The sequence below is a fragment of the Moschus berezovskii genome, chromosome 1 (genome assembly GCF_049115385.1).
Source record: "Moschus berezovskii isolate FMDL1 chromosome 1, NW_MosBer_1.0, whole genome shotgun sequence".
Lineage (NCBI taxonomy): Eukaryota > Metazoa > Chordata > Mammalia > Artiodactyla > Moschidae > Moschus > Moschus berezovskii.
The window spans coordinates 107,494,535-107,566,623 of NC_142460.1; the positions used below are offsets into that span (position 1 = coordinate 107,494,535).

The 72,089-nt window shown below is 39.1% G+C and overlaps 1 pseudogene; it reads left to right on the forward strand.

The window, feature by feature from the left end:
• Positions 1-28,814: 28,814 nt before the first annotated feature.
• On the forward strand, positions 28,815-54,373 carry LOC148778788 (transcription elongation factor A protein-like 2; annotated as a pseudogene).
• Positions 54,374-72,089: the final 17,716 nt, after the last annotated feature.

The following is a 72,089-nucleotide window of genomic DNA, read 5'->3' on the forward strand; positions in this document are numbered from 1 at the left end:
GGTTGCATTTATTTACAGCTTTATTTTAATTAAGCCTGCTGTACTTATCAAGGCAATAAACTAACTGTGGCTGGCGTTTATGCATAATAATGTGCTATGAAAATAAGATTAAAGAAGATGGTGATAGCAGAAACAATTTTCTCATTAGATTTTTAAGAACATATGCATTAAAAAAATCAGATCACCGGCCACTCTATCTCAATCCAGCACCATCACTGGGCCCTAAATATAATAATAACTATAACAATCATAATAGATGACAGAAGCAGCCCGGCTTTAGGCTTCTAACAGACGGCTACAGTACTAATCACAATACCCCATTGACTACTGAGGAATCAAAATAAGACTTGGAAGAGGGTGCTTCATCCTCTGAGAATTTAAAATGTTGCCACTGGCACAGTTTATGAAAATTTGAAAGTGCTTAATCTAAAGATAGTGTAACATTTCCCTTCCTTGGGCAGCAAAAAGCTGCACACTTTCAGAGTAAGCTTAGAAATTAAGAATCCTTAATGCCCAGGATATTTTGATTCTATTTTGTTTTATTATAGGCACCAACTCCAAATCCTTAACTGATTAAGTGTAACTCAGTTTTTAAAAAATCTTTTGCATTCATATTTCCCTCCTGAACTCCCGCATCCCTCCTCAAGTGTTATATCTGAAGCCAACTAACAATTTTGTGGAGATGGGGGACTGTAGACTTATTTTTTCTCCTTAGTGGCAAATAGAGGTTTAACTTGCAGTAATTAGGTGAGAACTAGCCAGGCATCTTACTATTATGATGCTTGTTAAAAAACGCTTCTTTTCTGCATCTGCATTTGAGTGTGTTCCCCTCCTCTCTTAATCTTCTTATGGAAATGAAGGCAAACGGCAGGGAACCTGCAGAGTCTTGGAGAATGTCCTTGTTAACTGGAATTTCTCAGCATTGCTAATTAGCAGAGTTTGACGACCACCAGTATTGGGGGGAAAGCTCTGTTTAACCACTCACAAACCATTCCGAGGAAGAGCAGACTAATTTTATTTTGTAATTAAAATCTGAAAAGGGCCCTATTTGACAGTTAGGGCTATGAGAGTTTTATCTCCCTGTGAAATAATTACTGCCTTGATAACTCAATTTTCTGAAAAATGTCAACTGTGGGTTCCAAAAGTTTTAATTTCATTACATAAGGAAAAAGAGAAATAGAAGAAAATGTACAGAAAGGATTTCTAATTCTGGAACTGGTTAAATATATTAGGAGCTAGATTTGGCCAAATGAAGGGCTTTTATTTTTTTTCCTTCTTCCTCTTTTAAACCATGTTTCCTTCTAATCCTAACCTTCCAACCAGCTCCAGGGAAAGTGACCATAGCAGTGATCATACTGGAGTGAAAGAGATCATACCAGCAGTGTGGGAAGTAAGAAGAGAATACAACTAAAAAGAGGAGTACGGCAATCCAAGGAAAGTTCCTGACTTTAAAAGCCTAAAATAAAGGAAGATTTTCAGTGTTTGGGACAACGTTGGTGCAGTCTGGTAAGATGAGATTTTATTGACATTTAGCTCCCAACACAAGAAAAAAGAAAACTGAGAATTATAAAGTAAGGAAACTGGCATAAGTCAATTTTTAAAATGCTTCCTTCCCCCTTCCAAACTGCAAAAAAGCCTCAGTCACTCCAAACTGGATCATGCCACAAGACTTTCAAAATGATCAACACTTGATTCTCTAAGATTTATGAAACAAACGTAGGTAAATGAAGGTAAAGAAAGAAACGTATTAGAGGATTTTTTTCCTTAAAAAAAGTACCATATATTTCCCCAGAACATCAATACAAAATAGTCTGGAAAAAGTTAGAATACTGAAAGGAAGAGCAAAAATTAGAATAGAATTGTCTTGTTACCAAACTTCATTTGCTTTAGGTTGTGAAGGAAGGAAATCCAAGAGGGGATACTTCAATTTTTATAAAGCAATTTTCAAAATGATAGAAACTTTCACCTGTATTTCCCCCATTTTCTTCCTATTGCCAAACTTGTCAGGTTTTGGAAGTGTGGAGGATTACTGACAGCAACAGAAACAATAAATGTTTCTAGCTGATACAAAGGACTAGCATATACCTCTATCCCTTTTTATTTACTAAGGCATAGATATGCATGTGGATGCATGATAGAGTGACAATTTTAAATTGTTTAATCATATTTTTTTCTTCTTGTCTGTCCCTTCAGCACCTTGCATTTGATTTTCAGAAGTGGTATTACACATAACAAATGAATAAGAGGATAACAAACGCTATTTCAGTCCAGACCCAATTTCACCAAATAATTTCACTCAAGAGCTGTAAGGACCCTTGAAACCTAAGGAATGCAGGGCTACTCTGCATTCTGTTCCTTTTTATACTCATTTCTTTCATCTAATTCCCACTGATGAAATAAATACATTTTAAAAAGAACTCAATAGTTATAAAACTAAATATATTTCCCCTTTCAAATTACAGCAACAGAGTTATATATAATCACTTGTGTATGTCTTTAGGGTTGTATTTAATAATAATCATATTGCTTATAGTATTTATGTATATATACACATCCTTATATATTCCAGCTTAAATATTTAACACAGTTTCACAATTTCATTTCTGTTCCTGAATTATCAAGCAATTTTAGCATAGGATTCAGTCTCAGTACTGCAGTTATTGTCCAGGGAAGAATTCAGTGTGGCCATTAAATAATCTAATTATTACAATAGAAATTCTCTTTTTAAAAAGACAAACTGAAAATTTAAAGGCTGCCATTCTGGGGGAGAATGGATACAGGTATGTGTGTGGCTTAATCCCTTTGCTGTCCATCTGACACTATTACAACATTGTAAATCTGCTATATTCCAATACAAAATAAAAAGTTTAATTAAAAATAAGTAAATAGCTGCCACCAGTGGTTTTCATTTGCACTGAAAAAAAATGAACCTCTGATTTTGACATTAAATTTAGGAGAAGCAAATGAAAAATAAAAATCAGCATATAGATCACCAAGAACTGCAAATGGCCCAAAAAACACATGGGCCTTTTCCCACTCTAAATCATTGCTGTGAGTCTAAATACGTATCTCCCTGATTGACCATACTATCTCATGCAATTAATCATACCAAAGGAACAGGGTATCCTTAGAATCCTAATTTTCCAGCGACTAGAATTGTTGCCCCCATTATAGGAAAAAGACGATTGTCTCAAATTCTCCAAATGTGATTATTTCAGTTGACTATGACCACAACTTTTATGTGAAAAACAAATCTAAGTCCTCCTTAAAATTTCTCTAGGCCATATTAAATGACACATAAATGACACCAAAGTGTGGGCTGGGCTCCTCACAGCCTGCATTGGCAGCCCACCAAGAGGAGAGAACATCTTTCCCTTAGCCTGGTCCCTTCCAACCTATAGCAGCGGGGTTTAATTTCCTTCCTTTTGGAGATCTCATGGTGGATACTGCTCCTGTGTTACCTGCAAAATCCCCTTTCCAGAAATACAATCAGGCATAATACAAATTCCCCAAGAGTGACAACTCAACAAACTCACAAGGCAGAGGTGTCTGACACCCCAAAAACCAAGTTGGGGGAAGAAAGATCTGCTTAATTAAGGTATGTGTGAGGGACAGGAGTACTATCAAAGGAAAAGGAATTAAGACTTTCACCTGTTTCCATGAAAATACACTGAAAGCAAACCACTGGAAAAAACAAACAAACACCATACAATCACCATCAGCTCTAAACAAAACTGTTACCCACTTTTTCTCCAAGATTTGCAGCAACATCTAGCCCTGGAAAGTACTGTAAATGAAAGTATACACCCATACTGGATGGACTGGCATCCTCAAGACCTCCCCTCTACATCTGGAGCACTCTCCCCGAAGCTCTTCTGCTCTCAAAAGAAATGTCTGAAGAGTCTGCCTTCCCAGGGGCCCACTTCTGCTCAAGCCCTAGCGCCCTTGCTTCCAGTCCTGGCTTAGGCTCAGATGAAGTTGGGCTTCCAAATCCAATCCCAATGGAATTCTCAGATCGCTAGCCTGATAATCTTTAAAGGCTCCTTCGGAGCTGGGGCTCTGACTTTTATCTCCCCTCCCACACTTCTTTCCTTTTTGCAGGCTCTCCTTACTCCTTTTGCCTCCCGCCCCACCCCCCCTCCTTAATTTGAAGATCATTGACACGATAGGCTGTAATGAGTCCTTCAGAAACTGTTATGATCTATGGTGACAATCTCTGCACCTAATTCACAGATTATTGACAAGCACTGTGGGCTCAATGGTGTCAAGTTGTACTTGTAGTTTCAACACCCTTCAGCAACCCACATAGCAGCTGGGCCCTGGATTAGGACCCACAGTCTGGCAGCACTTATCTGCCCACTGAGTGGTGGAGAGGTGAGTATCTGTCTATACTCCAGCTCCTGTCCAATCTGGGCTGTACTTTCTTCCTGGATCCCTGTCTGTCTCAGGGTTGGATCAAGTGAACTTAAAGATCTTCAAAGTTTAAAGACCAAGTAAAAGAGCAAACAATAATAAATGAAGGTTCATCCTTATAATCTTGGTTTTAATAATAATTTTCTACACTCCCAAATGGCTACCAAACTCCGAGCCTCATATACTGGCTTTCAGAAGGAGGGTTTGTATTCACCAGGAAAGGTGTGAGGGATGGAGGGGAGAGGGGTCTGAGGACTTGGCACACAGTGGGCCCAAAGCTAGGCCAGCCCATCCTCCTGGATCGCCCTCAGAAACGGACAAGATTGACTACTTACAAAGCAGGGGGCCCAGCCAACAGACGCAGCCTCTGGCCTGGACACTGGGACAAGAGACCAAAAATGCCCGCCCCGCCCCTAAAGGGCACTTTGCTCCTGCAGAGAAAACGCAGCGGGTTGCCAGCGTTGCGGCTTTGCCTGCTACTAAGGAGTCAGTCGCTGCCCCCTCCCCAGGCCCCAAAGATGCGAGGCTGCTTTCCTGCTTGCCAGCGTGGGGCGTGAGATTCCCGCAGGGGCTGAGGCTGCCTGAAACCACAGCAATGACACTGTGCTGGGAGAGCTGGGTGGTATTTCCAGGCCTAGGCCACCCACTTGTTCAGTTCTTTTTCCTAAACTTGGGGCTGTGCTTTTACCCTGGGTCCTGGGAATTTGGGGGCTCACTGCTTGCCCTCTCGCAGCCAGGTGCAGCTCCTTCCCTAGACTTCTCCCAGTAGGTTGGGACCCCCGAGGGCAAAAGTGGGTCCCCCCACCACCACTGCGTGGGATTGTGTGTGTGTGTGTTTGTGAGAAATCTTGGCCTCTGCTTTTGCAAATTTCTACATCACTTCTGAACAGCAAGCATATATCTAGCCCCTTTAGCCGGTCACCTCCAAGATTCTGGTCATCTCCAAGATTCTGCTGGTTTTGGCCTCCCTACGCCTTAGGCAGCCTTGGACCACGGCTGTCAGAGCACAGTTTGTCACCTTAACGAGGTTGGCATGAAAGTTTGCCCAGACTTAATATTTCTGTAATGGGGAGGGGAGGGAAAAGGCTGCTTGCCTGTCATTTCCATAGAATTCCAGGTAAAAACTGAATTAAAGCCTTGAATCTCTTTCTGCCAGTGTTTCCGAACTCACATATTGAGAAACATAAACCAAGATTTGATTCTGGAATCAGGGAGGGAAAACATCTCTCATCTCACCCAACAGCAATTTCCCTGAAAACACAATCTCAGATCTGCTGACTGTGGGAGGTGAGAAGAACAAAGGTAAGATCAACGTTAAAAACAACTTGTGTAGCCACAGTATTAAATATTTTAAAAAGTAATTCTATTATGAAAATTAAGCTCGTTTCCTTCAATAGGCAAACTTAAAGCAAACAAGCAAGCCTTACACTTCTTAAGGTTTTTATCTAAAAGTTAGAATTGTAAGTACAGTCCTCAAGAACCATATCACCAAACACCTTGCTGAGATCATGTGTGTTCATTTAGCACACACATCGTTTCTGTTTGATCTTAAACACCTAAACAAACCCATGTTTCCCTACTGTTTTAAATTCAGAGGATGTGTCATTTTTATAGTTATCTTTCTGAAAGATTTCAGAGCGTACCTTTGCCCTCACTCCCAAACCAAAAAAAGTCAAAGCTCTTTCTTATGTAGACAGGTAGTTTTTGAAAGTGTAAAAAAATACTCCTCTTTCCCTAAGATGATTTGGATTCCTAGTCAATGAAAATGCTGAATTTCAAAAGAAAATACTCTTTACCGCTGGCACAGCTTTCCTGGAATCCTACAGCTCGGGGTGGGGGTTGGGGGTGGGGTGAAAAGTGAGAGAGAGGTATCAGGCACCTGTTTCTTAAAGAATACCTGGAATTTAAGCGCTAGTCGGAAAGGGAAAAGTTTGATCAAGATCGGTCTGGGGGAATGGAAACATTCAAAAGAAGAGACTGGCCTTTTAATTACACTCTGAAAATAAATTTTTAAAGGAGCAAGTTTTTTCGTTTAGTCACAGACTCTGTTACTACATGTGAAGAACCTCTTAGGGCAACAAGATGCTGTTACAGCACGCAACAGCATCTTCGGGTTTTTTTTTTTTTTTTGAAATGTGTGCAGAACGGGAGAGGTAACTTTTGGTTGGTTCTTCACTACTACAGAGGAAAATCCTCTTTCTCTCTCTTTAAAATCATGCTTCTGTACCTGTTTTACTCTCGCTGAATCTTTAAAGAGAGTTCCAAACCCAAACGGGGATAGGATGTGGCTGCCGGGATGTGAGGAGGGAGAATAGATTCGTCTTTATTTTTTATTGAATTAAAATTGTGTTATCTCCTTTTAGTTTTTTTTTTTTTGAATTAAACTTATATTATCTTTCAAAGATACAAGAACTTGTTTCCTGGTCCCATCTCCTTTTTGGACGGTAATAAAGCGTGTTATCTTTAACCCCAGAGCAAGGTTCGAGCGATTTCCAGGACTGGCGCTGCGCAGCTCCGACTGTGTCCAACAGGGGGCGCTGGGCTCGAACCTGCGCGGCGGCTCAGCGCCGCTTCACATCTGAGCCGGGTTCTAGCCCCTGAAGGCGAGAGCCGCTCACGGGGTCGAGTACAGAGCTTTAGTCTTCGTGGATAAAAAGAGATTAAAGGCTAAATTCTTTTTTGGGGGTGTGTGTGCGCGTGTGCGTGGGTGTGTGTGTGTGTATGTGTGTGTGTGTGGCAGGGGTTTATCAATTTTAACCAACTACGAAAATGTAGAGATTTTTATCCTTTGATGTTCTATATAAAGAGACTCCTATGGGTGGGGGAATTACATGGTTTCTGAGCCAACACTGCAGCTACAGTGTGAGGGAAATTATTTAATTAAAAATATTTTTTTCCATCTGTTCACATGATCTTTTTAGAAGTACTTAAAAAGCTGACACTGATCCCTTTGGCCTGTTCACCCTGCCCCAAGTTTCAAATACTTGAGCTATTTCGAAGGCTCTTCTATTAATTTGAAGGGGGAAAAAAGAGACCCAAATATTTAAATCCCCCAAAACAGTTACTCCTCTGCATCCTTTTTTTTTTTCCATTTTCTTTCTTTAAATAGGGACTTTTATGTGATTGACACATTTCACGTTGCCTATTCTGCAAAGCCAGGTATAAATGACAAGAAGCAACTCTAAAAATTTTTTTTTGATGTTGGACTATATAACGCCCAAGTGTAAGATGAAATCTAAATAAAATTGTAATCCACCCACCCCCACCCTAACTTAAAAAAAAAAAAACCCTTCACCTGTATTTAAATAGCGTGTCTTTAATTACAGCAGTTGGGGATGCATGAGGCTGAAATGAAATTAGCAGTCATTACCAGTCCTTTAACTCTGTGGTGCTTTTGATCAGCACTAAATTAGCTTTCCAGTCCTAACAAAGACTCTACAGCAAGCAGTGGGCTGTAAATAAGACAGCGCGACCTGCCCTCAACACCTTTTCTCTTGTCAATCATAGTTCTATCATTCAGCCCAAGATTAACCTTTATCTACCAAATTTAGAAGAAAAAAAAAAAGGGAAAAAAGGAACGGAAGAAAAAGAAAAAGGAGGCGGGAAGGAAAGCCCCCTTACCCCCGCATGTCGAAATAACAGAGGTTCCTAAGAGCCCCCTTAAAATTGTATTATAATGAACCTGTTTCAGAATCTGCAATTTCCAAATCTTCCCTCCTCACCCCAGCCCGCTGCATTTCTCGAGTGTAGTAAAAGTCAGACTGTTGTTCAGGTGGGAAATAAATCTTTTCCCCCAAATTACTAATTGGGCATGGGCCACTCTCCATAAGTCAGTTTGCCATTAGCCTCTCCTTTTCTATTACTCTTAACAAAATTTTGGAAGAGGACGAATGTTTGAGGAGAATATATTGATAATTTTAAGGCACGTACATAAGTTTCCGGGATGAAAACAATTAATTTACTATACAAATAGTCTATAGTTTCTAAGTCTGCGGGGGAGGGGGGCAGCCCACCAACAGTAACGACAAAAACCCAGCTGCTTTTCTGTGTAGAATTGAGAAAGTAAAACGTTGGTTGAAGTTGCCATTAGAGGGCACCAGAGAGCAAGCCCTGTCACCCCTTCGCGCAACTTCTCACAGAAGCCCTCCTAGCTTTCAGCTTCGCCATGCTCTGTAATTCCTTCTCTCAGGTAATATTTCCGGCTTATCCTGCCCTCTTGCTTTTCTAGCCTCCTCAGTGTCAATCTCTCATAAAGAACAAGGTGTCGCCATGTCCCTTTCCTCTTTTCACACCCTTCCCCTCAGCCACCACCAAAATAGTAAGATGCCAGATAAAACAGTAGCAGCCCCTTAATGATATATACCTTTGGACTCAAATCACTCTTTCTACTCTGTGTAATCTAGGTATGGAGAAGGTTCTTTGTAGAGATGAAATGTTAGAATTTAATATTTTTGAAATGGAAGCCTGAATTTTTCATTTCTGCATTTCTCTCTGGGGGCTCACAGATTTCTTCATTTTCATAGAAAAGGAAACACACACCAGGCAAGGCAACTGATTATGTTCAGTGCTAAAACTGCTCAGAAGAGAATAAAATAATGTCATTTCATTTCTGCATTTGTTAAAGAAATAAAAATTAGTGTTTAATTCCAAAAGTTAACGCTTCCAGACTTAAATCTGTGTAAAATGACTGCCACACAGAGTGTATTTCCAGATCTCTTTAAAGGTCAAAAGAAAAAAAAAATAGAATGAGAGGAAGAGTGAGTTGGGGGGGGTGGGCGGAGAGGAGTGAGCTAGCAGTGAATGTCAAAGTTGGGTTGCAAGCTACTTACATGTCCATGCCAGATCAGGGTGTTGTCTTGTAGCAGTTTGATTGGCAGGTAAAAAAGCAAAAGAACGTGAGGGCTCCCTGAGCCTCTTGTCAGCCCAAGCTTGATCACTTCTCACCGGACAGAACGAGTTGAAGGAGCTTGCAATTCTCCTCTCATCCTCCATCCAAGGCACCATGAATCCATTTCGGCTTTTCTTCCCCCCAGTCTCTCCATCAGCCTCCTGCTTTCACCCGCTTCGCCTTACACCAGCCTCCAAGACCTAGCCTAGCTTTGCCACTGCAATCCCCTGCAACAAGAAAAATCGTTTATGGCTTAAAACCCCAAATGGCTGATTTTTTAAAAGAGAGAGAGAGAGGGAGAGGGAGAGAGAGGAGAGAGAGGGTGAGGGGGAGAGAGAGGGGGAGCGAGAAGAATGCACCCAGAGAACAACAAAAAAGTCAGTTATCCTAACACTGCTCTATCCCCCCACCGTACAGAAGAAGAATAAAAAAAAAAGCTTTATGTTTTTTCAGTGGGTATTCAAAGATAATTTGATGCCATTGTTTCTGCTACAGATGGTTCTTTTAAATACAATAACACGGCTCTTTGTGCAGGCTACCCACAATAAAAATCGAAAGCGTTCCCCTGAATAACCATTTTGTTCTCTCTTGTATGGGGCCAACAAAAGATGCCGTGAGGTAATGGGTTCTGTTTATTGAAGCCATAGAATAGGGGTTTGATAAAGATTTTTTTAAAGCAGAAGACCTTGCAAGGTCGGGCTGATCTCTTCATATTTTTTATTAAAATATTTGTCCAATAGATTATTCCTTGGTGCAGCTGCAGGTTTCCTCCTCGATTCTTAATCAGCCCAAACATCTGTCTCTTTGAGGAAGCTTTAAAAAAAACCTTGCAATTGTATCAATGGTGCAGTAACCTTATCAAATCCTGAGTTTTTAGGCTGAGTGCAGGCAAAGGCAATGGAGTTTCAATTCTGTTTAGTTCTGATGGGGTGAGGTGGAGGGTTGGGGGAAGAGGAAACACACCAGCCCCAGAGTGACTGTGGGGGGGGCAGGCTTTCCTCCCTGCCAACCCCCACCCCCTGTTGGCCACGCATAACTGCACAAGCCAGACACACAGATCACCGAGGACTTGAGATGCGTCTGCTGATCTCTGCAAGCTCCACCCGTGCATGCATGTTGGACAGGGGTTAGGCATGTTTTCCTACTATGCTTCCCTACTTCTCTAGGTAGATCTCTACTTACAGAAAACCTAGGATGGGATCTCAGGGGGAGGACTAGAACAAACTAGAGGTTAGTCTTTAGCACCCAAAGGGTTCTACTGTTGGCTCTCTTTCATTTACTATTAGTTAGCTTTGACTCATGGATTGCTATATTGCAAGGGGACTGTTGGCCACAGCCCTCCTGCTACAGTGCCCCATGCCCTCAGGGTTCTTATAACCACCCTGCTTCCCCTTTGGTTCCACAGAGAACATCTGCTTCCCCTCACAGGGGGAGCCCTGCCACCTAGACTCAGCTGAGGTCTGTATCAACTTTGAGCCCTGAAACCTAAGGCAATGAGGGTGCTGCAGGAGAAGTGCAGGAGAAGATGGCTAGATTCCTCTACCTTTCTATAGGAATTAATGCCAGGGCTCTCTGGGCCTTCAATAGTCCAAAGTGACAGTAATCCACTTTCATGACTTCTGTGTATTGTCACTTGTGGCAAGACAATAGTCTGGGGAAATGGCTTTAGCCTTAAAAACAAGTTTTCATTGGGTTCTCTTGCCCCCTGCTTCATTCAGTCCTCCCTTTCTTCCTACAAACCATTCAAAATAGAAGATGAATACGCAAATGAATCTCTTGACAGAACTGATCTTAGCTTCTGCTTTCCCTTTTGGAAACTGTAATGTTATTTGTTTACAACTGGTCTGAAATAATCTAATAAGGAATTCTTGGGGACTATTACTTAGACACTAATTAAAGCCTTTCCTGCAAAACTTGAAAAACACAAACAATAAAATAGAAAATTAAACAGTATTCCACATGGCTGTTTCTCAAAAATTCATGTCTCAGGACGAACACCTTAATATCAGTTTGAAAGGAATGAAAGTCAAGGCAATACTAAAAAGTTATGTACATCTCTGCATGCTCTGGATCAAGAAAAATGTGCATGTATAAGTGTATTTTGGTGAAGGAAGCTAGTGGAGAGTGTAAATCAAGAGTGACCTTTAATAGAATGGGCTGAGGAGTGTTACTTTCCTCACCAGGGGAAAGGTGTGTGTGTAAAGGTGTGTGTGTGGGGGGGCATTATGCAAAACTGAAAGTCAGTAGAAACACCTCCTCCAACTAAGGTGGAGTGGGAGAGGGCAAATGTAAAATGTTTATTCCAGGGTTTCATGACTTTGCACTGCAAATGTAATCCACTGAAATAAAGGAATGATCTCTTCCTGCTTCCCTTGTCATATTTTTTTGAATGTCAAAATTTATGAAGGAGGTCCCAACCTGCTGAAAGCTATTTTCCTTTTCATAATGAACTGAAAGAAGAATCTGAACTGCTTGTCCTTTTTCCACCAAGGGAGGGGTTTGGGACTGAATGTGTCTGTAAGCTAGGAAGGCATCAGTGAGTACCCTGAGGTGTCTAAAGGTGAGTAAACCTTGCTCATTTTATCAACTGAGTCTATTCAATCCCAGTCAAAAGGAAGTTTAAAATCTCTCAGGTGGCCTCACTCTCTCTGGTTAAGGATAGGAGGACAGTTTTGTAGGTAAGCCTCCAAAAGTTGTCTAAAAAGCTGTAACGCAATCCATTCTATCTGACATGCAGGGAGACTTGAGCCCATGACTAGAAAATGTGGAATGGGTGACGATGAGGGAAAGTGACTAACTGCCTTAGTAGGTGAGGGAATCAAGAACCAGCTACCTTCAACTGGAAAACTGCTTAAAAAAACAAAAAGCAAAATAACCTTTCTGTATCCACAAACTAAGTTGACTGGTCAGCTCCCCTCTCGTTGGAGCAAGCGCACACCACAAAAACGACTCTAAGTTACAGGACCGGCTTTCTGATGGGGGGGTGGGGAATCCGTGTGCACTGATTTAGGGGCGTTTATAGGTGCCTCTGAATTGGAAACTTCACTATTCAAAAGTGCTTTGGGGCCAAATGAGTGCTGCAACTCTACAAGCAGAAAGCCCTACCAGGGAGATGCGGAGGGGGGATATTTCACCCCCACCACCAGACTAGGATGCTTTCAGCAAGAACGACTCAGATTTGGGGGGGGGGGGGGGAGGAAAGGAAAGAAGAAAAAGAAGGAAGAAAGGAGGAAAGAGAAAAGATTTTTAAAAAGAGAGAGGATTTAATCGGACTTAATGGCAGAAGGGATTAGCAAGAGGGGCACTCGGGACCTGGTTTTAAATTGGCGAGTGCTTTTGAGAAGGAAACACTGTACGCACGATCAGGGTCTGGGTGTTCCAGCGAATCGATGACCATACAAATCACGAGTTTCACAGAGATGGCACAGTGTCATGCTTTAGCCATTAGCTACCGTGAAAACTAGCCTTCCTCTCGTAGGCAATCCATCATTCACTAACTGGCCGCTCCACCACTCCACACGGAAAGAAGTCGGACTCGGACGGCCCCCGGCGCGGGCTGGGTCTGGGAGCCCTCTGCGGGCGCGGGCGCGCGAAGGGTGCCGGCCAAGCGGGGCTCGGCTGGGAGCGGCCCGCGCCAGCTCGGAGGGCGATTTCCTCCCCAGGCTGCGGAGAGTGCGGCCGCGAGTGCCTCCAAATCACTAGGGGACTCTGAACGTGTTGCTCCCGTCAACTCGCCCAACATGATTCAGTTATTCACTTGGATAAACCACACCAACCTGCCACTTGATGCGCACTTAAAAGGACAGGGGAGCGCGGCCAGGCAGACCCTCTGCCGGACACGACTCGGGGAGAAACGTGTTTTAAAATCCAAGCTCTTGAGCTTCTAACCCGGGAGCGCGCGCGTGTGTGAAGAGGCTGGGAGCCTCGGTTTTCAGAGACTCCAGAATAAACTTCTCACCCCGCTGCTCCTGCCGAGGACAGCCGGGACTGGGGGGTGAGCGAGTCTCATGGGGTCGGGTCGGCCTTCTAGGTTGGCAGGGCCCTGCGGGACCGGTCTGCCCGGCCCGACCGCGCTCGCACTGCAGAGCCGAGGCTCGGTCGGCCTGCCGGGCTTCAGAAGCCCTGCCCGCGGCAGCGGCGTCCCTCGCGCTCCGCCGCGTTTCCCGCGCTCTCGGCCCGCACTTCCCGGCGCGGCCTACAAGGCCCCGCGCGGCCCCGCCTCCGGGTCCCGCTCGGTCTCCGGCTGCGAGAGGGCAGGCGGAGGTTTTCCGCCGAGGGACAAGCGGCGCGGACCGAGTAAGTGGAAGCTAGAGTCCCGGGTCGCCTGCAGGCCTGCTTTCCAGACCACCCTTTCCCATGCTGCGCGCGCCTGCTCCCGGACTCTAGGCTCAAGCGTGGCTCGTATACTCGGGCGCACTGTATGGCGGGTTTGGTTCTATTCCCAGTACACCGCGTGTGGAGGCCGAGCCCGGCACAGCCCAGGACGAGTGGAGAGCGGCGTCCTCCCCAGGGCTGGGTTGTGGGCATCTCGACGGCTCAAGGGATTCAGGGGCGTTTAGTCGGGAGCGGAGGGCGGACCCTCCCAGGGGAGGCGGCTCGCGGGTCCGCGGCCACGACCTGGGAGGCCCAGGTGGGAAGCCGGAGCTGCAGGCTCCAAGGCGGCCTCCTTCCTCACTGGTCACATGCCAGGCGTGGTCTTTCTCCCCACTCGTGTGCAAACGTCTGGAACTCTCTGAGGATCCCCCAGTCTTTGTTTTACGTTAAGAAGGATGTGTTTTTGTAATTAAGAGGCAAGTTGGAGGTAGGAGTGAGGCCTGTGAGTAGCATTCATCAATGGCCTCCTTAAACTTTCTTGAGATACATGAAATGAAATTATACATGCAATCGTATGTTTTGTGTTTATGTGTTAGCATTTAAAAGTGTTGAACATTTAAGATATGCCACACATCTGTGACTTTTGAAAAAATTTATCAGTTTTAGAGTTTCAATAAATGGAAATGTCTTTGGTCTTTCAACCTCTGAGGGTAGTGGAATAGTGGAATATTTGTTTTGTGTCCCTTTGGCGTATTCATACCAGTACTATGCTCACAAGATAAAGTAACTTGCGTTTTAGTTCAAATATTATCACCATCTACTGGACTTCAAGAATGACATAAACTGAGGATATTCTCCACACATATACCTTATTCAGTATTGTAACTACCAGTATGCAGTTGGATTTGATAGGCTTGTAATTGAACTGAGGTGGTGGAGTGCAGCTCCATAACACCCTTGAAGACACAGTGCAAAAGCTGTATGTACATAAATGTTGGAAAAGGTACCTCAGAATGTGGTGATTATTCTTTGCTTCTCTATTTCAGAGGCCCACGGATGGGCAATTGGTATGGGTAGATTACTGATCCATTCTTTTTTTAATGTGTGTCTATATATATATATATTTTTTAATGGGTTCATTTACAGTGGTGTGTTTCTGATATACAGTAAATTAATTCCATTATATATATTAATATACTTTTTCATATTCCTTTCCATTATAGTTTATTATAAGATAATTGAATATAGTTCTGTGTGCTCTACAGGAGGTCCTTGTTTATTTTATATATAGTAGTGCATGTCTGCTAAACCCAAACTCCTAATTTATCTCCCCATCCCTTCCCCTTTGGTAACCATAAGTTTGTTTTCTGTCTGTGAGTCTGTTTGGTAAATAAGTTCATTTGCTGATACATTCTTAAAGAGAGTAAAAATTGTGAATTTTTGGAGAAAAGGACCATTCCATTTGAAGTCTTGCCTGTGGAAAGTAGTTAATGATCCAAGGAAACTGATTCTAGGGAGACTTCCTACTTATATCTTCCCTTCCAATCCATTTTTCTAACATTCTTTCTTCACTGTTGAAAAAAGAGCAACATTCTATTTGCTTGAGGGTAGCAAAGAGTCGGACATGACTGAGCAACTGAACTGAATAAGAGGAAAGGACCTAACCTTTAATGGACATCTATTATGTACCAGAAACTTTCTCATATTTAATTTTCATAATCTTATACAATTGGAATTATTATCCTCTTTAAAAAAGTAAGGGAAAGATCCAGCTGGTTTAAATATCTGTGGTCACACAGGTGGCAATAGTTAATCTAGGTTTGAAATCTACTTCTATCATTCTAAAACCCAGCTCGGTGTTTAGAATCTGGTTAACTGAGTCTAAATAGACTCAAGCAAGCACCATTGGTTACTGATTATTATTGCAGGTTCAGGTGGAAACTGTTTGTGAACAGTGTGTCATTTGTCTTTTTTTTCCCTCTCCTTTTCCTAGAAGGCAAGGTCTTAATTCTGGCTCTCCTTAGGATCGTTTGGCTGTGAAGAGATTGATTTGAAGCAGGGATATAAAATTCTGTGTCTTTTTCCTGTACCATACTAAAGTTGAACCTAGAGTTTAAACTCAAGTTTTCTGCATTTAGGTCTCAATTGGCATCAGGTGTAAGGCTACCCATAGACTGGCTTGGTCAAGGTATGATTTCATGAGGATAGACTCAGGTCAAACTAAGTATCACTCTTAAAACTCCAGCCTCAGAAACGAAAAGGGTGGGAGGGAAATATAGTAATAACAGAACACATGACTGCTAATTAACCTTATTAACAACTGCAAGCCCGTGAACATTTATATTTTGATTTTCTCAAAGGCAATTAATTTTTTTTTGCCTTCTATTAACTACCTTTCCCCCCCAGATAATCACCTATATCAAAACCACCCTTTAAAAGGTCAGTAGAAATTATTTTAAGACATTCAAATATAAAAAAGTATTGTTATTTTAATAGGCACTGTGGATAGTTTAATTTGTATCTTGTATTAAATTAAACATATGGTGAACAGGGTATAATAGATTTTCTATAATTTAGCTGCCAATGTGGCAACAGCAGCCAGTTACTCTCACCAGCAGACTTGTCAGTGGTTTGTTTACTAGCTTATTTGAATTAAAATAAAGCTTCGCTTCTGCTGACTGCACATCATTATCTATGAGACCATAATCCTGCTAGCAAATCCTATATCTTCCAGAACTGGCTCTTTTGTTTGGGATTACTGAGAGCTTAGCCTATAACAAAGAGGAATAAGGCATCCCTCTCATCCTCATAATTAAGTGTGGGGACTAATTTAGAAACAAACCCAGAAAGATGTACTATTTGGAGTTATATTTCGATACAGAATGGGAGAGAAACAGGATAGGCCAAACACCTGATTGTTAACAGAATGTTTAAACTATTAAGCAAGTGTACTACAGGAATCCAGCTTGTTAAAATTAAGAGCAACAGCAAATAAGGCATTGATGGCCTTTGCACGGGGCAGTAATTCTGTATGAAGGATCTGAAGGTATGTTTGGGAAGAGGAAGTATTAGGGTGTCAGGCAGGGGAAGATGTGCTGTATTCTTTGTGAATGCCATTTATTTTATTCTTTCATTATCCTAACAGGCTGTGCAATTAATAGTTATTGTTATGAGCAGAGTTATTAAAATGCTGAAATAAAAAATAACAAAACACTTTTATTCACTAGAAAAAATAAAACTGTCTTTGGAAATAGTTAACATTTTACTTTCATGATGCATAAAATTTAGCAAAAAGAATAGGTGATTTCCTGGCTGTTTCCATCCACTCAGCTCAAAACAGAGCTTCATGAATTCTGGTAGCCCAATAAAATCTATGTTTAAGGAAAGAACTTAACAACTAGGATGTATATAAAAACAGCTTTTACAATCCACAGTCCACATATAAACTGATGCCTGTTTGTTAAAGAAGAGGGAAGACACAAGGGTTGATTGTCAATGTCTTTAAAACTAATTGTCACAGATGGGAATTCTGAGGACCTGTGTGAAACCAAACCAGACCCTGGTGAATTATAAAGCAGGTCCTTAGACTTTAAAAACATTTAGGCAAAGTGACAGTTCAGAACATCTGTTAGCCTTCTGTCTGAGTATAAACTCGATGTCATGGAGTGCACAGCTGTAGGCATTTTAGGCTTTTTTGCCAACATCTGTCACAGCAGTACAATAATATAGGTAATTATCAACACCTTATACAAACTGTTTGCCATTTTAATTTTTAGAGTAAAATTAGTGTTACAGTCCTTGGCAAAAATAATTGAGATGAATATAGTCATTTTTATCAGATGAATAAGTGATCTGATCATTCTTTGAAAAACACACATTTTAAATATTTTCTGCAGCCAATATTGGTATTATGCCATTTCGAAAAGAAGAATTCTAAGTGCTCTTTTTTTTTTAAAAAGATTAAGTTAGAAAAAGAAAAGTACAAGTTAAATAAGAGGGAGGGCAGAAAGAGGCCAGTAATTTGCTATTCAGAGCAACCAAAGGTGTTATATGTCTTGTGATAAAGATTTTAATACCACATAATTGTGATATTGATTCCATAGTCATTAAGATTAATAATTTGTTTTATAATGTCAGTATAGCAAAATCTGTATTGATGAATTATAAAAATGGCCTTCTTCTGCTCTTCTTGCTCTAAGAGCTTCTTCTCTGTCTTAGAATTTTGCAGAGAAATGGCATTTAAAACTAAAAGTCACATCTTGCCATCTTGGTAACTAAAGTTAATTTGAAAAAGTTGGCACATCAGATAAATTCAAGCATCGTTCATTCTTTTAATGCCACCTGGGTATGGACCATCTACAGTGCTCATCCTAAGATACTGGGAATTATTGTCTCATGTCTGATTCCCTTGACCTGTGCAGCTGTTGCGTTTCAGTCTAAAGAACTCGAGGCAGCAAGACTGTATTCCAAAGCACCTGTTCTGGGGAAGATGCCAGTCAATAATGTCTTATTGAAAGACCAGGCCCAGCTAGAGAAGACGAAGGAATTGAGCTGCAGTTGGATTTCATCATCTAAACATGCAATGTAATCTTAACCAATTCATTACACACTGCTTTTGTTTCCGCTACAAAAGGGATGTTGCCTCTGTCAGAGGTTGTAATTCCAGTATGTTCAAGCTAAGACAAGGGAGAAATTGAAAAAGTGCTATCAATTCTGCCCACAGCCAGGAAGAACTGTAGGGTCAGAAGGTCATTATCACTGTCCTATGTACAGTTCACACTAGACCATGGATAGCTAAAGTTTCCACATGGCAATAGAAAGGTATAATAAAGGAGACACAGAGAAAATATTGAAAAGGAACAGGAGTAGGAAATCATATTCTTAAATACGTTTGATTTAGCACATGAAGAATCAAATGAAGTGAATCTCTATTTGTACAATAGTTGTGGATGCTTAAAATTATGCTTACTTAGAACAGTCTTGTGGAGGAGGGAAATTTTATTCATGAAAGGCTGCCTTGGCAAAAAATGAGTCACAAATGTCAGCGTTTATAATCTAAAGGTCTGAAAAGGGTCAAAGGAGAAAAGAAGGGAAAATAAATATAGATATAAAAGGCAGACAACTTGGCCCAAAAGGGAGGATTAAAAATGAAAGACAATGAAAAGAAATATGTGATACTGATGAAGAATAAGGCTTATGGGGTTTCTGGGAAGAGTCAAAGAGGATATTGATTACCAAATAGAGTATTAGGGACCAAATGAAAATTTAGGGCCTTGTGAGTGTCAGCACTTCCTGAAGAGAGTTATCAGCTGTAAGAACTTAGTCTTGGAGAGAGAACCATTTACAAACAATTGCTTAGTAGTATTGTTTTGAAGTCTCTTAAAGTGAGTTCACTTGACACTTCTTAATCCCATATTTCTTTATCATTGAGGAAAAGTCAATGTATTTTGATGCCTGGAATGAGAGGGGGAGAGAAAGTAACCCATTTCCCAAACAACTTGGAAAATACTTTATTTTTAATGATGAATTCTACTCCTTAAGTATATTACTTTTTTCCCATCATGTTTTGAACGTTTGGAACAGAATAGTAGAACAAGGATATCTGCAACATCAGATATCAGAATGAGCTTCAAAATGATTGGATTAAAAGAGTCTTCACTTCAGTGGTGGTTTAAATGAAATACACATGATTTCAGAGTTTATATTGTGAATATAAACGTATATTTGTGTTTAAATATCCCACCTTAATTACTTGGTGCTCCTTGAATGATAGGAATAATACATTTTCAGGGTCCATTTTATATGTTGAAAATTATTTGCTCGAAGTCACAGCTAACTCTGATCAACCCTCGGAAATAGAGAGTAGGCTGTCAGCATGCTCTCATCTTCTTCCCTCTTTTGTTGCTATCGCTTCCCCTGTATTAAGTATCTTAATCCTGGCTGATCTTTCCTAGGTAATGTCCCAGCTTTACCCTACCGTTATGCTTTTCAAAAATCTGAAACAAATGGCCAATAGATTCAACCTAGTATACTAATGACTGGTAATAACATTGTGTTCTTTCTTCAAAGTTACTCGTTACTGAAGGAGAAGGTGGGCAGAGATCTTAGAGTCATTTTTGTATCTCTGTATCACTCATTAACATCTTCCCCATAATAAATATACATTAACTCCTAAATGAATATTTGTTGCTTTTGTTTTTCTCCTCACATCTAGTTGTATATAATTGAGACTAATCTTATGTTTTTTATTTTTAAATTTTATGTATTTATTTTTTAGGCTCCAACAGTTAGGTATAGCAATCAAGCAGAATTAGTCTTTAAAAGTGATATTAATTTTTCCTTACTGTTATTTATTAAAAATACATTAAAGGGAAAGTTTAAAAGGTAACTGTCCTCTATAATACAACCAGCCTAACAATGTAAATAACTTAAATTTTCTGTATTCCTTTCTGATCTTTGGCCCATAGATAATTAAAAATTACATTTGCAGTACACAGTTTTTTATTTTTATGTTTGCTTAATTTTTTGTTTTCAAAATTGAATCTGTCATTTAGGGAAGGGACAATGACTTCCCTAAATATTAAAATCTCTAATGATAAAATTTTATACCTTCACAAAAAAAGGAATGTATTTTTGGATTGGGGAGACTTTCAGAGCTCAGTAAGGGCAGTGTATCTGAAAGTAGCTAATCTTTTATGGTGTAACTCATAGGATCTTCTGTTTTAGAAGAAGAAATTAGAAACATAAGATTTTAGGGACACAAAGTAGGTTTCAGAGAAAGAGAAGATCCAAAATGAGATTTAATAGTAGGTATCAACTTCTGAATGTTGGTAACTGAAGGTGTTTATCTAGAAAAAAGCCTGTTTTTTTAACCTTAGTTAGGATATCCTTAGTTATCTATCCTTAGATAGATAGTTTTTCTGTCCTTATTCCAAAAGCAGAGTTTGGTCAAAAGGTTTGGATTGGTAGGCCGTATTCACCAGTGTAAAGAGAAATTAATTCTTTAATTTTCAATCTGATCACTTTTATAGATACCCCAGAAAGAAACAGTGGAATGTTTTGTTAAGCATATTGACCACTTTAATGTGTTATGTAATTAGTGTATATATATATATGTATGTGTGTATATTTTAGTGTTTAATGATCATATTGACCACTTTAATGTGTTATGTAATTAGTGTATATATATATATATGTATGTGTGTATATTTTACCACTATTAGTCAAAAGATTTAGAAGAACTGCCACAGTGTAGAGTTTAGCCTTGAATGTCCATTATCAGCAAATGGAATGATTAGAAGAATATTAGAAAGTACATTAGAAAGATACACTTTAATGCAGTCCATTTCCTTTCCACCTACTTTGTTATGACCTTACTATTTGTTGTGATATTTACATATTCATTGCAAGTAGTGATCCCCTTTCTTACACGTGTGTGTGTGTATGTGTGGGCTGCCCCTTGACTCCCAATTTCAGGGAATGATTCATTGTGCTATGCAGTTTAATACACCATTTCTTATTTAAGTAGGATGGCAGCTAGAGTATTTCCTTCCTAATATAAAACTAAAATCTTACAACGTGTAATATTATCAGTCTAAACATAGGAGATTGCTTCCTTTCTAAAGTAAGTTAGAGTTCATAAGATCATAGAACAAAGCCCTCTGGAATTCTCCCCCGTATAACTCAGCTTGTCCTGAAGGGGCCAGAAAATCAGGCCACAGCCCAGACAGAGAAAATTGTGCTACATGGAAAATGCAGAGCTGATTCTCATCTCACACCTGCAGAATCTGCTGTCAGCTGTTCAGTTCTAAGTTCTGTGGCATTTCTCCATTCTTGCCTGTTTGGCTGGCTAATTTGTTAACTCCTTGTTATCTGCTGCAAAGACTGCATAGGGAAATATTTATGGGATCAAGAAAACCATAAGAATGAAAGGGTGATTGAAGTGGCTGACTGAATTTTTTGTTTACTTCACTAAGCCATTGCTGACAGTGGTCTTGACAGCTGCACACAGTCCATAGTGGCATCTCAAAATTCAGCCTTGACTCCCTAGCCTAGCTTCCATTCATTCCACCTTCAGCAGCCATCTAGCTATTCCGCACACCATCCTCATTTTATGTTGCAGGCAAAAAGCCAACAAAAATATAGTCACATTTAAAAGCCTTTTAAGCAGTGAGCACCTCCCTCCTTTCCCAATTGTTCCCTGCTTTTTCACATTCCTAGTTAATAGGTTTTTAAAGCAGTTTCCCAACTCTTTTCCTGCCACATACTGTCTTGCCTGGCATCAATGCAGCAAAAGGCTGTTCTTCAAGAGGCTTTTAAATCCATTGTACCTCTTTTGTGCCTTTCAACTGCTAACTCTTCAGGTATGGGCTGTGTTTCTTGCTTAGCATATTTTGCATTTTCCAAGCCATTCATAGCAGCTACAGCAAAAGTGAGGATAAAAATATAAATAATAAATACAATCATTTTAAGTGAAGTTTAGGGCCATGAATGCCATTTCTATTTGCTCAAGGTGTCTCAGATACCTAGCAAGAGGAACATCTTCAGGAAGCATACAATTTTGAGTTGAAATATAAATAGATTTCTTTTCTCCCTCCCTCCAATCCTTACTTTCTCCTTTTTAATTTTTTTTTTCTTTTTTTTTTTTTTTAGAATTAAAGTCCCTGGGTCAGGATAGTCCCCTGGAGGAGGAAATGACAACCTACTCCAATATTCTTGCCTGGAAAATCCCATGGACAGGGGAGCCTGGAGGGCTGCAGTCCATGGGGTTGCAAAGAGTTGAATACAGCTTAGCTACTGAGCACATACACAGTAATTCTTGGGGCTTTAGTTTGTTGAATCACCAGTAAACCACAAATTAGACTGTTTAGAAATATCCCCCTTGTTTTTTATCAGTAGAAGGAGAATAAGAAAAAGTATGCAAACGATGAGCATTAAAAACTTGAATATTGCGAGCTGGAAAGGATCTAAAGGTCTGTATTTACATTTTTCATTTAATAAGTATTTATTGTCTGTTATGTGCCAGGAATTGTGCTTGGGCCCTAGATATAAAGATGAATAGGAAATAGTCTTTGTCCTAGAAGAAGCTCACAGTTTAGAGAGGAAAAAGCCCAGTAAATAAGTAGTTAATTAAATACATATTTTGAGAAATAATGCTTTGTGACTTTGCTTGAAATAAAAATGATTTGTTTAGCTCAGAGATAAGAGATCTCAGGCAGGTAAGCATTCTGTTAAAATATGAAGTAAACAGGCCTTTTTCCTCCTGACTACAGAAAATGATTATGACTAGCCCCCCCCCCCTTTTTTAATAGTAAAAGTACAATTATTAAACAAATTTTTCTTGGCATCTAGTTGATTTACAGGGATTCCCAGATGGCTCAGCCAGTGCAGGAGACATAGGAGAGAGGGGTTTGATTCCTGGGTTTGGAAGATTCCCTGGAGGAGGATTCTTTGTATGCTTGCTGGGAAAATCCCATAAACAGAGGAGCCTGGTGGGCTCCTGTCCATGGGTCTCAAAAGAGTTGGACATGACTGAGCATGTGCCCAAGGTTGATTTTCAGTGTTTTGTTAGTTTTAGGTGTACAGTAAAGTGAATCAGATATACATATATCCCCTATTTTTAAGGTTCTTTTCTCATATAGATCATTACAGAGTAGAATTACCTGTGCTTTAAGTAGGTCCTTATTAGTTTAGCCATCACTTTTAAATACTTGCAATTGTATGTTGTTTTTAGGCCCCACAATGCTACATTCTGCTGCTGCTGCTAAGTTACTTCAGTTGTGTCCGACTCTGTGCGACCCCATAGACGGCAGCCCACCAGGCTTCCCCGTCCCTGGGATTCTCCAGGCAAGAACACGGGAGTGGGTTGCCATTTCCTTCTCCAATATGTGAAAATGAAAAGTGAAAGTGAAGTCGTGTCCGACCCTTAGCGACCCCACCAGGCTCCACCGTCCATGGGATTTTCCAGGCAAGAGTACTGGAATCGGTTGCCATTGCCTTCTCTGACAATGCTACATGCTTTTCTTCAATTTTGAGATCAGACTGAGCGACTGAACTGAACTGAACTGATCTCATCATTTGCCTAAATGAACTGAAGTTTTCTGAGTAATATAGCCATTATTCAAATATTTGAGTCTTATAAAACATTCTTTTTTTCTTGGTTTTGTCTGGTGAGTGATCTTTTATAGTAATTTATAGAAAAACTAAATTAGCAAAGGCTCTAAAGGATAACACTGTTAACAGTTTTTTTTTTTTCGTTTTCTGTGTTGCTGCTGTACCTGGCACAAACTTTATATTTAGATTATTTTCTCATCATTTGTTTCTAATTGTGTCTCTCTTTTAAAGAAGGGCGCGTGTCTTTATCCTGCTTGATACCCTTAGTGCCTACCATAATGATCAGCATGTAGGATGGATTTAGGAAGGAAGGAAGGAGTGAAGGCAGGAAAATGTTCAATCTTTTCTTCACCATGAAGTAATAAACAGATTTTTCAGCCACCTGTGCCACTCCATCTTTGAAGCTACAAGTTATTATTTTATGTATATAGTATATAACACTTCATAATGTAGCTTTTAAGATGAGCTGGTCACTCAACACATTCAATTTCTGACAGGCATAAATACCGTATTTATTTTTTGTTTGCAGTGGTTATCTGCAAAAATACAATTAGAATAATTCCATTCAAGTAGGTTTGGACGGTAGCGTCACTGAAGAGGAAGTAACCACATAGTCTTTCAGTTAAAGGCCCAGAGTTCTTATTCTACTCTTTCTTTAAAGAAAGATTGACTTGTGCCAAAGTCACACTTATTTTTGGTTACAGACTGTACAACAGTTTCGGGCTTCCCTGGTGGCTCAGATGGTAAAGAATCTGCCTGCAATGCAGGAGACCTGGGTTCGGTTTCTGGGTTGGGAAGATCCCCTGGAGGAGGGCCTGGCAAACCACTCCAGTATTCTAGCCTGGGGAATCCCCATGTACAGAGGAGCCTGGAGGGCTACAATCCATGGACTGGCAAAGACTGAGCACCTAAGCATGCACACACATACAACAAATGGATGTTGTGATCAGTCATACCTTATGTTGGATTTCATCTCTTGTATGCAGTTTATAGAATTTATAATCTTTTAAAAATTTAGAATAGACAATTTACAGAGTATAGGTATGTATGCATTTGAAAAGAAAAACTATTGGACTTCCCTGGTGGCTCAGTGGTAAAGAAACTGCTTGCCAATGCAAGAGACATGGGTTCAATTCCTGGTCTGAGACGATCTCACATCCTGTGGAGCAATTAAGCTGGTGCTGCACAACTATTGAACTTGTGCTCTAGAGCCCGGGAAACTCAGTTACTGAGCTCTTGCATTCTAGAGCCCATGCTCCACAATAAGAGAAGCCACTGCAGTGAGAAGCCAGAGTACCACAGTTAGAGAACAGCCCCTGTGCACCACAACTAGGTAAAAGCCCATGCAGCAATCAAGACCCAGCACAGCCAAAAATAAATAAAATTTAAAAACAGTAACCAAAAACCCAAAAAGCAGGTGGTTTCTAAATCTTCATTAAAGGAAAGAAAACTTTGTTTCTGATGATTTGGTTTCATTGATTTAACATAAGAATTGCTATTTATTGACTGCCAATACTGTAAAGGGGTTATACAGGTGCTATGAGGAAAACAAAAGTGATTAAGAAATAGTCCCTGTTCTCAGGGAACTTTTAATCTGGTGAACAAGAATACAGTACACATGCAGTATAAGGCAGAATATGATTAATATGATGAACGTTTCAAGGGAGCCACATTAGAGATGTAGTGTTTGAGCTGGACCTTGGAGGATTTAAAACAGCAGAGGATGTGAGGCAGAGAAAAGAGCGTATTAAAGCTCTATGATAGGAGTATTGGGGAAGTGTTGAAATGAAGGCTTTTATCAGTTTAAGGTCATATAGTAGAGACACATGAATATAAACTGTGAAGTACAGACTTAGATTTGGGGAATACTGGGCACTTATTTTTCAATTTAGAAAATAGGAATGTGTTTTTTTAAGGAGGATTAGGTTGTCAGTCTTTTGGAAGGCTAGGTTATGAGGGAAGGAAAAACTATCAGTGGGTAGCTAAGTTGGAAGTCTATGATGAAATTCCAGGATAAGAGGCTCATACTGGAATTTGGCTGTTGTGACTGTAATATTGGATGAATAGTGTGGCTGTAGGAGCTGCTAAAATTTGTCAAAGTAGAAGTGATGGAAAGCAATAAAAAAAGAACCAAGTATGTCACCAAATTTGGGCTGGGATGACAAGGAGAATGATGGTATTAGGACTAGAAAGAGGAAAGTCAGGTGGAGGAACTGTGTTAGTGGAAAAGATGTGAATTTAGTTTTGATCCTGTTGTATTGGAATTGTTAGTTTCCTCAGGTTGAATGAAGGTAGCTATCAGAGAGTGATGAAAATGGAGAGACTTGGGAGAGAAATCAGGACTAGGGACAGAGATCTAGGAATCATTTTCCTTGTAATTATAGTTGAAGCTTTGTGGGGAATACAGTCTCAGAGAGATAAGATGGTGAGAGAGCAATTGTTGTTCAGTCACTCAGTTGTGTTCGATTCTGCGATCCAATGGACTGCGGCATACCAGCCTTCCCTTCCCTTTGCTATCTCCCAGAGCTTGAACAAGCTCACGTTCATTAAGCCAGTGATGCTGTTCAACCATCTCATCCTCTGTCACCCCCTTCTCCTCCCGTCTTCAATCTTTCCCACCATCAGGGTCTTTTCTAATGAGTCGGCTCTTCACATCAGGTGGCCCAAGTATTGCAGCTTCAGCATCAGTCCTTCCAATTAATATTTAAGGTTGATTTCCTTTAGGATGAACTGGTTTGATCTCCTTGCAGTCCAAGGGACTCTCAGAGTCTTCTCCAACACCACAGTTCAAAAGCATCAATTCTTTTGCGCTCAGTTTTCTTTATGGTCCAACACTCGCATCCATACATGACTACTGGAAAAACCATAGCTTTGACTATACGAACCTTTGTTGGCAAAGTAACGTCTCTGCTTTTTAATACACTGTCCAGGTTTATTGTAGCTTTTCTTCCACGGAGCAAGCGTCTTTTAATTTCATGGCTGCAGTCACCATCTGCAGTGATTTTGCAGCCCAAGAAAACACAGTCTGTCACTGTTTCCATTGTTTCCTCATCTATTTGCCATGAAGTGATGGGACTGGATATCATGATCTTTGTGTTTTGAATGCTGTTTTTAAAGACAGCTTTTTCACTCTCCTCTTTCACTTTTATCAAGAGGCTCTTTAGTTCCTCTTTGCTTTCTGCCATGAGGGTGGTGTCTTCTGCATATCTGAGGTTATTGATATTTCTCCTGGCAATCTTGATTCCAGCTTGTGCTTCATCTAGCCAGGCATTTCACTTGATGTACTCTGCACGTAAGTTAAATAAGCAGGGTGACAATATACAGCCTTGACATACTCCTTTCCTGATTTGAAACCAGTCTGTTTTTCCATGTCCAGTTCTAACTGTTGCTTCTTGACTTGAATACAGGTTTCACAGGAGGCAGGTCAGGTGGTCTGTTATTTCCATCTCTTGAAGAGTTTTCCACAGTTTGTTGTGATCCACACAGTCAAAGATTTTGGCATAGTCAATGAAGCAGAGGTAGATGCGTTTCTGGAACTCTCTTGCTTTTTCTGTGGTCCAGTGGATGTTGGCAATTTGATCTCTGGTTCCTCTGCTTTTTCTAAATCCAGCTTGAACATCTGGAAGTTCTCAGTTCATGTACTGTTGGAGAATTTTGAGCATGACTTTACTAGCGTGTGAGATGAGTGCATTCTTTGGCATTGTCTTTCTTTGGGATTGGAATGAAAACTGACCTTTTCTAGTCCTGTGGCCTGGAGTTGAGTTTTCCAAATTTGCTGGCATATTGAATGCTGAACTTTCACAGCATTATCTTTTAGGATTTGAAATAGCTCAACTGGAATTCCATCCCTCCACTAGCTTTGTTCGTAGTGATGCTTCTAAGAACCACTTGACTTTGCACTCCAAGATGTCTGGCTCTAGGTGAGTGATCATACCATCATGGTTATCTAGGTCATTAAGATCTTTTTTGTATGATTCTTCTGTGTATTCTTGCCACCTCTTCTTAATATCTTTTGTTTCTGATAGGTCTATACCATTTTTGTCCTTTATTGTTCCCATCTTTGCATGAAATGTTCCCTTGGTATTTCTAATTTTCTTGAGGAGATCTGTTGTCGTGCCCATTCTATTGTTTTCTTCTATTTCTTTGCATTGTTCACTTAGGAAGACTTTCTTATTTCTCCTTGCAATTCTTTGGAACTCTGCATTCAGACAAAATCCAAACACTTAAATGGAAGATTTTGTTGTTTAGCCACTCTGTCATATCTGACCCTTTTTCAGCCCCATGGACTGTGGCCCGCCAGGCTCCTCTGTCCATGGGATTTCCCAGGCAAGAATACTGGAGTGGGTTGACATTTCCTTTTCCAGGGGATCTTTTTGACCCTGGGGTCAAACACAAGTCTCCTGAATTGGCAGTTGGGTTCTTTACTACTTATCCACCAGGAAAGATAAGCCCATAGGGGAAACAGGTAGAGTTGTCAAACAGATTAAACAAATATTAGAACTGTGAAGGATTATAGGGACCAAGAAAGGAAAGAGTTTAAAAAAATGAGATGAGATCAGTAGCAACCAGAAATGTTCACATTTCCAAACAAGTTCTCGTTGTCTGTGTTTTATCTGCATGCTTTTGGTGTTATATATGTCCCAAATATATTCTGTGTTTGGAAGGATATACACCAAACTGTTAATAATTATTAATCTGTCGGAGTTGGATTTTCTCTTTTCATGTCCATATCAGGGTCTTGGGAGAAAACCGATGGTACTTTCAAATTAGGATAATCAAAACAGTTAATAAAGAGACTGTTTACAAACATGTGGATGGAAGTGTTGGGAAACCACAAAAATTAGTGTAATATCCCAGGGCTAGCAGCAGCAGGGACTGTTAACACCTTGAGGCCCAAAAGAATGAAGAGAAGGAGCAATTTCTGGAATTCAGAGACAAAGAGTGGAGGAGGGACAGCTACCTTAGGAAGGGCTGTGACTTTGGTCAAGGAGGCAACAAGCCCAACATGGGCGTGAATGCTCTCCTCCCTCTCTTGGATTTCTCATTGCAGACTGCCTAATAGTCAGGGAGCTAGAGTCTAGGCAACATGTCTATATGGGGCAGCCTGCTGAGGCAGAGCAGGGTGGCAAAGGGTCTGGATGGGCAAATGGAAGATACTCGGCACAGACTGCATTGTATGAATTTAAAAACATAATGGTGTCTTACTTCTCTGTTTTTTTAAAAGGTGTGTGTATAATTTTCTGTATAACTTACACATTCACATAATACAAGATTTATAAAGAATGTGAGTGTATATATAATGATTAAAAGAAAAAGAAATTATAACCTCTCTACCAAAATAGGCCTCCCTCACTTAGATGGTTTTCCAGTGGAATTTTACAAAACTTTCAAGGGACAAATAGTATTTCTTTTATATATGTTGCTCCAGACAATGAAAAAAAAGAGAAGAGCCGCCCAATTGCCCAGCTCATTTTATACAAAGCTTTATAATCTTGATTATCAAGTCAAGATAAGGAAAATGAAGATATAAGGCAGATAAGGAAGATACAAGAAAAGCATATATCTGTTTCATTATGGATGTTGGTGCACTAGTTCTAAATACAATATTAGCTAACCAAATCCAATAGTATGTTTTAAAAAGTACTTTTTTTTTTTTTTTCAGCTGGTTCCCTGATCAGGGATTGAACCTGGGCCCTGCCAGTGAAACCACCAACTCCTGGCCACTGGATTGACAGGGAATTCCCTAAAAAGTACATATTGATTAAGTAGTATTTATCCCAAGAATGAAAGGATAGTTCAGTGTCAGAAAAATTGTATCTATGTATTTCACTTTAGTATTAGATCAAAGAAGAAATATATGATGATTTCATGAGACACATAAAAAGCATCTTATCTATGATAAAAGTTATGGAATAAAGTATTAATATTTACTTATTAAATATTAACAGAATATTAGGAATATCAAAGGGCTTCTCAGACAATTTACAGAAAACTTACTGGAATAAATTAGAAGCATTTCCATTGAAACAAAGAGCAAGAGAAAGATGTTTACAATTTTCACTACCACTTAAACATAATATTAGAGTTCCCAGCTGTCTTTTAAGGCAGGATAAAGGTATGTTAGGATTGGAAGAGATAAGAATTATTATTTGCAGACATGATTATCTGTGTAGAAAGTTCAATTGAATGAACATACTGTGAGTAGGAACAAAAGTTTAATAAGATGAATAGAATTTGTATACTTTTCTGTATTTGTATATCAACTCAAAAAAGTACTCCTTTTAGACAAATTATTATTATAATAAAAGTAAGGTATTAAGAAACATAATTTTTTTGTTTCCTTTAGTAGAAAAATAGAAAAGTACATAAGATTTTAATAAATGGGGAGAGATATTGTGTGCACTGTTGGTATTATTTAATCTAATAAAGTTATTAATTCTTTCCAGGTATATATGCAAAGTAAGTGAAATTCTAGTCAAAATTCTTGAGGATTTTTGAGGAGCCCAACAAATTCTAAAATTTATATGGATGGCTGATGGCTCCAAAATTTCTAAAACTGTGCATAGAAAAAGATAAGCCAAATTGATAGGCACCCTTAGTCATCAGATAAGATATGTTATAAGTGGTAATGGTGATGCTGCTGCTGTTGTTCCAGCAATGTATAAATAAACCAGAAGTGAGAGCTCAAAAATAGATCTAGGTATATATAAAGACTTATATGATAAATGTTTGTATCACAAAGCAATTGAAAAAAGACAAATCATTTAGTAGATGATGTGAGGATAACTATCTCATTATATGTAGAAAAATATAAACCTCTAACTTACATAAATATTGGCCCCTAATAAAGTGAGAGATAAAGATATAACGCTAAGATATAAAGATAATAGAAGAAAATGTGAAATAAAATCTTTGTGGCCAAAGGATAGGAAAAAGATTTTAATTTTACGTATTTTTATTGAAGTATAGTTGATTTGCAGTGTTTATTAGTATTAGGTGTACAGCACAGTGATTCAGTCATGTGTATATGTACTTTTTCAGATTCTTTTTCCTTATAAGTTATTATAAAATATTAATATCCCTGTGCTATGCAATAGTTCCTTCTTGGCTATCTATTTTATATATGGTAGCTTGTATATATTAATCCTAACCTCCCAATTTATCCCTTCCTGACCCTAGAAAAGACTTTTTCTGAGAAGCTCCAACTCTAAGTCAAAAAAGAGTGGCTGGATTTGGTTACACCACAGTTGAGGATTTTGTTCAGTGCAGTGTTCCATAAATGAAGTTAACGAATAGATGTTAGATTGGAAAAGGATATTTGCTGTATTTAAAACCAGCAAGGGAAAAAAAAAATAAAACCAGCAAGGGATATGATCCCCAAAGTGGAGGAACCTCTTAAATCAACATGAAAAATATGGAGAACCCAAGCGAAAAACTCTATAAGAGAATGAACAGGTAATTCAGAGAAGATGTCTGAGTAAATAGCATATGTATGAAGAGCTGCTACAGTTCATTTCTAAGGAGGTGAAGTGCAAATTAAAGCAGTGATAAAATATAACTTTACAAGTATTGGCATTGGAATGGCAGCAGTTAGTTTGCGACTCCATGGACTGTTAGCCTACCATGCTTCTTCATCCATGGGATTTTCCAGGCGAGAGTACTGGAGTGGGCTGCCATTTCCTTCTCCAGGGGATCTTCCCAACCCAGGGATCAAACCCAGGTCTCCTGCACTGCAGACAGACACTTTACCATCTGAGCCACTAGGGAAGCCTTTGAATGGTAGATAATACCAAGTATTGGAGAAGATATGGATAGGGGACATTTTTGCACTGCTGATGAGGTTTCCCTGGTGGCTCAGGTGGTAAAGAATCTGTCTGCAATGCAGGAGACCTGGGTTTGATCCCTTGGTTGGAAGATCCCCTGGAGAAGGGATTGGCTACCCACTCCAGTATTCTTGCCTGGAGAACTCCATGGACTGAGAAGCCTGGAAGGCTACAGCCTGTGGGGTTGCACAGAGTTAGACACAACTGAACACAGCAGTGAGTGATGGGGATATAAATTTCAGAATCATATGCATAGCAGTACTACTCATGGGTCTATTTTTCCAGAGAACTAGTAAAAGTCTTAGTGAGGACATGTTCATAGATATTATATTACCGCAAATGGAAGTAGAAAGTTCGATGCATCTGAGATTATATGCGTGGATGTGGTAATATCACTAGTGTTGGTAGAGAGATGCATCCAATAAATAATTTTAATAAGTAAAATAGAGTAGATGCATACTATGAAGTGCTGTGCAGCAGTAAGAAGCAATGAACTCATTGATCATGGAAGAATTTTAAAAACATAATGAAAGAAAAAATAGAAAACATAATGAGTTATAGCACAAATGCTATTTATTTAAACAGAACACACATAATTCTTTACAAAACAACTATATCTGTTTTATAACGCTACACATATTTAAAGATATATCTATTTTTCAAATGCTATACATATTAAAGATATATCTATTTTATAATGCTACATGTATTTATAAAGATATAGATATTTTATAATACTACACATAATTAAAGATACATGCTAATCTCTTTAAAATGGGTTAATACTCAGAGGAGGGAATTGAGGTGCAAATGGAATAAAGAGTGAAAAGTGAAATCAAAGTGAAGAAAGAGTAAACAAAGGAAAGGGATCTTGCATGGACTAGTGATGACAACGTGTTGAGAAATTAAGGCCACAGTTAGATGCCGTCTGTATGTCTGAAGCTCAAAATCTAAGAACAGATCAAACTTAGGTGGTTTTTAGTCTTTTGCAACAGTGGCTATCTTTATCATACATTACTTTGTAATTAAAAAATGAAATATTTTTCTTGTACTACACATTCCTTAGATGTCTTCTCTAGTTCTGTTCTTTTCTGAAGTACTTTAGGCAGAAGTAAAATCATAGTAATGTGCCTGGCAAGCATTGAGGATATTCACATGAACTGCTTGACTGATCCTGAGAGAAAAGCACTATTTAAGCAACTTTCAAAGATTTTGGTCTTGGGCTCTCTTTATATTCTTGAGGATCCTAAGGAACCCTTGTTATTTACCACATTAGAAATAAAAATGTTAAATATTTAATAATTTTAAAATAATAATCATAAAACATAAAATGTTAACATAATACCATTTTTAAATGAAAATTAACATTTTGCAGTGCAAACATTTAGTGCGAAGAGTGGCATCATTTTACATGTGTACAAATTTCTAATGTTTGACTTAATAGAAGACAGCTGGATTCTCATATTTGTTCTGTATTCATCTCTTGTAAAATGTTGTTTTGATTGAAATATATCTAGAAAATCCAGCATCACAGACATGTAGTTAGAAATATGAGGGGTATCTTAACAGCCTTTTCAGTTAATTGTGGATATTTGTCTTTGATATTGCACCAAAGCTCGACAAGTGGTAGTTTCTTGAAGGTGATTTTCAATGTGAAATCTGAAACTATTATCAATGAACATTTTTGTAGTTCGTTATACTAAATTTACTGGTGTATCTTATACTTCGATGAATCTTTAACCATGCATGATTTTGTAATTTCATGCATTGGTCAATTGGAAAATTCTGGTTTACTGAGTTATGCGTATCACTATTTTGTTGTTTAGTTACTCAGTCGTGTCCAACTCTTGTGACTCAATGGACTGTAGACCACCAGACTCCTCTGTCTGTGGGATTTCCCAGGCAACAATACATAGAGTGGGTTGCCATTTCCTTCTCCAGGGGATCTTTCTGACCCAGGGACTGAACCCAAGTCTCCGTATTGGCAGGCAGATTCTTTACCAATGAGACACGAGGGACCATATACAATTTTAAAAAATGACATTTGTTAATTATAACACTGATCTCATCAGAAAAGTGCTTAAGTATTGGGAAACTTTGAAGTTCCCAGCAGTTGCATACAGATTTTCCAAAATTTTAGTTTTCATTGCAAGTTATCATTGGCAACTGTCAGTTTTTCCCCTTCTGGTTATAGACTCACTCTACTTCTGAGAAAATACCAAATACCCAAGTCTGAATAAACCGTAGTTTGTCTGCAATCTTTTCTTTCAGATAAAAATGGTGTTCCATGAAAAAAGATACTAGTAGTTCAGCTTGCAACTCAGGTACAACACACAGTATCATGGGATATGCATAGGCTTTTCTTTGGAGTGCAGCAGAAGTGTTTTGCGTATACTTCCCATTTTATAACAGAGTATTAAAAAGGCTTGTACTGAAGGGTTGAGACTTAATGAAACTAATAATTTCTACTGACTCATTGAGGACATTCTTAAATGAATCCGTCTTTCCTCCTCAGTTCAGTTCAGTTCAGTCGCTCAGTCATGACCGATTCTTTGCGACCCCATGCATCACAGCACACCAGGCCTCCCTGTCCATCTCCAACTCCCGGAGTTCACTCAAACTCATGTACATCGAGTCGGTGATGCCATCCAGCCATCTCATTCTCTGTTGTCCCCTTCTCCCGCCCCCAATCCCTCCCAGCATCAGAGTCTTTTCCAGTGAGTCAACTCTTCGCATGAGGTGGCCAAAGTATTAGAGTTTCAGCTTCAGCATCAGTCCCTCCAATGAACACCCAGGATTGATCTCCTTTAGAATGGACTGGTTGGATCTCCTTGCAATCCAAGGGAATCTCAAGAGTCTTCTCCAGCACCACAGTTCAAAAGCATCAATTCTTCGGCGATCAGCTTTCTTCACAGTCCAACTCTCACATCCATACATGACCACGGGAAAAACCATAGCCTTGACTAGACGGACCTTTGTTGGCAAAGTAATGTCTCTGCTTTTTAATATACTTTCTAGGTTGGTCATAACTTTCCTTCCAAGGAGTAAGCGTCTTTTAATTTCAGGGCTGCAACCAGCATCCGCAGTGATTTTGGAGCCCCCCAAAATAAAGTCTGACACTGTTTCCACTATTGCCCCATCTATTTCCCATGAAGTGATGGGACCAGATGCCATGATCTTAGTTTTCTGAATGCTGAGCTTCAAGCCAACTTTTACACTCTCCTCTTTCACTTTCATCAAGAGGCTTTTGAGTTCCTCTTCACTTTCTGCCATAAGGGTGGTGTCATCTGCATATCTGAGGTTATTGATATTTCTCCCGACAATCTTGATTCCAGCTTGTGCTTCTTCCAGCCCAGCGTTCCTCATGATGTACTCTGCATAGAAGTTAAATAAGCAGGGTGACAATATACAGTCTTGACGTACTCCTTTTCCTATTTGGAACCAGTCTGTTGTTCCATGTACAGTTCTAACTGTTGCTTCCTGACCTGCATACAGGTTTCTCAAGAGGCAGGTCAGGTGGTCTGGTATTCCCATCTCTTTCAGAATTTTCCAGCATGGTGCTAAATGACGATGATAGAATGGTTTTGTGCCACTATCTTTTTTTTTAATATATCATTGTGATGTGGATTACGTTATTTTATTAAACTATACTTGATTTCCAATTTGTATTAGTTTCAGGTGTACAGCTTCAGATTCTTTTCCATTATAGGGTATTACGAGATAATTGAATATAGTTCTGTGTGCTATACAGTAAATCCTTATTTATTTTATATATATGCTGTGTATTTATTCATCTCCTACTCTTAATTTATATCTCCCCCTCCTCTTTCACCTTTGATAATAAGTTTATTTTCTATGTCTGGATCTGTTTTTGTTTTATTACTAAGTTGATTTGTGTTATTTTTTTAGATTCCATGTATGAGTGGTATAATATGGTATTTTTCTGACTTACTTCACTTAGTTTGATAATCTCTATCAGAATCGATGTTTCTGCAGATAGCAATATTTCATTCTTTTTTTTATGACTAATAGTCCACTGTATATATATATCACATCTTCTTTATCTGTTTGTCTGTTGATGGACATTTCAGGTGCTTCCGTGTCTTGGCTATTGTGAATAGTGCTGCTGTGAACACTGGTGTGCAGTTCTTTTCACATTAGAGTTTTATTCTTTTCTGATATTTACCCAGGAATGGGATTGCTGGATCATATGATAACTCTATTTTAAGTTTTTATTTTTTTATTTTTTTTATATTTTGGGCTGTTTTTTTTTCCCCTTTTTTTATTGGAGGCAAATTACCTTACATTAATATTATTTTAAGTTTTTAAAGGAACCTCCAGATGGTTTTCTGTGGTGGCTGCACCCAGTTTACATTTCTCACCAACAGTGTAGGAAGGTTACCTTTTCTTCACACCCTCTCCACCATTTATCATTTGCAGAATATTTGATGATGGCCATTCTGACAGGTTTGAGGTGATAGTTACCTCATTGTGGTTTTGATTTGCATTTCTTTAATAATTGGCGATGTGGAGTATCTTTTCACATGCCTGTTGATCATCTGTTTGTCTTCTTTTGGGAAATGTCTGTTTAGGTCTTCTGCCCATATTTTGATTGGGTTGTTTGTTTCCCTCTTATTGAGTTGCATGAGCTGTCTGTTTATTTTGGAAATTAATCCTTTCTTGGTCACATCATTTGCAAATATTTTCTCCTAGTCATACGTTGTCTGCATATCTATCACCATATATTTTGTTTTGGAAAAAACTGAACATGTTACCCATTACTTTTAACAGATTTTAAAAAATGATTCATACTACCCAGCAGGTACTAAATTTCTCTCTATGGTTGCAAAGATAGAAAATGGGAAGAAAAAGAATCCATCTATTTTCTGATGCATGAAATTGAAATTATGTACCTAGTATTTTCAGTAGTCACTTAATACATATTTAATTAATGAGTGAAAAAAAATGGACAGTGACATTGCAGTGCTGTTAGTTATGATAATGTTACACATGAGATAAAACTCACTTTTTAGTTCCATGGTCTTTCTTCCTTGGGACAGTATCTTATTTCCTATACCTCCTTTCTCTCTCTCTCTCTCTCTTTGTTTTTATAAACATGAGCTTCCAGTCATGCTCCACTTCTCAGACCTGAATGAAAATATGTTTGAACGAAGACTGCTCCATGTGAATGGACAAATGTCTATATGAGAGCTGGTGGCTCTGAATTATGCCCCCCCCCCTTTTTTTTTAACAAACAGTAAAGCAGGGTCCATATTATACCAAATAAATTGATTAAAAATTGAAAAATTTATTTACATTTTTGTGTACAGGTAGATAGAAAGTGAAAGAGGAGAGTGAAAAAGTTGGCTTAAAGCTCAACATTCAGAAAACTAAGATCATGGCATCTGGTCCCATCACTTCATGGGAAATAGATGGGGAAACAGTGGAAATGGTGACAGACTTTATTTTTCTGCGCTCCAGAATCACTGCAGATGGTGATTGCAGCCATGAAATTAAAAGACGCTTACTCCTTGGAAGGAAAGTTATGACCAACCTAGATAGCATATTAAAAAGCAGAGATATTACTTTGCCAACAAAGGTCCATCTAGTCAAGGCCATGGTTTTTCCAGTGGTTTTGTATGGATGTGAGAGTTGGACTGTGAAGAATGCTGAGCACCGGAAGAATTGATGCTTTTGAACTGTGGTGTTGGAGAAGACTCTTGAGAGTCCCTTGGACTGCAAGGAGATCCAACCAGTCCATCCTAAAGGAGATCAATCCTGGGTATTCATTGGAAGGACTGATGCTGAAGCTGAAACTCCAATACTTTGGCCACCTCATGCAAAGAGTTGACTCACTGGAAAAGACCCTAATGCTGGGAGGGATTGTGGGCAGGAGGAGAAGGGGACGACAGAGGATGAGATGGTTGGATGGTATCACCAACTCAATGGACATGGGTTTGGGTAAACTCCGGGAGTTGGTGATGGACAGGGAAGCCTGGCGTGCTGTGATTCATGGGGTTGCAAAGAGTCGGACACGACTGAATGACTGAACTTAACTGATCTGAGACAGAAACCAGATTGTTGCATTCTGGGACTAGTCACAGAGCTTGAAATTTTATAATTGATCCATTGATTCCTGAATTTTCATACTTTTCTTACATGAGTCAATCACTTGGTCAGATAGAACATATCCCATAAGAACTGAAAATCCAGTAAATCAAAGGTATAAATTTACATTTATAAATTTATAAATGTAATATATATTTAATGTAAGTGAATAATAACATAATAACCTCTTACTGTTTCCTCAAACTCATGAATCACCATACATAATATAAATTATTATTGTAAGCTCCTTGTGCATATACTGTAATTGCCGTAAGTTTTCTCTTACTTTTTTTTTTCTTTTACTCTGGGCAACAGAAGTTCAGAATACACTTGCTGCTGCTGCTAAGTCACTTCAGTCGTGTCCGACTCTGTGCGACCCCATAGTCGGAAGCCCACCAGGCTCCCCCGTCCCTAGGATTCTCCAGGCAAGAACACTGGAGTGGGTTGCCATTTCCTTCTCCAATGTGTGAAAGTGAAGTCACTTAGTCGTGTCCGACCCTTAGCGACCCCACGGACTGCAGCCTACCAGGCTCCTCCATCCATGGGATTTTCCAGGCAAGAGTACTGGCGTGGCTTGCCATTGCCTTCTCCCCAGAATACACTTACATGGTGTCAAATTTCTCACATATAATTGAAAAACAGAGGAAAGATGTAATTCAGTTTGTTTGAGGCATTTTACAGTTTTACATGTCTTTATGGACATACACATATGTTGATACAAAATAATCCATTTACCACTTTTTAAAAAGCTTTCATTAATGAAAAATGCATATTTATAACTGACATAATTGTAGCATTCATTTTTTGATATAGCACCTTCATCATTAAATTATTCATTATTTTTCCCAATAATAATTATTTTCTCACAGACTCGATTTTAATAACTAACAAAATTAAGGTCAAAATTTTCTTAAATTTGTTCTATGTGAGGAGATCAAACTACATCATTTTTATTTCAAATTAAGTTTTACTTTTGGAAAAATAGATAAATCTTTATGTTTAGAAGAAAAATAAGAAATTACTCAAATGGGGGCTGAATCAATTTTTTAATCTTTTTCTGTGTTGCACAGAAATTTCTGGGAATGGCATCATTTCCAGCTTGGAGGCATCACTGTTCTATTTTCACATGTGGTTGGAATGAGAATTTCCTTTCAGAAACTGCCTCCCCTTCCCACATGGGAAGAGCAAGAATACAGCTATGGAATAGCCTGTCAAAGATTTTTCTCATTATTAGCAGAAAAGTTATATTGTCTGCCTGCCTGAGAATGTTTATGGAAACTTGTGATTTCTGCATCTGGAATTCATTTCTGAGAGTGCATGCAAATCAAACTATTGAATAGGTAACAGATATTTTGCTCCCCTAAAGACACAACTTGTGGGCTTATGTACAACTACAACACATCTTCAAAGTTCTCCAGCATGGTTTGAAAACTCCAAGATGATTTATCCTGAGAACTCTTGGAAACTCTTAGAAATTGCTATTTTAAAATAGGGTAGATTCTCTCATTTCTAAAATGGCTTTATTAAAATCTCACCTAGAAGTAGAGATAGGGTTTTTTTTTTTTTGTCTTAAAAACTTAGTTGTTTTGGTCAGCGAAGCCTAATGATAATTTATCTAAAATTTAAAACTAAGGCAGCTAGATTTTTACAAATACGTTTCAAATACAATTCTTAAAATAATTGCTAGGTCTAGACTTGGCATAATATATATTATTGTTTCCTGAGTAGTGATTCATGATTAAATTTACACCTGTCTGTGGTGAAATAGAAATATTAGAAGAACATACTACATTTTTCATCATTAAATTTATCCAGTTTAAATTAGGACTGTCCTTTACACTGAGATTATGTTATTTCCTACTTAAAATTTTTTTTAAATTTATTTTTGGCTATTCTGGACTCTCATTGCTGCCCAGGCTTTTCCCTAGTTGTGGTGCAGGCTTCTCATTGTGGTGGCTTCTCTTGTTGATGAGCACAGGCTCTAGTGTGTGCAGGGGGCTTCAGTAGTTGTGGTACATGGGCTCAGTAGTTTTGACTCCAAGGGATCTAGAACACAGGCTCAGTAGTTGAGGTACAGAGTCTTAGTTGCTCTGTGGCAAGTGGGAACTCAAGCCTGTGTCTCCTGCATTGGCCGGCGGATTGTTTACCTTTGAACCACTAGGAAAGTGTGAAAGTGTTAACTTGCTCAGTCATGTCCAACTCTTCATGACTCCAGGGACTGTAGTCCAAAAGACCCCTCTGTCTATGGAATTCTCCAGGCAAGAATACTGGATTGGGTTGCCATTCCTTTCTCCAGGGGGTGGAGATTTGGCTTAAAGAAATGGGATTTTAAGTGTAGTTAGGTAAATCTAGATTAAAGAGGAGAATTACCACTTTTGTAACATTGGATTAAGAATGATATAAGTAGTTGGTGATTAATGAAGGCTCAAAGGTAATTAAACCTGGAGTACAAAATCTTTGCCTGTCTTATTTGCTGCTCTGGTACTGGTTCCTAGTGGGCTTGCCAGGTGGCACAGTGGTAAAGAACCCACCTGCCAATGCAGGAGATGCAGGTTCAATCCATGGATCAGAAAGATCCCCCAGAGGAGGAAATGGCAGCTCACTCCAGTATTCTTGCCTGGAAAATTCCATGAACAGAGGAGCCTGGTGGGCTGAGTCCATGGGGTTGCAAAGAGTTTGACATGGCTGAGCGACTGAGCAGGCATACACTGGTACCTAGTAGATGTTCCATAAATATATGGTGAATGAAGAACATGAAAGAAGAAAGACAAGGTAGCTGCTGGGGAAGTAGCAGTAGAGAACTGTGAAGAACACCAGGAAGATGAATTTTAAGAGTATGACATTAGCTAAGACATTTCATGTATGGATGTGAGAGTTGGACTGTGAAGAAGGATGATCGCCGAAGAATGGATGCTTTTGAACTGTGGTGCTGGAGAAGGCTCTTGAGAGTCCCTTGGACTGCAAGGAGATCCAACCAGTCCATTCTAAAGGAGATCAATCCTGGGTGTTCATTGGAAGGACTGATGCTAAAGCTGAAGCTCCAATACTTTGGCCACCTCATGTGATGAGTTGACTCACTGGGAAAGACTCTGATGCTGGGAAGGATTGGGGGTGGGAGGAGAAGGGGACGACAGAGAATGCGATGGCTGAATGGCATCACTGACTCTGTGGACATGAGTTTGAGTGAACTCCAGGAGTTGGTGATGGACATGGAGGCCTGGCGTGCTGTGATTCATGGGGTCGCAAAGAGTCGGACACGACTGAGCGACTGAACTGAAGACATTTCAGAGTTTTTTGAAGGCCTCCTTTAACCCAGGCAACATAATCTTATTTATTGTCAATTGCTCTGCTCTGCTAAAGTGTGGATGGCGAAAAGATTTTGTATTGATTATCAGCTAGTGTTGTTGTTTAGTCACTCAGTCGTGTTCGACTCTTTGTGGCCTCATGGACTGCAGCACACCAGGTTTCCCCATCCTTCACTATCTCCAAGAGTTTGTTCAAACTCTTGTTCATTGGGTTGGTGATGCCATCCAACTATCTCATCGTCTGTCACCCGCTTCTCCTCCTGCCCTCAATCTTTCCCAGCATCAGTCTTTTCCAGTGAGTTGACTTTCTGCATCGTGTGGCCAAAGTATTGGAGCTTTAGCATCAGTTCTTCCAATGAGTACTCAGGACTGATTTTCTTTAGGATTGACTGGTTTGATCTCTTTGCTCTCCAGGGGACTCTGAAGAAACTTCTCCAGCACCACAGTTCGAAAGCATCAGTTCTTCAGTGCTCAGCTTTCTTTATGGTTCAACTCTCACATCCATATATGAGTACTGGAAAAACCATTGTTTTGACTGTGTGGACCTTTGTTGACAAAGTGATGCCTTTGCTTTGTTTTTTTTTTTACTTTAAAAAAAGTATTTATTTTAAATTGATTGATGATTGGCTTACATTATTGGTTTGGTTTCTGTCATACGTCAACATGAAATAACCATAGGTGTATCTTGGTTGAATCTTCCTCTCACTTCATGCCTATTCCAACCCTTTAGGTTATTATAGACTCCTGTTTGAGTCCCCTGAGTCATGCAGCAAATTCCCATTGGCTGTCTATTTACATACATTAGTGTATGTCTTTGCTTTTTAATACACTGTCTAGGTTTGCCATAGCTCTTCTTCCAAGGAGTAAGCATCTTTTAATTTCATGGCTGCAGTCACCCTCTGCAGTGATTTTGGAGCCCAAGAAAACACAGTCTGTCACTGTTCCCATTGTTTCCTTATCTATTTGCCATGAAGTGATGGGACTGGGAGTCATGATCTTTGTTTTTTGAGTGTTACATTTTAAGCCAGCTTTTTCACTCTCCTCTTTCACTTTCATCAAGAGGCTCTTTAGTTCCTCTTCGCTTTTGCCATTAGGGTGGTGTCATCTGCATATCTGAGGTTATTGATATTTCTCCCGGCAATCTTGATTCCAGCCTGTGCTTCATCCAGCCTGGCATTTCGCATGGTGTACTCTGCATATAAGTTAAATAAGCAGCCTTGATGTGTCCCTTTCCCAATTTTGAACCAGTCTGTTGTTCCATGTCCAGTTCTAACTGTTGCTTTTTGATCTGCATACAGGTTTCACAAGAGGCAGGTGAGGTAGTCTGATATTACCATCTGTTTAAGATCAGCTACTACTACTGGAATTTACATGATAGCTAGAAGATAACAGAGTCTCTGGTTTAAGATGGGCCTAAATCCATTAGTAATCCTAAAATTTTAGTGAACTTTAAGCAAAGAACTTCACTTCTAGTTACATATTTATGGGCCTAAAATTATTATCACCTCTTAAAATTACCAAGTAATAGCATTGGAAAATGATTCTGGAGATTATTTGTATCATTTTTCCTGAAAAACTAATTTTCAGAGATCTTATTGATATTCTGTACATATTGAATCAGGCCTAGTTTAAATTTATTTTTGAAAAAAATATAATTCAATATCTGTATGCATGACAAAGTGATTACCACAAGTCTAGTTACCATCTATTACTATACAGTTAACTCTGTTCACCTACCCCCATTCCCTTTTCCCCTCTGTTGTCCATTAATCTGGTCTTTTTTTCAGTGCTTTTGTTTTGTTCATTCTTTTTTTGCTGCACCACATGGTATGTGGGATCTTGGTTTCCTGGCCAGGAATTGAACCCATGCTCTCTGCAGTGGAAGTGCAGAGCTCTAACCACTGGGCCATGAGGGAATTCCCTATTCATTTGTTTTATTTTTTTAGATTCCACAGACTTCCCTGGTGGCTCAGATGGTAAAGTGTCTGCCTACGATGTGGGAGACCTGGGTTCGATCCCTGGGATCGAAGATCCCCTGGAGAAAGAAATGGCAACCCACTCCAGTACTCTTGCCTGGAAAATCCCATGGACAGAGGAGCCTGGTAGACTACAGTCCATGGGGTCACAAAGAGTCAGACACGACTAAGCGACTAAACTTTAAACTACTGAATGAAATCATACAGTATTTGTCCTTCAGTTCAGTCGCTCAGTCGTGTCCGACTCTCCGCGACCCCATGAATCACAGCACGCCAGGCCTCCCTGTCCATCACCAACTCCCGGAGTTCACTCAAACTCATGTCCATCGAGCCGGTGATGCCATCCAGCCATCTCATTCTTGGTTGTCCCCTTCTCCTCCCACCCCCAACCTTTCCCAGCATCAGAGTCTTTTCCAGTGAGTCAACTCGTCGCATGAGGTGGCCAAAGTATTGCAGTTTCAGCTTTAGCATCAGTCCTTCCAATGAACACCCAGGATCGATCTCCCTTAGAATGGACTGGTTGGATCTCCTTGCAGTCCAAGGGACTCTCAAGAGTCTTCTCCAACACCACAGTTCAAATTGTGTGACTTATTTCACTTACTGCTAGCATAATACCTTCAAAATCCATCATGTTGTCATAGGATGATAATAGGATTTCATTCTTTTTTATGACTGAGTACTAGTTCGTTATGTATTTGTGTACCATATCTTTATCCATTCAGTGATCCATGGAGACCTAGGTAGTTTCTATATCTTGGCTATTGTAAATAATGCTGCAGTAAACAGGGATGCCTGTATCTTTTGAATTAATGTTTTGGTATTCTTTGGATAAATACTCAGAAGTGAAATAGCTGAGTCATTCCCTTGTTACTCAGCTGGTAAAGAATACGCGTGCAACGCGGGAGACCTGGGTTTGATCCCTGGGTTGGAAAGATCCCCTGGAGAAAGGAAAGGCTACCCACTCCAGTATTCTGGACTAGAAAATTGGGCATGACTGAGCGGGGGAAAAAAAAAAGGTAGTTCTATTCTTAATTTTTTCAAGAATCTCAATACTGCTCTCCATAATGACTACACCAACTTCCAGTCCCACCAACACTGTATGAAGGTTCCCTTTTCTTCACATTCTTTTCAGTATTTATTATTATTTGATAATAGCCATTCTAACAGGTGCAGGGTGATATCGCATTATGGTTTTGACTTTTGCTTCTCTAATAATTAGTGATGTTGAGCATCTTTTCTTGTGCCTATTTGCCATCTGTATGTCTTCTTTGTAAAAAATGTCTTTTGAGATCCTCTGCCCATTAAAAATTTGATGTTGTTGCTGAATTGTATGAGTTCTTTTTATATTTTGATGTTAGCCTTTTATCTGATATATCATTGCAAATTCTCCTTCCTTTAGTAGTTTGACTTTTTATTTGGATGATGGTTTCCTTTGCTGTGCAGAAACTTTTTAGTTTGATATAGTCCCATTTGTTAATTTTTGCTTTTGTTCGTCTTGTTTTTGGACTCAGGTCCACAGAAACATCACTAAGTCCATGTCATTAAAGTTACTGCCAATGTTTTTCCTAGGAATTTTATGGTTTCAGGTCTTATATTCAAGTCTTTAATTTGTTTTGAGTTAATTTTAGTGTCTGGTATAAGACAGTAGTCAAGTTTCACTCTTTTGCATGTGGTTGTCAAGTTTCCCAACAAACTGCTAAGAAACAAATAGTTGTCTCTTTAGAAGTTATTTGGCCAAACAGTCAAAATTTGGTAAGGAATGAGTATGAATGAGATTCATAAAATTCATCTTTTTGTCCAAATAACTTTTTGAAGTATGATTAAATATAAGATCTATGTTTCATTTCTGTTCATTTTACAGTACTTCATTTCTCCATAAACCAAAAGGGATACCACTATAGGCTATTGTTATAAGAGAACTGCATCTTGGTAAGTTAATTTTCAAATATATAAAAGTCCACATAGTTGTAATAAATAAAAAATTTTGGTGTCCTATATATGTAATAAGTAAAAAACAGAGGACTATTTCTGTGAGATATTATAATTTTCAACAGTAGATTTGCTCTCACCAGTTCATCTCATGTTAGCATATTTATGTTCCTTTTCCTAACTCCTCCCCCAACCCTGTCTCAACACATGAGGTATAGCACTCACTGATTATTGTGTGTGTTAGACATTTGAAAGTGTGTCGTCTTACAAAACTGTGAGGCATATTGAAGTTCTTTATAGCATAAAGTTAGTGACATATAGTTGCTTCAAATCATATCCACTCTTCTGGTAGCCAAAAGAAATGCAATGATGTAATAAAGGTTTCCTTGTTTATGAATAGTTAAAGGTTCTCCCAAAGCATTTCTAATTATTATTAGAAAATAATTTCCCTCATTTAGCAGAACTTGGGTTTGCAAAGTGCATATTGTTTTCCTGAAGGCTATTGCTTGTGAAACGTGTCATTTACCTGCCTAAGAGCATACGTGTGTTAATTGTTAATTCACGTCATCAGATTAGCAGTGTTGAGATCAGTTTATTGGATATCTTCCTGACCTTCTACTGTGACTGTAGTATTTGTCCATCTTTGCAGTCCAGGTATTCCCCAGGAAGTAGGCCTCAACAGTGTCTCCTCCCTGTGATTTACTCAGGCTTGAATGGAATATGCCTTAACAGCCATTCATGTTTTCTCATCTGGGGACTGCTCTCTGCCCCAGACTCTGGTTGTCTCAGGAGGGAGAGCATCTTATTTCTGAAGTGTGATTAATGTCTGTCACGTGTGAAGAAAGCACTCGAAGATGAAGTTACTCTCAGCTCATTGCCCTTATTCTCCTCTCACTGCTGTTGCTTTTTGAAAACCATCCCCTTCATCACCTTTCACCAAAGTATGCTTTGCTAGTTTGGGGAGGTTTATGATTGTTTATCTCAACTCAAAAGGAGAGAGTATGCAAGTGAATTCTAATAGGGACTGTCCAGTAATTTTTCCACAGGTTTTAAGCAATGTGTTTTCCAGACTTTCTAAAAATAGAGTAAATATAACACAACAGTGTATACCTAGGAAGCTATCATTTAGTCCAACCATAACTTATGGAACCTTATTGAAAGCACTCCTGAATTTTCCTCCTTATGGGCCAAGGAAAGTGTGCATGGGAAGAAGATAGAGACATGAGGGAGAGAGGAGTCTTTTCTAATTCCCCTTGCACACTGAGCCTTCTGAACTCATGAGTGTGGAGAGAATGAATAATATATGTCTGAGGATTTTTTAATGTAAGGTTAAATTGTATCCATCTGCTCCAGCTGTTTCACATTTGAATATTTACAGTTGTACTGAAAGTGGAAAGCAGCTATTGAGTGTTGCATGTATCATTGTAAAAAAAGGAACCTTTTCTGTCCTTAATAGAATATCAGAATTGTACAAGAGGTCAAAGACCAAGGCTATCTTATTCGACACTGAGTTTCCAGAGACCAACCTGGTACTTGATATCTTGTAGGTGCTCAATATATAGTTAAGAGAATGAGGAATGATTATTGTTGTCCTGGTTGATAAAATACATAATGATGCCTACATTAAAAGTTTGTAACTTTGTGAAAGTCAAAAGATTAAATTACCTTTCATTATGTTTGCATAGGTACATGTATTATAAACTGTATAATTAAAACCTTTTAGTAATTTTTATGATCCTCTACACAGAAAACCCTAAAGACTCTACCAGAAAATTACTAGAGCTAATCAATGAATATAGTAAAGTTGCAGGATATAAAGTCAACACACAGAAATCCCTTGCATTCTTATACACTAATAATGAGAAAATAGAGAAATTAAGGAAACAATTCCATTCATCGTTGCAACAAAAAGAATAAAATACTTAGGAATATATCTATCTAAAGAAACAAAAGACCTGTATATAGAAAACTATAAAACACTGGCGAAAGAAATCAGAGAGGACACTAATAGATGGAGAAATACACTGTGTTCATGGATTGGAAGAATAAATATTGTGAAAATGAATATATTACCCAAAGTAATTTATAAGTTCAGTGCAATCCCTGTCAAGCTACCAACGGTGTTTTTCACAGAGCTAGAACAAATAATTTCACAATTTGTATGGGAATACAAAAAACCTCGAATAGCCAAAGCAATCTTGAGAAAGAAGAATGGAACTGGGGGAATCAACCTGCCGGACTTCAGGCTCTACTACAAAGCCACAGTCATCAAGACAGTATGGTACTGGCATAAAGACAGAAATATAGATCAGTGGAACAAAATAGAAAGCCCAGAGATAAATCCATGCACCTATGGACACCTTATCTTTGACAAGGGAGGCAAGAATATTCAATGGAGAAAAGACAATCTCTTTAACAAGTGGTGCTGGGAAAACTGGTCAACCACTTGTAAAAGAATGAAACTAGAACACTTCCTAACACCATACACAAAAATAAACTCAAAATGGATTAAAGATCTAAATGTAAGACCAGAAACTATAAAACTCCTAGAGGAGAACATAGGCAAAACACTCTCCAACATAAATCACAGCAGGATCCTCCATGACCCACTTCCCAGAATATTGGAAATAAAAGCAAAAATCAACAAATGGGACCTAATTAAAAGCTTCTGCACAGCAAAGGAAACTCTAAGCAAGGTGAAAAGACAGCCTTCAGAATGGGAGAAAATAATAGCAAATGAAGCAGCTGACGAAGGATTAATCTCAAAAATATACAAGCAGCTCCTTCAGCTCAATTCCAGCAAAAATAAACGACCCAATCAAAAAATGGGCCAAAGAACTAAACAGACATTTCTCCAAAGAAGACATACATATGGCTAACAAACACATGAAAGGATGCTCAACATCACTCATAATCAGAGAAATGCAAATCAAAATGAGGTACCATTTCATGCCAGTCAGAATGGCTGCTATCCAAACGTCTACAAGCAATAAATGCTGGAGAGGGTGTGGAGAAAAGGGAACCCTCTTACACTGTTGGTGGGAATGCAAACTAGTACAACCACTAGGGGAGATTCAGTGTGGAGATTCCTTAAAAAACTGGAAATAGAACTGCCATATGACCCAGCAATTGCACTCCTGGGCATACACACCGAGGAACCAGAATTGAAAGAGACACATGTACTCCAGTGTTCATTGTAGCACTGTTTATAACAGCCAGGACATGGAAGCAACCTAGATGTCCATCTGCAGATGAGTATATAAGAAAGCTTTGGTACATTTACACAATGGAGTATTACTCAGCCATTAAAAAGAATACATTTGAATCAGTTCTAATGAGATGGATGAAACTGGAGCCTATTATACAGAGTGAAGTAAGCCAGAAAGAAAAACACCAGTACAGTATATTAACGCATATATATGGCATTTAGAAAGATGGAAATGATAACCCTGTATACGAGACAGCAAAAGAGACACAGGTGTATAAAACAGTCTTTGGGACTCTGTGGGAGAGGGCGAGGGTGGGATGATTTGGGAAAATGGCATTGAAACATGTCTATTATCATATGTGAAACGAATCGTCAGTCCAAGTGTGATGCATGATACAAGATGCTCGGGGCTGGTGTACTGGGATGAACCAGAGGGATGGGATGGGGAGGGAGGTTGGAGGGAGGTTCAAGATGGGGAACATATGTACACCCGGGGCAGATTCATGTCAGTGTATGGCAAAACCAATACAATAATGTAAAGTAATTAACCTCCAATTAAAATAAAAAAAATTATTTTTGGCTGTGCTGAGTCTTTGGTGCTTCATGTGGGCCTTCTCTAGTTATAGCTTGCTGGCTGTGGAGCACAGGTTGTGGCACATGGGCTTAGTTGCCCCTCAGCATGTGGCACCTTCCTGAACCTGGGATTGAACCCATGTTCCCTGCATTGGCAAGTAGATTCTTAACCCCTGTACCACCGGGCAAGTCCCCATTTAATTGTTGATTTGCCTATTATTATTTGCCTTCCCTGGTGGCTCAGCGGTCGAGAACCTGCTGATTCTGGAGACGTGGGTTTGATCCCTCAATCAGGAAGATCCCCTGGAGGAGGAAATGGCAACACACTTCGGTATTCTTGCCTGGCAAATCCCATGGACAGAGGAGCCAGGCAGGCTACGGTCCAATGAGGGTGCAAAGTCAGATATGACTTTGCAAATAAACAATAACAACAAGCATTAGTATTTGTTTTTTTAAACTAAATTTTAAAATCTTGGAATCTGAGAAAATTTATAAGAGGAATATTTACAGCAGTTTTTTTTTGTTGCAGGGCAGTTTGAAACATACATGAATTATCATGTTTTATTTTTTGAGGCCTTGTCCGTATCGGTTGTTTTGACCTAATTAACCAGACTGTTTCCTCTACAGTTGACGCTTTTTTTTTTTTCCTTTTAAAATATTTATTTATTTATTTTTTTGTACTTTACAGTATTGTATTGGTTTTGCCATACATTGACATGAATCCACCACGGGTGTACATGTATAGTTGACTCTTGAACCCTGTAGGGTTAGGGATACTAACCTCCTCATGCAGTCAGAAATCCAGGTGTAACGTATAGTGGGCCCTTCTGTACCTGGTTCCTTCATCTTTGTGGTTCCTTGGTATTCATGTTTCCAGGTTTGAGCATTGCAGTTGAAAAAAATGAGCCTTTTAAGCAGACCCATGCAGTCTACAGACCATGTAGTAGAACAACCAGTGTTGTTCAAGGGTCAACTCTAGTCCAAAATTCAAAACAGAAAGTTTTCTCCCCCATCCTTGAGCCCTAGCCACCTAATCCCCCTCCTCACAGTTGATATTGTTAGTTTCTTGCATAATTTTCCAGAAATAATTAGTTTTTAAAATTCAGCTAATTTAAATCTATTATAGAACTTTCTGTATCATTTCATATAGAGTGTATTCATTCTTTTTTGTGGCTTCATTCTCTGCTGCATGAATCTACTACAATTTATGTAAACAATTCCTTGTTAATGAACATTTAAATTATTGCCAATATTTTACTGATACAATGATGACATGAATAACTTTGTAAAAGTCATTCTTTACACAGGTTTTTCATTAGAATAAATTCCTAGATGTAAAGTTGTATTAAAGTATATGTATTTATAATTTTGATAAATATTTTCCGAATTGCTTAGAGGATAGGTTTCAGTGATTTTTTTTCTTAACAATTTGCTTGACTCAAACTGTTCTACCAGCTGATTTTTTTAATATTCTGTAATGACACCACATAAAATTGAATCCTATAGTTCTTAGGTAAAATAAGCAACCGTGTTGATGGTGTGATTTAAGGAGCATTGAGTGTCCTACAGTCCAAGTATCTGTAAGTCAGCAGTGTGTCATAATGTCATTTGAGGCAGTCCATAGATTCTGTATGATAATCGTACCCAATAATTGATTTTTTTGGTTATGATTAATTATTTATATTCATATCTTGATAAACTATAAAATGTCTCTCCAAAACTTTTTTTTGTGTGTATTTACAGCTTATTTGGCAACCTCATGTGACGAGTTGACTCACTGGAAAAGACTGATGCTGGGAGTGATTGGGGGCGGAAGGAGACGGGGACGACAGAGAATGAGATGGCTGGATGGCATCACCGACTCAATGGACATGCGTTTGAGTGAACTCCGGGAGTTTGTGATGGACAGGGAGGCCTGGTGTGCTGTGATTCATGGGGTCGCAAAGAGTCAGACATGACTGAGCAACTGAACTGAACTGAACAGCTTATTTACTGAAAGTGAAATGACAGACCATGGCTTTTTTACTATAATAACCTCTGAAATATCCAAGTTACACAGAATATTGATATTACTGTGAGGGGTGGTGGGGAGCACAGGAGGAAAGAAAGGAAAGAGAAATTTAGTTCTTTAGGCTTTTTTTCCCCCCTTGGTTAAAATGCCTTGGAAAGTTCTAGATTTTGATGTAGATTGCATTGTAGTCTCTGCACAATCTGCACAGTCATTGTTTATGAACTTGTTTCTGCTGATGGAGTTAATTTTGTCTGGGCAGATGAATGTCATTCTGGAAAAAGAATGCTGTAATCTGTGGACACTTACTGATCCCTCACCCCAAAACACTGAACATTAACAGGAGAGGGGAACTCTGGCCCCGGTAAAGAGTTGAAGATTGGTAGCTTCGGGAACTTCCCTGTGGTCCAGGGGTTAGGATTTTGCCTTCCAGTGCAGGGGGTGTGGGTTCAATCCCTGGTCAGGGAGCTAAGATCCCACATGCCTCATGGCTAAAAAACCAAAACATAAAAAGGAAACAATATTGTAACAAATTCAATAAAGACTTTAAAAATGATCTACATCAAAAAATCTTTAAAAATACATTGAAGGTTAACTTAAAATCGATAATTTCTGTTTAGACTAAATAGTATGGTTGTAAATTGTAGTCATCTAGGAAGGAATTTGTTTTCCCTAAGATTTACAGTATTTTCTCATTCTTTTTCTTTCTCTTTGGAGGTTAGTAATACCCCAGGAAAACCACCTCAGGAGGATATCAGTGGGATGGAATGAGGGGTACAAGAAAAGTAAGCCAAGGGCAGGTGAAGCAGAAGGGGATCTCCATATTACAATGTAGGTACAGCTTTTTAAGTCACTCTTGTGTTATAAATGAGAAATTAAGCATCATAGAAAACTGGAGAAACTTGAGCAAATAAAAAAGGCTTTGGATCGAATGAGTATTAACAGAAGACTAATTTTCACTGCTAATTTCTATCACTAAAATCTAGTAAATCAGTGAAAAACATTTTCTTCTTGATGGTCTGTATGTTTGTTGTCAAATGTGAAAAAAAAAATAACTGTGATAGAAAAGAGAGAAGCTTTGGAGATCTGTGGTTTTGGTTTGTATAAAGCTGCTCTACAAGCAGTTTCTTGTTGAGTCAACAAGCCTTGTGTGTTTTGGCATAGAACTGACAATGCTAATGCTTAATCCTTTTGGAATAACCCTTTCAGGGATGTTGAGATATCCAGGCAACAAATTGATGGCAATAGAGGAAGAAATGTTAGGAGAACTATATCATCCATTAGGAAAAGTTGCAAAAGCTGAATTTGCTGGTTTGTAGACTTGCAGTTTTCTACCTAGATGATGACTGGAATTTCTGTTACAACTTTCAGCGAATAACTTTCTCTTGGGATAACAATGAATACTTATATCAACAAGGCAGTATAGTATAAAGGAAAGAATGGAACTTGGGAACCAGGTAGATTTGAGATTGAGTCCCATCTCTGCCATTTTTTAGCTGTGTAAATTTAGACAAGTTACTTTACATTGCCAAACCTCAGTTTCCTCACTGGTGATATGGAGGACAATATTTGTAACTTGAAGTCTTTGTGAGGACTACAGGATACTTTACGTGAACCAGCTTCCACAATGCCGGAACTATAATAGGACTGCTTAAGTAATGGGACTCCTTGAGTGATAGTCTTCCCTCAGCTATCTTCTTCCTGACTCCAGAGATACAGACAGTTGAAGTTTTAATAAATATATATGTACGATATGTCTTTAGAAAGTACTTAAGGTGGTTATAATTTGGTGATTGGACCTATGATTTCCTAATAAAATTTGAGAATGAAGAAGTTATTTTTCCTTTTTCTTGAGAGACATTTTAAGGTTAATAACCTTTACCTTTTTTTCCTTCCATTCTGTGCATTATATTTGACGATTTTTAGGATAAGTAGTCTAGCAGCATATTGGCAAATTGCACAACAGTGTACCAGATGTCAGTAATTTTATGTGTTGTATCACAGTTAAAAAAGAGGAAATAGAACAATAGAAATAGTTCTAACCTAAAAAATATTGGCAAAGCCAATGGTTCCAGATAAATAGCATCTGTTCATCCACTGCTTTATAGCTGAAGCATACTGCTGAAACAAATTTTTAAAAAATGGCTGACGATTTTGGATTGTGAAGAATATCTTTAAAAATTCATTACAAAGATGTTTATCATATAATTGTTTATACTAAAAGATTGAAAGCAGTCTAAATGACTGATATTTGGAAAATGAGTAGCAACAGTAATAATTAAAATTTATTAAACACTTACTGTGTACCAGACACTTTAAGCATTAAGGCTTCCCTGGTGGCTCACTCAGTAAAGAGTTTGCCTGCAATGCAGGATACCCAGGTTCCATCCCTGGTTTGGGAAGATCTTCTGGAGAAGGAAATGACAACCCACTCTGGTATTCTTGCCTGGAGAATTCCATGGACAGAGGAGTCTAGTGGGCTCCAGTCCATGGGGTCACAAAGAGTCAGACATGACTGAGTGACTAACACTTTGCTTTTTCATGTACCAGACACTTTAAGTATTTTATATGTATTAACTCATTTAATCCTAATAATAAAACTATGAAGTCGGTAGCACTGTTATTCACATTTTTACAGAGGAGGCCCAGAGATGTTAGTAAATGGCCCAAATTCACACTGCTGGTAAATGGCAGAGCAGGATTCCTACCTAGGCGTGTGAATTTGTACCCAAATTTGAGGTATTCAGATAATGTATTATTTTGCAACGTTAAAATGCCTAAAACATTTTTTTTTTGATGACACAAAAATGATTATGATATAACAAAGCAAAAAAAAAAGTAGGATAAAAATTGTATGTGTGGCGACTACTGGGCTTCAAAATGGGCACCAGTCCAGGTACCCATCCTCCCTCTGTGCTTTTGGACCCAGAGCCATCTGCAACTCCCTAATTGTTGCTATTGGTTCTTTCAGGTCTATGTGTCTATTGTTCCCAGAGCTCTGTAGGGGTAGAGAAAGAGGAGGAACCCATCCAGAATCTCCACAGAACAGGAAAAGGAGGGAACATTCAACAAGGAAAAACTCTGCAGTGAAAATGAAAGAAATCCTGAGAACCAAGGCAAGATGGAAAACAGAGAAGAGCCACTGGATGTGTCAAAGCCAGGAGTAGCTTGTACTGTGGAAGACAAGGAAAAGTTAGAAGACAAGGGAAGGACAGATCACAAGGGAAAGATGGAGGATGAGGAAATTCTAAAGGATAAGGAAAGGTCAGAGAGTGAGACAAAACTAAAAGAAGGAAACCCAGAGAGCCAGGGAATGCCAGTGAGTGAGGAAAAGCAAAAGAAAGAAAAGCAGAAAGCGAGGGAAAACTAAAAGAAGACAAGCCAGCCAGCGAACCAAGTGCCACCAGAAACCACTCAACTGGGGAGGATGTACCCAGGAAGGCCAAAAGAAAAACCAACAAAAGGGCTGGCTCTAAGTGTCTTAAGGAATATAAGGAGGCTGTACACGATATGCGGTTGAGCAATGAAGAGATGATAAGAGAATTTGACGGGATGGCCAGGGTGGAGGATGAGGTGAAGAAAACCAGACAAATTGAGGGGGTTTATGTGGATACAAACAAGTTTACAGGACCCCTTCTACCCGAGGGGCCCAGGGGAACTCAGGGGTGGCTGCAGGGCCCCACAAAGGGACTTCGAAGACATTCCTTTTGTGTAATGCCTCTGGCAGGTGTTTACCAGGCCTTGTGCTTTATTTAATTAACATTATGCTAATCCTGTGCTGTAGGTGTCACTCTTGTTAGACCTCTGTGTTTCAGTAGCAGATTTTCATTCATTGCATGGAAAAATGTTTATGATGCATTGTAAATTAAAAACAAAAGCAGTTTTCAGAACCATAAAAATTGTATGAGCAATAAATTCTCAACTTTGGAAAAAATTCTCTGAAAGAAAGACTGAAAGAAAATGTTTATGATGGTCATCTGTGGAAGGGTAGAATTAAGATTATTTTCTCTTGTGTTGGGGTTGGCCAAAAAGTTGTTACATAAGATGTTACAGAAAAACTCAAATGAATTTTTTGGCCAGCCCATGTGTTCTGGTACTATATTAATCTTTTCAGTTGATGCACATTCTCTTTATATTCAGAAAAACTATTTACAGTAGCATCTCACTTAGCATTTTTATGAATCGCTCATAAAGAAAGCTGAGTGCTGAGGAATTGATGCTTTTGAACTGTGGTATTGGAGAAGATTCTTGAGAGTCCCTTGGACTGCAGGGAGATCAAACTAGTCAATCCTAAAGGAAATCAGTCCTGAATATTCATTGGAAGGACTGATGCTGAAACTGAAACTTCAATACGTTGGCCACCTGATGTGAAGAACTGACTCGTTTGAAAAGACCCTGATGCTGGGAAGAATTGAAGGCAGGAGAAGGGGACGACAGAGGATGAGATGGTTGGATGGCATCACCGACTTGATGGACATGAGTTTGAGCAAGCTCCAGGAGTTGGTGATGGACGTGGAAGCCTGGTGTGCTGCAGTCCATGGGGTCTCAAAGAGTCGGACATGACTGAGCGACTGAACTGAGAGTATTCCATATAAATGAAATACTTTTTTAGTTTTGTAAAGGACCATTTTGAGGTCATTTAATTGTCTTCCAGCCAATGCTTAAATCCATTCAACAAAACCCATACCAAGAGACTTTTAAAGTTAAATTTGAATACTCATTTGTTGATGGAAAATTCACTACTTCTCAAGGCAGTACAATTCATTTATAAAGATCTTTTAACTCTGAGAACTTCCAAAGCCTATGTAATCTTCCTACTTTGGAGATGATGCTAATGCTGATAATGATTAGAGAGATTAAATAATTAACCCAAGATCACAAAGCTAGGGAATGGGAGAGTTCGGACTGTATCCTAGGTCTTTCCATTGTTAGTGTTCTTTCAGCGTCACTCTGCTGCTTCTGTTCTTAAATGACTACTCTTTTCTTGACTCAGGATCATGATTAACATCGGTTACTGTACTGTGCTGTTGCAGCAATGGCAACTGTAGAGGCTGTAGGTTTATAGGTCATAGAAACTTTGCTTTGGGAGTTTTCTGTCCTCTAACAATGAAGGTATCAGGTCCTGTGCTGCTTATGAGTGTGCCAGGCCCATTATATTTTTTGATACACAACTTTTTATTTTTATAGACCATGGCTGGCATTAGTTAAATGAGTATCTTAATGGATTGCATTTCATGGAAGATTCAATAAGCTTTGAGGGAAGGTTTGAGGGGCTTCTCTTTTGTCTCTTCATAGGCACATGAACCTTAATGGGTGTGCTTTGCCACTCAAACTCAGTTCTGGGCTAGTCTGTATGGCTGAGCTTGCTGAATAAGTCAGATGAGGTATGTTTTTAAGTACTTTACCAAAGTCCTATCAATCTGTAGCCCCATGGACAGATTTTATAAATACAAGTGCAGAAAAATAATATTTGTCCATACCTCCTTACCTACTGCTGCTTAGTTGCTCAGTCGTGTCTGAGTCTTTGCAACCCCATGGACTGTAGCATGCCAGGCTTCTCTGTTCATGGGATTTTCCAGGCAAGAATATTGGAGTGGACTGCCATTCCCTTCTCCAGGGGATCTTCTCAGCCCAGGGATCGAACCCGTGGCTCCTGCATTGTAGGCAGATTCTTTACCATTTAAGCCATCAGGGAAGCCCTACTTACCATTACCTCTGCTCCAAATCTTGTCCTTTCCTTTCTTGCCTTTAGGTAGGGTGCCTACACATCTGTTTCCCAGGACTATCCTGGATTAATAATTTTTATAATTATGTAAATATTGGTGATAGACAGGGAGGCCTGGTCATGGGGTCGCAAAGAGTCGGACATGACTGAGCGACTGAACTGAACTGAAATATTATTAATAGTACCTTTTTAATTATTAAAAGAGAAGTGATAAGGTGTATGATCATCCTATTTTCATGGCAGTGCTGACTGTATGGCACTCCTTCTGTGTGGGTCTGTTCTTTGGAAAGCCAGACACTGAGCTTTAACATCTTGGTATTCAAGAGTAATTGTCAAGACTTTTTTCTTGCCCTTTTGTTTCTTAGAATCTGTTGGGCTACTCCAGCGGTGTTACATTCAAGCAGCTCTTGCCATGTTTCTGAGATCAAAGGAGACAGAGGATGTCTCACAAAGAATCTCAGCAACAGGAGTGGCAGCAATAACATCACTGTTGAGTGCCTACTGTGTGAAGGTGCTGTTCTAGGAGCTGTGCACTCACTCTCACTAAGCCTCTTCAGTTTAGTTCAGTTCAGTCGCTCAGTCAGTCTGACTCTTTGCGACCCCATGAATTGCAGCACGCCAGGCCTCCCTGTCCATCACCAACTCCCGGAGTTCACTCAAACTCATGTCCATCGAGTCGGTGATGCCATCCAGCCATCTCATTCTGTGTCATCCCCTTCTCCTCCTGCCCGCAATCCCTCCCAGCTTCAGAGTCTTTTCCAGTGAGTCAACTTGTCGCATGAGGTGGCCAAAGTATTGGAGTTTCAGCTTTAGCATCAGTCCTTCCAATGAATAATCCTGAAATATAGTATTATGTTCTTTCGAGGGTGAGGAAGTTAGCTTCAGAGAGTTAGGTAATATTCCCAAGATCACCTGGCTGGGGTTGAACTCAGGCCTCTGTTTCCAAAGATGCTCTTTCTACTGTAGTTGGCCATGCATTGCTAAGACTATAAACTTATTTTCATACTTCAATCAAGTTTTCAAATTGAATGACTTATTTATCCTCTTCTACCCTAGGAGACAGTACTCTCTGCCCTCTGAATGCCAGTATTCTTAGACCACTCAGAAGACTCTTAACCATATCCTGCTTGGCACTGTAGCTATTGGCACACACTGTCTGTCTCCCTTGTTAGCTGTACTATGTTCCTAAAAGAGTCATTTTCATCTTTGTATTTCCATACCACCCATCCTTACACATGGATTTCCCAGGTGGCGCTAGTGGTAAAGAATCCACCTGTCAATGCAGGAGATGTGAGACCTGGGTTCAGTCCCTGGGTGGGGAAGATCTGCTGAAGAAGGGAATGGCTCCCCACTGCAGCGTTCTTGCCTGGAGAATCCCATGGACAGAGGCCCCCGTAAAGAGTCAGACATTACTGAAGCAACTTAGCAAGCACAATCAAGCACGCATCCTTGCACACAGTAGCTACTCAAGAAATACTTGCTGAATGAATGTCACATAGTGTTAATACTGAGATACACTCACTTCAAAACCTGTCTGAGCACGATTAAAGTAGCAACTGGCTCCCTAAAAGTTTACTCCTCAGATGTTAACTGTATATGCATCACTTGGGAATTGTGTTAAAATACATGTTCTGGTTCATTAGGTCTGGAGTGGGGCCCGAGATTCTACAGTTCTAACGAGCTGACAGGTGATGCCCATGCTGCTAACCTGCTGTTCACACTTTGGGTAGGAAGGCCCGAGAATGAGGAAAGTGAAGAAAACGCTGTGGTACTTTGTTTGTTTGGTTTTTTTTCCTGTTGACACCAAAGGGAACTCTCAGCAAATAAAAGGAGTGTTTATTTCAGAGGCAGATTGCAGTGGTATATGTTCAAAAATGGTCCATGCATGTGTGAGCAGTGGAAGGTGATGAGTCTGTAAACAGTAACAAGATAATAACATGCCAGACATTGTTCTAAGCAAAAAGTATGGGAAAAGGGTTAGAAATTTGGAAGAATTTTGGAGTCAGTTCTTTCAGTCAACAAACATTTAGTAAGTTCCTACCCTGTGTAAGGCACACGAGCACCATCAAACATGTTGTTCCCAGGTTGCAGTGGATTGGGGACTGTTGCTAACTAGCTATGTGTTCCCCGTGACCATGGGTTCACAAATACATATGTGCACTGGAGTCACCTGGAGAGCTGGTTAAAATGCTCTTTCCTGGGCTCATTTCTCAGAGGTTTCTAGGGAGCAGGTGGGAGTGGGGCCCATGTTTTTGCATTTCTAACCATCTCACAGATGAAGCCAAAACTGCTGTTGTGAGGTCTACACTTTGAGAATCACTGCTCCAGGGCAGTGAACTTACTCCCTGAGGTTCCTTTCAGTGCAAAACCTGAAATTGATGTTTACCCTGAACATATTAATAAATACAAAACTTCAGGTTAGCTGGCCAGAGACCTGGGTCAGTTAACACAGTCACCCGTGCTTTGTAGGCAGTGGGAGCACCTGAGGGAGTCTACTAATGTAAACAGCAAGCTCAGCTTTAATGAGACAGTTGGTTAAAAGATACACAGTTGGAAGGAGCTACAATGAACGTCAGGTGTGGTCACTTATGGATGATTATTTCTTCATATTTTTATGTATGTTATACATTTTTAATAATGGATAGATAAGTTTTCTAAGTGGAAAACAAACTTTTGTTTTTAAGCCAAGGTCCAGGGTCCCTGCTATGACCTTCACATATACTTTTTCTATAAAAACATCCTTCAACTAAATGATACCTGAATCACATTATTATCAACTATACTTTGATATAAAATAAAAAGTTAAAAAACCCACAAAAGTGGTAAAATTATTATATAAATGGAATAAATAGGTAAAGTAGTTAAAAAAAGTAACACATGAACCAGTTACCTTTTTTCAAGCGTATCTTCACACCAAAGAAGGGCTCTAGTTTTCATTGTTTTTAAGCAATAATGTCTTTGGAAGGCAGCTCTAACTAAAATAGATACATTTTAATTAAGTATTCTACAGCAACTCTTTCATCTAGGGGCAACTTATGTATACTTCTAAAGTACACTTCCGTCAGTATGTATTAAATATGCATGTGAATAGATATGTATGCATATTTGTATGTTTAAATCAGAAGGATGTTCTGTGAAGTGATCGAGTTTGCCTTCAGCGTTCTCACTAGTTTCTATCCATCTGTCTCCTCAAGAACTCAGAGTTGTACCCTGGCCAAGCAAGTCCTTTGACTCCCAGTCCCTAGCCCAGTACACACACACACACACCTGCTCTGAATCATTCTTTCAGCAAAGCTTCTATTCCAATCAGACTAGTATCTTTTCTTTTATTGAAGTATAGTTGATTTAAAATGTTGTGTTAGTTTCTTCTGTACAGCAAAGTGACTCAGTTACAGATTATGGTTTATTACAGAATATTGAATATGTTCCCTGTGCTGTACGGGGCGGAGAAGGCAATGGCAAGCCACTCCAGTACTCTTGCCTAGAAAATCCCATGGACAGAGGAGTCTGGTGGACTACAGACTCCTCTGTAGTCCATGAGGTCGCTACTAGTCGGACAAGACTGAGTGACTTCACTTTCACTTTTCACTTTCACACATTGGAGAAGGAAATGGCAACCCACTCCAGTGTTCTTGCCTGGAGAATCCCAGGGACGGGAGAGCCTGGTGGGCTGCCGTCTGTGGGGTCGCACAGAGTCGGACGCAACTGAAGCGACTTAGCAGCAGCAACAGCTGTACGGGAAGACCTTGTTTATTTTTGTCATCCCCAGCGAACACTAAACTGAAGGCCTTTGAGGACAGGTCATTTCTACTTATTGTTCATCCACCAAAAGCACCCGCACAGGGCTTGGTTAATGTTTTTGAATGAATGTCACTAGTTTCTGTCACCCTCACTCAGACACTCTTACTGTCACTCTTCCCAGCAAGTATTTTCCCCTCTCCTTTATAAGGTCTTTTGAGGCTGCTTCAGTCTTCTCTGGAGCAAGCCTTTCCCTGAACCACTAATGCATTGAAATCTCCACCCTGTAGGTAAATATATGTACTCTAATATTTTTGCACACAAAGATTTCAACCTTCCACAGGATTACAAGTTCTGGCAAGATTTTGTATACCAGATTATTTTTGTTCCACAGGAAGACAAATTCTGGCAAGACCGTTTTCCCACAGTTTTAGAGCAAGAATGTAATTCTGAGATTAATTCCTCTCCCCTTTTTGTTTCCTGGAACAAATTCTTCGTAAACGTTAACGACTGTTAATCGCCTGATGCCTTCCTTTCTCCACTATGGTACATAAGCATCAATATAATATGTTATATATCACCTTCTCCCCACCCTTCCTTGCTAGTTTAACCCTCTTCAGTGGCTCTCCTCCTCCTGAGGATGAAGTGGGCCCTTCACGCTCAGCTTGTGTTCACTTTCTGTCTTTGTCTCTTACACTTCCTTCCAGCTCTGGGACCCCCATACCTACGCCTGCCACCTGATAAGTCTCACCTCTCTTTGTTGCAGCTTGCCTTCAGGTCTGCTGAGTACTTGACACACATCCTAACCCTGTGCTAACACATCGTTTTCTTTTTCTTTTTTTTTAACACATCATTTTCTACTTAAATTATCTTATTTTTGCTCTTGTTCCCATATAGATTTTAAATGCCTTTAGGATAGAGCCCAGTTATTATTTGTCACTTTTTAAGGAGGGAAGCATAAAGAACATGTGTTGGGCACATAGATTCTTAGTAAATATTTCTTCAGTGTTGAATATGTAAATAATTCTTTGTCCCAAAAGAATGACTCTTTAATGTGGATGTGTCAAGCACTTCAGCAAGTCCCTAGAGGACCTGTTTTAGAGGTGGGAGGACTGTTTTTCTCAGATCATACTAGAAGGTGGTTATCTATGCCTTGCTCCAATCTTAGATATCTTTCAACCAAATTGCAGACTAGAGGAAGAGAGAAAACAGCTGTTGCTCTCTTCTCTCCCAGTCCTTGCCTTCTCACGAATGGATGTGAACGTCCCTTAGGGTGTGGTATTTTGGAATCTAGAGCTTTGGAACTGTTGGCTCATCATTCTCAGAAAATTATGGTAAAAGGAAAAGTGGCTCTGATTGCTGGAGTTCAAGAGTACATGTCTACAGTCAGCCCACATCCCAGAATCTTACCTCATCTTCACCTCTGCCTGACTCCGTCCCCAAGGCAAAAACTGTGTTTCATTATACACCAGCCCACTCAGACTATATATTACATAGAGTTGTCCAGTCAAAGAATTCTGTGTCATGAGGGAGACCTGGGTTGTGATTCTAGCTTTAGGAAGAAGGGGCTAATTTTATACTTTGGATCTCACTTGGTACATCTTCCAGTTGAGAAAGTAGAACTGCATTGTCTTGCTACAATGTCTTCAGTTTTCCCTCTGATACTCATTTTAACCTGATTTCATTAAAAAAGGAATGAGATAATAAGAGAAAAGAAAAGTGGTAGCGGTGTTTAACAACATCATGGTTTGGTTGAGGGTTCACATTTGGTGGTGATTTTGTCTCAAGAACTAAATCCCTGTGTGTGACAAGTGTAGATTCCATCTTATTGATCTGGCAGGGTCATCCCAATGGATTAGGGATCCTCTAGATCAGTACACTGCCTGGAAAATGTGCAGCTAATCCTAGAGGATGCTTTTTGAAAAGTGGAGATAGAAGGTTTAAAGGAACTTGCTTTTTTCATCCTTTTTGTCAAAAACCCCAATTTGTATTATTAATTGCTTGCTGAAAAGCTGTTATTCCAGTGTGCTTTAAAGCAGTTCCTGAGGTGCTGCTGCTGCTGCTGCTGCTAAGGCACTTCAGTCGTGTCTGACTCTGCGTGACCCCATAGACGGCAGCCCACCAGGCTCCCCCGTCCCTGGGATTCCCCCAGGCAAGAACACGGGAGTGGGTTGCCATTTCCTTCTCCAATGCATGAAAGTGAAAAGTGAAGTCGCTCAGTCGCTCAGTCGTGTTCGACGCTTAGAGACCCCATGGACTGCAGCCTACCAGGCCCCTCCATCCATGGGAGTTTCCAGGCAAGAGTACTGGAGTGGCTTGCCATTGCCTTCTCTGTCCTGAGGTTCTAGGTAATTAGAAAAAGATCAGTTTTATCTCTCCAATGGTATATTAGTTTTTGATTATTGGAAAAGCCAGTTGAATTTTCATATGCTAACTTACACAGCATTTACTTACACACAGAAATGTGTTTTCTAGGCAAAATCATCGAACTTCTTAAAAATCTTCATTTGAATAATTACATTTGCTGGAATAATAATCTTCACTGCTCTGAAACACTATTGGTTTTTATCTTAGGATTGCTTAGTTTATTTCAAAAGTGCAATATGTATTCCTTGCTGGAAAAAAATCGGAAAATATAATCAAGTAAAAAGAAAGTGGAAAAGATCCATCCATATAGAGACCATTTTAACATGTTTCTCTCTCCCTATCAGATTTTTACATTTTTGTATATAAATGTGACTGCACTATACATACTACTCTTCAGTTTCCTTTTTTTCATATTTGTATTTTGCTAATATCCTCCTATGTCTGTGTACACGTGGATCTTCAAAAAGCTCCAGATTCAGAGTGAGACAGTGGTATGTTTTTGGGCTGCTTAACCTAAGTCTCAGCCCTGTCATCTTTAACAATTCTAACTACAGCTGCCTCAAAACATTGTTGAAAGGATTGAAGGAGCTATTGCATTTAACTCAGAGTTTGGCCCTAATTATAGCTACCTCAAAGCATTGTTGAAAGGATTGAATGAATACTGCATTTAATTCAGAGTTTGGTCAGTGGAACTTGACAAAGTTAATATTAATACTATTCATCTTAATGACTTTATAGTATTCCATTATATGGAAGCACCATGACCTATTGAACCATTTACTTAGTGATGGACATTTAGTGTCCCCCCTTTTATGTGCAGTTATAAACACAAAATGCCATGCTGAACATCCTTTTACACATATAATTGATGATATATACAATTATTTCCTTGGCATAAACTCTTGTAAATGGGATTGCTGGGATACAGGGTATCTGCATTTTAAATGTGCATATTAATGGATTTCTCCCTAAGAGATGCTGTACTGTCTGAACTCCGACAATTTTTCTTTCAGTATTTCTGAGTGTTGTTTGTTATACAGAAGTTTATTGCTGTTATTTTCTTTTATAGCTTCTGGCTTTTATTTAACCATAATAAGTTTAAATAAATAGTTTCATATAATTGCTTTTAGTAACTAGCTTTATAGCATAAAGTCACAGCTAAGGTAATACATAAGAAGTATATTTTTGTATATGATTTGATGTAGATAAGGATTAATGAAAATCTATGTCATTTTTTTTTAGTGGTGATTGGTGCACTATACATGTATATATACCTCAAGCGTAAAATCCTTTATTAGTAATATTCTGAAGCTTGTTTTTTCTCACTCAGTGATATGTTTTAGGAATCTTTTTTGTGCCAGTATAGAGGGATTGATCTCACCCTTTCCTACTTATGTATTATATTCATAGTATTTGGCCAATCCCCTGTGGTCATTTGTAGTTTCCGATTTTTCACTGCTCAACTAGTGCTGTGACCTTGTACTTGTGCACATGTGCCAGTGTTTGTCATGGAAAAGTGGAATTTCTGGGTCTTGGGCTATGCATGTCTTTCATCTTAACAGATACTATAAAAATTGGCTTCTAAATTGGCTTAGCAATTTTAAATTCATACCAGTAGTGCCTGAGAGCAACCCTCTGTATTTAAAATGTCATTTTTACCACTACCAAATTCCCAGATTCTGTTTATTGTACAGCTTTGTCTGTTTCACTAACATCTTGCTTTTTTGGCAGAATTTGGGAGATCCATGAACCAGCTGCTGCTGATGCTAAGTCACTTCAGCCGTGTCCGACTCTGTGTGACCCCATAGACGGAAGCCCACCAGGCTCCCCCGTCCCTGGGATTCTCCAGGCAAGAACACTGGAGTGGGTTGCCATTTCCTTCTCCAATGTGTGAAAGTGGAAAGTGAAAAGTGAAAGTGAAGTCGCTCAGTCATGTCCGACCCTTAGCGACCCCACGGACTGCAGCCTACCAGGCTCCTCCATCCATGGGATTTCTAGGCAATAGTACTGGAGTGGCCCAGAGCCAGGCCTAAAAGCCATAGATAGTTTCTACTTTTTGAAATCATATATGACAACTTTTCCCTATAATCAACACCAAGAATTCTTGAGTGGGCTTAGGTGTAAGATTGTCTTCCCTTCTTTCCTACAAAGGTGTTAGAGTTTTAAAGTAACTATTTGGGGGAACATTCCCCTGGAGAAGGGAATGGCAACCCACTCCAGTATTCTTGCCTGGTGAATTTCATGGACAGAGGCTATAGTCCATGGGGTCACAAAAGAATCAGACAGGACTGAGTAGGTAGCACTTTCAGTTTCACTTTAAAATTATTTAAAGGCATAGCTATTAATACTTTATAACTTTGACTCTTGCAAGGAGACAGGAATTAGGGAGAGTGAGAAATATTTGAATTAGGGAGAGTGTGAAATATTTCTCTGTGTGCCCTTTTAAAATTCTGCCTCTCTGTGAGATGGGAAAATAAACAGAGAAACAAGGTTTTCCAGTTCTTATGTGCTTCTATGATAGCTGTCACCTCCCCCTTTGTCTTCTGCTAGGGGTCAAACCCTAGGAATATTGATAGGAAGAAAAGGTATCTCACCATTGCTGCTACTGTTTTGCCTGTTTTCTCCCCTTTGGGTTTGGAGAGTGATTTAGACTATATGACACTATAATTTAATAATGAACATCATCATAACTGGGGACCCAGGAGATACAAATTATCTACCCAGGATATACAAACAGAACACACACTGTTTAATTACTGAAGCTTTACAGGATGCTTTGCCGCAAGCCACTCCAGTACTCTTGCCTAGAAAATCCCATGGATGGAGGAGCCTGGTAGGCTGCAGTCCGTGGGGTCGCTAAGGGTCGGACACGACTGAGCGACTTCACTTTCACTTTTCACTTTCACATATTGGAGAAGGAAATGGCAACCCACTCCAGTGTTCTTGCCTGGAGAATCCCAGGGATGGGGGAGCCTGGTGGGCTTCCGTCTATGGGGTCACACAGAGTCGGACACGACTGAAGTGACTTAGCAGCAGCAGCAGCAGAACAAGTCATTTCTCCTATTTCTTTCTTAACATTTTTTAGACTGTCATCACACATTTACTCTTCCAAATACAATTTAGAATTAGTATCTAAGGTTAAAAATGGCATTAAGGCTTTTAGTTTATATTACATCTGTACACTTAATTGGAAAGAATTAATCTGTTTATCATTGAGTCTTCTCAGTCATAAAAATGGTGTAGAGTTTGAGTTGTTTTTATAGATATATTTTTTCCTAATTTTACTTTGTCGCCAATTAAAAAAAGGTTTGATGGCAATATTAACTATAATAGACATTCCCAGTGGAGAAGGCAATGGCAAGCCACTCCAGTACTCTTGCCTAGAAAATCCCATGGATGGAGGAGCCTGGTAGGCTGCAGTCCGTGGGGTCGCTAAGGGTTGGACACGACTGAGTGACTTCACTTTCACTTTTCACTTTCACACATTGAAGAAGGAAATGGCAACCCACTCCAGTGTTCTTGCCTGGAGAATCCCAGGGACGGGGGAGCCTGGTGGGCTGCCGTCTATGGGGTCACACAGAGTCGGACACGACTGAAGGGACTTAGCAGCAGCAGCAGCAGACATTCCCAGAGTCAAATGATTTTACACACACACACACACACATACACACACACACAGTTGTTATACTAAGTAGGGCTAGCGGAAGTCATTAGAACTTTATCTCATAGTCATTAGAGAAAAGCTGTTTCTAAATTCTTTGATCATTGGAGTAGAGTTCAAAATTCTGTGTCCCATGGGAAAATAGATATTGTTTAATATCTTGGCTGTCTTTAACATTCATTTATGTGAAAATATTGGTCACTTGGAAGTAACAGATCTTCTCTTAATGACGTTTCTTTTATCAGAGGAGTTTTGGAATATGGTTATTAGTGTGTAATTAGCCACATTAAAATAGTCCCATTAGACCAAGTGATTAATCTCAATATTTCATTGTATCACATATATATTATAGAAAAGCTACAGATGCTACTTGTGGGTTATGGCATTTTGTATGATTTCATTTTCTTCTTTATAAAATTAAATATTTTCTAAAATATTTCAAAAAGATTTCAAAATACCACCCAAACATAAATCCCCTTTATTCCATGTTTCATCCTTCTTCCCAAGGCATTTCTGGATGGAATGAGTCCCTAATACCAGCAGATCTCAAGATGGTTCCCTGTTTTGTTGACGTTGCTATTGCTTCTCATCATGATGAGTAAAGTTACAAAGTCCATATTCTTTCTGGAGGCCCACTAGTGCAATAAATTCTTATTCAAGAGTATGTAGAGACTAGGTTATATTTCTGTCCAAAGTCCAAGACCTGGATATTCAGAGTTGACTGAAATAACCTCGTAGTATTTTTCTTACCAGGGACTGAATTGGCTTCTCTCTGAACTATAGTTGTTTGGAGCCTCATAGATAGTATCTAGCTAGGAGAGGCTGCCCTTGGAAAACCTTGGTCTCCCTGACCCTGGTGGCTTCAGGTACTGTATTTAAATGGGATTAGAATTCACAACTGTATAATTCACTGTTAGGTGTTCAGTTGTGTCCAACCCTTTGTGACCCCATGAACTATACTCCACCAGTCTCCTCTGTCCATGAAATTCTCCAGGCAAGAATACTGGAGTGGGTACCCATTCCCTGTTCCAGGGGATCTTTCCAACCCAGGAATCGATTCCATGTCTCCTTCATTGCAGACACCAGGGAAGCCCTGCAAATTGAAATCACTGCAAACTGAGGCCAAACTAAAGCAAGTTGAAACCCCAAAAGAATAGTCAACGAAAGGTCATTATTTGGAACTTCTAGCAACTCTCAAAGGTTCCAGTTGGCTCCCATTTGCTGATTCATGGACCCTCCTGGGAAGTCTTTAAGAATTACCATGGTTTTAAAGAGGTAGAAAAGTAAGATTAAAATGTTAATAAGAGAAGCAAAACAAAATGAGGAGAATTAGGAATCAAACTTGATTTTTTTTTTGTCTATCATCATGAATTTAAAATTAGGAGTTACTATTTAGTTAATTTCAAGAATATCTCAAGTATTAGGGATTTGAAGAAGATACAGTTTCTTTTGCTTTGCTATTGAGTTCAATTTAAGTTCTGTTAAATCTCTAAAAATCAATATTAAGTATATGTATTATGTGACAGTTCCATCTAAAGTATCTTGTATAGAATATAGGGCAGATACAATGGAGCGGCCAAGCACATGTAATTTACCCCACAAATCTAAAGCACTTCCACATTGATTTTTTTTTTTTTTGCAGTTTTCTAGCCCCCAGTCACTGAACAGAGAAAAGATGGCTTACTTTCATAGCATGGTGATACTTAACGGCTACAAAACGTTCATCTTTAGTGCCCTCTAATTCAGGACTGTCTTTTTGTTACCTTTCTTGATAGGCTTTTTTAGGTCATTTAAAAAATTCTTGTCTTCTCTAAAATGTTATGACAAGAAAATCAAATGGTTTTTAAAATGTTCTGATTTGTTGATTAATTTTGCTTCTAAAATTATATTATACTAGTGTTGTTTTTAATGCTTTAACTATTTCTAAATGCAATTATCTTGAAATAACTATGAATAGAAAATTGTGTATAACTGAAAAGACAGGCTTTCATAATGTATTAAAGTACCTAATTTAGTAACTAAGAATAAAAAGGACATACAGAAACCATTTTTGAGACTGTAATTATAAGTTAAGTCACTATTAAAATGACATGTATATATATTTCTAGTTTAAAATAATTAAAGCTTTTTTCCCCCAAATGCTTTCACTCACAAGAGGAGATAGTTGTGAACTTATGAGTTCATATATACACAAAAATATTGCATGGCTTCATGTACCATACATAACGAAAAAAGGATCTATCTATATTGTTCAGAGCAGTGTAAACAAGTGATATTTGATTCCCTCCACCTCACCACCTTCACTAAATGCACATTTGCTTACATTTTAACCAGTGTAGCCAACTGTGAAATATGGTCAGATTAATATTTGAAAACCTGAATAATAGTAGAGTGACAATACTTAAACATAACCAAGCCTTAGGGATGTTGTATGTCTCTAGCTATAGCTGCCCTCTCCCATTTTATTTACTCATAGGTATCATTAATACCAAAGATATATAACCTTTGGTGCCAATGCGTCACTTTCTCTCTTCAAGTCTTTAGTAGTTGCATGCTTATCTATTTCAGTCAAATGTATTTCTTATCAAAAAAAGAGTGAGAGACCTGACAATACAGTGTTATCGAATTTTTTCAGCTGAGACCCACATGTCATTCAGCATTCAGACATGCTTGCGCTTGATTGATGGATGGGTTTGTGACAAATAAAACTAGGATCAACAGCTTTGCACCTTTTCCCCCATCAGAGACCAGAGTAAAGCATAACTCTGTAACAATAGTGGGATTAGGGATGCATTAGCTCTCCATCGACCAAAACCATCCATTCCCATCAATACTTCACACGTAATAACCTGAAGCTATGATAAGGAAACAAAAGAAGGAGAAAAGGGACAGGAGAAAACAAATCAATAAAAGAAGGGACTGTCTGAAAGATGCACTGTCCAAATGAAGATTTTTTTTTCCTACACTGCTGGACTAATGTCTCTGAGTGGAGACAATACCTCACCCAGAATTTTGGTGGGGGAGCAGATTGGTACTTTGTTTAAACACAGGTTTGAAATCTGAGGATGATATTTAGACTAGGTTGTTTTTTTTTTCTTCGGGGCAAAAGAAGCATTATAGAATTTACTGTTAACCTGTGTCCCTAAAACTGCTCTTAAAGAAAAGGGGTGTTTTCACCTGAATGATTCCGACTGTGTGGCCGCTTCAGGGATAATTGGAACTTTCCTGTGTGGATACAGTTTTAGTGTCCAGATGCTTATCCTCATCACAAATATTCCCTTAAATATGGGTTAGTATGAAGAATATTAATTAACCAATTTACTAAGATTTACATAAAACATATATTTTCCCTTACCAGACACAGACTAATGCCCCCTTTATGAAAAGTAATACCTGTCCTAGAAGAGTCTTACTTTTTTAGGTAGATTTTTTTTTCTAAAATCTTTCCACATAAAAATGTATCTTCATTCTCAATTCATAGAATATTTTGATGATAATTTCATCATTTTCACCACAAACAATGGACCGTTAAGCTTATTTATTCAGGTTTTTTGTTCCTTTTCTTTAGAGAGCTTTTGATTTTTGTATTACCTATCATATTTATCCTAATTTACAATTTATTCTAATTGGCCATTGAGTGGGCCAGTATGGTTTTCTTCTGGTGAGGATGAACATTAGTGATATTTGTTCAGAAGAAGAGGTATGAAGGGAGGAAAAGCCTAAGTTCTAATTGTGGAGCCACTGATCTTGGGAAAGGCACTTCATCATTTTACTTCAGTTTTCACACTTAGAATAAGAAGAGAATGATATTGTCTAATTCATCATTATCATCAATGTCACCATCATTATTAATATTATCATTATTCTGCATTGACATGCTATAGGGCTTCATTTTCTTAAAGTTTGCAAAGTGTTGAGAAGAAAAAAGCCATTTAGTTCCATTATCTTTTTCTAGTTCTGTGGAAAGATGGATATTAGTTTTCTTTATTTTAGGGAAAGCAGAAGGAAAAGAGAGAAACTGTTCTGTATCCAAACAACTGTGTACAAAATCCTTAGTATAGTTGACAGTTGCTTCTAAACTATAGGCTAGGGAATTGAAGAGATTAAAAGAATTTCTAGAATAAAAAAATTTTAAGGATTTTCTACTATTTTATTCATAGAATAAATTCTAGTTGCATTCCTTGAGCTCAAATCTTATTTCACGCAGTAAAAGTCAATTATATGTGGTTATGAGATCCTCTGTATGTGTAAAGGCAGATTTTGGGTTATGTTATTGAAGGTCATGGGTATAGTAGTCAGGAAATGTAGTGGTGTTTATAAAGAGACTAACTGCATTTTAATTATGATTTTAGAAGTTTTCTTTGGACCTGAAATAGTTAAAATTGTTAAAGCCATATATATATGACATTTCAGGTCATATAGCAATTATATAAATATATATATCATCATAGCTAACACTTTCTCTGAAAATTTCTGTCTGAACTGAAAACCTTTTAGGTAACAAGCTTGATTAAAGGCATATGGTCCCCCTTTTTTGGACCCCAAATTTGACCTATTTTATAATTGGTACAATCCAGTGGGTATTTTCTTTAAGATCCTAATACAAGGCCAATCTTGGGGGCACTCCAAGTAAGTGGTTTTGTGGGGCACTTCTGCTGAAGATGAATGAGCCCCCAACATCCAATTCTGATACCTGTGACTAGGTTTGTTTCATCTTCAATGAGACCACTCACTGCTTCCACATATGTTCCCTAACATTTAAAGCTGATGCTGGCCTCTGACTCTAGCCACCTTTATTACCACATGGAGGAAGAGTTCCAGGGTTTTCCAGAGGCCCAGGATTTTAATATAAAAGATCGTTAATAAGCCCAGTCTGTGTTTTAATGTAAATGGGAGCATGACCTATGCTACTATTACAAAATATATAGTGTGTGACTGATTGATAGCTTTTCTTTCCTACATAGTCAACTTTCAAGCTTTCTGTAAAAGCTTTTTGAAACACTTCCATCTATGACCTTATACAGAACTCTCTAATTTGGTTCCATTTAAGGATCTGTAAGTGAAGAAACAAGGTTTATATATATATGTATGAACTCAGGACAAAGCAGTACCCCTACATGCCAGGAATACATGTAAACCTTTGGGTGATGTTTTAATATATGTTATTATACTGTATTATCTATTTCCTTTGTGTATATCTTTCAGTTCAGTTCAGTCCCTCAGGCTCTTTGCGACCCCATGGACTGCAGCACGCCAGGCTTCCCTGTCCATCACCAACTGCTGGAGCCTACTCAAATTCATGTCCATTGAGTCGGTGATGCCATCCAGCCATCTCATCCTCTGTCATCCCCTTCTCCCGCCTTCAGTCTTCCCCAGCATCAGGGAAATGATGAGTCCCTTCTTTGCATTAGGTGGCCAAAGTATTGAAGTTTCAGCTTCAGCATCAGTCCTTCCAATGAGTATTCAGGACTGATTTCCTTTAGGATGGACTGGTTGGATCTCCTTGCAGTCAAGGGACTTTCAAGAGTCTTCTCCAACACCACAGTTCAAAAACATCAGTTCTTTGGCACTCAGCTTTCTTTATAGTCCAACTCTCACATCCATACATGACCACTTGAAAAACCATAGCTTTGATTAGATGGACTTTTGTTGGTAAAGTAATGTCTCTGCTTTTTAATATGCTGTCTAGGTTGGTCATAGCTTTTCTTCCAAGGAGCAAACGTCTTTTAATTTCATGACTGCAGTCAGCATCTGCAGTGATTTGGAGCCCAAGAAAACACAGTCTGTCACTGTTTCAATTGTTTCACCATCTGTTTGCATTGAAGTGATGGGACCAGATGCCATCATCCTAATTTCCTGGATTTTGAGTTTTAAGCCAACTTTTTCACTCTCCTCTTTCACTTTCATCAAGAGACTCTTTAGTTCTTCCCTTTCTGCCAT